Below are 60,948 nucleotides of genomic sequence, written 5' to 3'. Positions count from 1 at the left end.
TATTTATCATGGAGCACAATCAAGACATTAAAGAAATAAATTATTTCTTTGTTCAAACAAACCAGATAGCACTGCCCCCGACAGGATTCATGAAATGTACGTAAGCAGACAAGCTTTTCTTTACTTTAATATATATATATATTTATTTTGGAACGAAGTTACTGTAGATCCAACACAAGTCTATGACTGTTAAAGGTTGTTGGAGCAAACCATGTTTGACTTTTGAATCAACACGTATGTTTCGGGTAAAGCACGTCACTAATGGGTTAATAAATGCACAAGAAGCGATGTTGTCATTCTCTGAGGAATTACAATCTTCAATCTTTGTTAGCGTTGATATCTTCTTAGTTTCCACGCACTGATTTGGAACATTAACAGAACATTCACGTAGACGGAAATGTCCAACATCTATGTCCGAGCCAGTTGATGTTCAGAAAAATAAAATGAAGGGTTGAGGTTGGAAACTGAACATGCGTTTTATGATGCGGTAAGTTTAATGACTTTACAGTTCATTGTGTAAAGATACAGTGGATGATACTGCGACCCCACAGGAGCTGTAGCACTCGTGAGATGGTGTAGAGGAACTTCCAGGAAGGAGGAGTCAGACCAGATGAAAGCTTTGCACAAAACTAACAAACTAAACACTGATTAGTGGGTGTAGTTCAGCATAATCCGGAGCATCTTGGTCGTCTGCCTGACTTCACATCATTCCCGGACTGACAGCCAAAGACCTGGATTTTTTCAGACCCAGGGTTCTGAAATCTGCGTGGCTCAACTATGCAAGTTTCTCCAAGGCCTCTTCAACCTTGTTTCCCAGAGACAGGAGAATCAGAATCAGAATCAGGTTTATTGGCCAAGTCAGGTCAAACAAGACGGGGAATTTGACTCGGTTATTTTCACTCACTGTAACGTAAATAGATAAATGACAGCTCTTAGTAACATATATACAATTTTTTTTTTTAAAGTGAAAGGTGCATCAGTATGAGGTAGACATGGTTATTGAAAGGTGCATTGTTACAGCATATGATTGTGGTTATTATTATTATTGCACAGTGATTGATTACTCTGAGACTCTATGAGTGTTGAGAGTTCATCAGAGAAGGTTCCAGTGTCCATCATGTACCAAAAAACATCTCATCCATCTGCCATCAGTGACGGTAAAGTCTTTTCCCTAAGAGTCCATGTCATTAAAGTTCTAGAGAGACTATCTTTGGCTCCCCTTTGGAAGCAAACAACCATCTCTCAGGACCTATCCAACTTTGCTTACTGTGTGCTAACTGGGGTTAAAGATACCACTATAATGCTTCAGTAGGCCCACTCTCATCTGGATGACAGATAAAGCACTGAAAAATCATGTTCCTTGATTTCTTTACTGCATGTAACACATTCTCACTCGTAGTACGATGTGACAAACTCCAGGAAACACAGGTGGATGCCTCCACGATCACTTAGATTATCATATATCTGATAGACAGACTACTTTTTGTGAGGTTTTAAGCAGCTCGTCATCGTCGCAGGAGGCTATACTTTCAGCATTAATATTCACTCTGTACAAACTTCAAAACTTCCTGCACAACTCAGTCTTGCTGCTATCAGAAAACCTCAGATGACTCTGCTGTGGGGAGATGTGTCAGTGGAGAACAGGAGGCTGAGTGCAAAGGACTGGTGGAATACTTTATAGAATACTATTTCCTTCATGGCAGAAGAGCTGGAGATGGTGGAGGACGACAGAGACCCATGTGCTCACCTGGACAACAGACTGGAGTTACAATGTGATGCTGAGGCTCTTTAGAAAAGGGTATTTTGTAGATTTTACATCTTGAAGACGTTTGTATCCCTCGATATTTACAGCAAGATGTTGCATATATTCTATAGGTCTGTGGTGGAGAGTACAGTTTTACTTGCAGCAGCATCAGAGCCAGTAGGTGACACACAAAGGTCAGGTATGTCTTGGGAACTGCTTTAGAATAACCTTGTGTGACTGGTGTGTTTACTAAACCCTGTAAAATACCAATGTGGATTTTTAGATGCTGTACCTCCTTCCACCAGTAGGGGGCTCTGTTTGACCACCAGTGAGGACAGACGAGCGGTGTTAGGTTTCAGCCTCAGTCAAATAAATGTTCTTAATCATCTCCAGTGACTTATTATTCAACAAACGAAACAATAATGATCATTTTCTCCTCTTAATAATATTATTATTTTTATTTTTAGTAGTAGTATTAGTATTATTGGTAAATGAGTCCAGGAAAATAGGTATATTTGTCTGGAATTAAGTGTTTTTGGTGAATAACAAACATAATTAAAGCTGCAAGCAGCAATGAACGGGCCCTCGCACTCACGGCCACCGCCCCCCATAAGCATATCAGAAATGACACCACCCACGACTTCCTATGTAAAACCATTCAAAAGTTATAGCAGAAAAAAGGGACAACCAATCAGAAGAAGGGGCGGGGCTAATTCAGGCCAATGAAAGTCAAGGACTCCATACAGAATCTGATGACACCACCCACGACTCTCTATGTCAAACCATTCAAAAGTTATAGCAGAAAATCGGGACAACCAATCAGAAGAAGGGGCGGGGCTAATTTTCACCAATTATGGTCAAGGACTCAATACCGAGTCCCATGACACCACCCACCACTCTTTATGTCAAACCTTTCAAAAGTTATGGCAGAGAAAAGTATTCTAGGGGGCGCTGTTGAGCCGTTAGGCCACGCCCATTAATGCAAACTATGAAATATCAAATTTATCGCCAGGCCTGGCTTGCATGCAAAATTTGGTGACTTTTGGAGAACTATCAAATATGGACCAATCAGATGAAGGGGGGCACGCTTTTTGGCGTCTAGCGTCGCCACGGTAACACTTTTGAAAGAGAAAAGTAATGCGCGTAGTCGCAAGATGAAGACGCACATTTTGATGTATAACACTCCTGGGTGCACGTTACGGTTCGGGCCGTATTAATTGCCGAAAGAATGGCATAAATTGCACCAAAATTACACAATTAATTCAAAATGGCCGACTTCCTGTTCGGTTTCGGCCATGGCGCCAAGAGACTTTTCTTTAAGTTGCGACATGATACAGGTGTGTACCGATTTTCGTGTATGTACGTCGAACCGTGTTGTGGGGCTTGAGGCACAAAGTTTTCCGGGGGGCGCTGTTGAGCCATTTTGCCACGCCCATTAATACAAACCATGAAATATCAAATTTATCGCCAGGCCTGCCTTGCATGCCAAATTTGGTGCCTTTTGGGGAACTATCAAATATGGACCAATCAGATGAAGGGGGGGCGCGCTTTTTGGCGTCTAGTGTCGCCACGGTAACACTTTTGAAAGAGAAAAGTAATGCGCGTAGTCGCAGGATAGAGACGCACATTTTGATGTATAACACACCTGGGTGCACGTTACGGTTCGGGCCGTATTAATTCTCGAAGGGAAGGGCATATATTGCTCCAAAATTACGCGATTAATTCAGAATGTTCAAAATGGCCGACTTCCTGTTCGGTTTCGGCCATGGCGCCAAGAGACTTTTCTTTAAGTTGCGACATGATACAAGTCTGTACCGATTTTCGTTCATGTACGTCAAACCGTATTATGGGGCTTGAGGCGCAAAGTTTTTTCTGTCTGAACCAACCAGATGAAGGGTGGACGCGCTTTTTGGCGTCTAGCGTCTCCACGGTAACGCTTTTGAAAGAGAAAAGTAATGCGTGTTGTCGCAGGATGGAGACGCACGTTTTGATGTATAACACACTTGGGGGCACGTTACGGTTCGGGCCGTATTAACTGCCGAAGGAATGGCATAAATTGCGCCAAAGTGACACGATTAATTCAAAATGGCTGACTTCCTGTTCGGTTTCGGCCATGTCGCCAAGAGACTTTTCTTTAAGTTGTGTACTGATACAGGTGTGTAGCGATTTTTGTGCATGTACGTCAAACCGTATTGTGGGGCTTGAGGCATAAAGTTTTCCGGGGGGCGCTGTTGAGCCATTTTGCCACGCCCATTAATGTAAACCATTAAATATCAAATTTTTCGCCAGGCCTGACTTGCATGCAAAATTTGGTGACTTTTTGGGCACGTTTAGGGGGGCAAAAAGGCCCTCCTTTCGTCAGAAGAAAGAAAGAAAGAAAAAAGAAAAATTCCTACAGATACAATAGGGCCTTCGCACTGAAGGTGCTCGGGCCCTAAATACAGTATATTAGGAAAACAGTTTTACATGCAACTTTACTAGTTAATTGCTTATTTGTGAGCACATATAACTAAAGATTATGAAACAACCACAAAACAAAAGGTTTTACTTTTAAGAAAAAATGTTATTTATTCATTATGTAAGGTGTCAATTGTTTACACATTAACGTGCATCATCTTCTTGATAATTCTTGTTCCTTTATTTCGTTTACAACAACAGATCATCTGGGTCGATTATGTGTGTGTGTGTGTGTGTGTGTGTGTGTGTGTGTGTGTGTGTGTGTGTGTGTGTTTTATATCTGTGAAGCACTTTGTGTTACACAAATTGTATGAAAAGATTGAGTTTTAAATGTTAAAGGAGGCTTTAAGGATGCAGTGATGGAGAAACAACATACAAATATACACTACCGTTTAAAAGTTTGGGGTCACCCAAACAATTTTGTGTTTTCCATGAAAAGTCACACTTATAGCCATACGTTGTGAAATGAATGAAAAATAGAGTCAAGACATTGACAAGGTTAGAAATAATGATTTGTATTTGAAATAAGATTTATCTTACATCAAACTTTGCTTTCGTCAATGAATCCTCCATTTGCAGCAATTACAGCATTGCAGACCTTTGGCATTCTAGCTGTCAATTTGTTGAGGTAATCTGGAGAAATTGCACCCCACGCTTCCAGAAGCAGCTCCCACAAGTTGGATTGGTTGGATGGGCACTTCTTGCGTACCATACAGTCAAGCTGCTCCCACAACAGCTCAATGGGGTTCAGATCTGGTGACTGCGCTGGCCACTCCCTTACCGATAGAATACCAGCTTCCTGCTTCCGCTCTAAATAGTTCTTGCACAATTTGGAGGTGTGTTTAGGGTCATTGTCCTGTTGTAGGATGAAATTGGCTCCAATCAAGCGCTGTCCACTGGGTATGGCATGGCGTTGCAAAATCGAGTGATAGCCTTCCTTATTCAGAATCCCTTTAACCCAGTACAAATCTCCCACCTTACCAGCACCAAAGCAACCCCAGACCATCACATTACCTCCACCATGCTTAACAGATGGCGTCAGGCATTCTTCCAGCATCTTTTCATTTGTTCTGCGTCTCACAAACGTTCTTCTTTGTGATCCAAATGTCAAAGGGGTGGTTCTTAAAGGTTTGGTACTACAATAACCCAAGTCCCCAATGAAATACTTTTAAGTTCTTCCAGGGTGAGCAGTACTTAGTAACCCTCAAACACAACAGGGTGTAACAACAAACATTTATTATGCAAAGACTGTTGACATAAAATCAAGGGTGTGGAAAATGTCTCTAAAAATGGGAGAACTGTCTCTTAAAATGGCCAATCCTTAAAAGGTTAAAAAGGTTTTAAAGGTTAAAAATGAACAGTCACGAAGTCAATCTGTTCAGGGGTTCACTATCTTGTTCAAAGACTGTCCTCTAGCGCCCCCTCTGGAATCCTCGGCAGTCAGGCCCACCCCAACAGGGATCCCTCCGTTCCACATCTCCAGTCAACACTCTTTGACCCTGGAGTAAAGAAGAATAGCCAGCAATAGCTTTTAGGCAGAAGTTCCTACTTCTGCCACTAGGGTCCAAAGGCCTCCTATACACTGCTGTCCGGTCCGTCCGGGTCCGCCGGAGGCTCCCCAACAACCTGGGCCCCCGTGGGCCTCTGTCTGTCAGTCCATCCTCCTCAGTCCATTTTTTGTCCATTCTCTGTCCATTCTCTGTCCATTCTCTCCAGCTTGAATGTCTCTCCCTTGAATATCTAGGGGGAAGGGAACCATCCCCTGGTCCACCATTGGTCTAGGGGGGCCAGCCTGCAGTGGTTCATTGGCCTCTGCAGCTGTCAGTCAGGATCCAGTTCCTGCCTCAAAAGTGTTCAGCTGTGTCTAATCAACTCAAAAAAAAGGTAATTGCATGCCAAACTCAAAACACACAAAAAGTTACATTTCAAACAACAGTAACTAAACAAAGCAACAAAAACATGCATGCAAATAAAATGTTACACAAAAATTCCAAAACAATAAAACAATTAAACACAGCCTGACACTCAGCATGACACCCCCCTACAGTTTACCGTTCGCAGTCCCTGCCAACAATCAACGATACCGAGCTGGTGGTAGACCCAAGTTTGCACGGGTTGATCGGCGCGGATGTCTTTGGACTTTCCACCCCATGTCCACCACCAACAGCCTCCTGTGGTCCCTTATCCCAGCAGCTGCAGCCAGCTCTCAGCAGCATCCAGCAACACCACCAGCAGCCTCCAGTGGTCTCTTGCTGCAGCCAGCTTTCAGCAGCATCCAGCAGCCCACCAGCAGCCTCCAGTGGTCTCTTGCTGCAGCCAGCTCTCAGCAGCATCCAGCAGCCCCACCAGCAGCCTCCAGTGGTCTCTTGCTGCAGCCAGTTCTCAGCAGCATCCAGCAGCCCCACCAGCAGCCTCCAGTGGTCTCTTGCTGCAGCCAGCTCTCAGCAGCAGCATCCAGCAGCCCCACCAGCAGCCTCCAGTGGTCTCTTCCTGCAGCCAGATCTCAGCAGCAGCATCCAGCAGCCCCACCAGCAGCCTCCAGTGGTCTCTTGCTGCAGCCAGCTCTCAGCAGCATCCAGCAGCCTCACCAGCAGCCCCCAGTGGTCTCTTGCTGCAGCCAGCTCTCAGCAGCATCCAGCAGCCCCACCAGCAGCCTCCAGTGGTCTCTTGCTGCAGCCAGCTCTCAGCAGCATCCAGCAGCCCCACCAGTAGCCTCCAGTGGTCTCTTGCTGCATTTGGGCAAAGGTTGCATCAGTGTTAAGACGGGCAAACCTCTTCAGGGCTTGGAGCAGAGGGCCTTGGAATTTTGCCACCACAGGGGCACCAGGATAAATTAACATAATCATTCTTAAAAATATGTTGTGGGTACCAAGCACTGCTCATTAACTCGAATCCTGCCAACAACGCCAAATGTCAAAGGGGTGGTTCTTAAAGGTTTGGTACTACAATAACCCAAGTCCCCAATGAAATACTTTTAAGTTCTTCGAGGGTGAGCAGTACTTAGTAACCCACAAATGACAAAAGGGTGTAACAACAAACATTTATTATGCAAAGACTGTTGACATAAAATCAAGGGTGGGGAAAATGTCTCTAAAAATGGGAGAACTGTCTCTTAAAATGGCCAATCCTCCTTAAAAGGTTAAAAGGTTTTAAAGGTTAAAAATGAACAGTCACGAAGTCAATCTGTTCAGGGGTTCACTGTCTTGTTCAAAGACTGTCCTCTAGCGCCCCCTCTGGAATCCTCGGCAGTCAGGCCCACGCCAACAGGGATCCCTCTATTCCACATCTCCAGTCAACACTCTTTGACCCTGGAGTAAAGAAGAATAGCCAGCAATAGCTTTTAGGCAGAAGTTCCTACTTCTGCCACTAGGGTCCAAAGGCCTCCTATACACTGCTGTCCGGTCCGTCCGGGTCCGCCGGAGGCTCCCCAACAACCTGGGCCCCCGTGGGCCTCTGTCTGTCAGTCCATCCTCCTCAGTCCATTTTTTGTCCATTCTCTGTCCATTCTCTGTCCATTCTCTCCAGCTTGAATGTCTCTCCCTTGAATATTTAGGGGGAAGGGAACCATCCCCTGGTCCACCATTGGTCTAGGGGGGCCAGTCTGCAGTGGTTCGTTGGCCTCTGCAGCTGTCAGTCAGGATCCAGTTCCTGCCTCAAAAGTGTTCAGCTGTGTCTAATCAACTCAAAAAAAGGTAATTGCATGCCAAACTCAAAACACATAAAAAGTTACATTTCAAACAACAGTAACTAAACAAAGCAACAAAAACATGCATGCAAATAAAATGTTACACAAAAATTCCAAAACAATAAAACAATTAAACACAGCCTGACACTCAGTATGACACAAACACCTCAAACTTGGATTCATCTGTCCACAATACTTTTTTCCAGTCTTCCTCTGTCCAATGTCTGTGTTCTTTTTATCATCCATGTCGGAGCTAATGACTCCCGTCTTCGCCAGTCGGAAGGGACCAGAATGAATATTGTCTCGGTGTGTAACTACGCCAAAACCATGTCGGACTCCGTAGGTTTCTCTGGCCCCCTCCCCAATCTGACCAGCGATGACATGTTTAGTCGCATGCCCTCGCTCCGTCGCTGGTTGTATCGGTGGTGTTCAGAAAATGACGTGGCCTTTATTGACAATTGGGAAACATCCTGGGGAAAGCCCGGTCTGATTAGAAGAGACGGCATTCATCCCACCCGGGCTGGTGCTGCTCTTGTCTCTAGTAATTTGGCCTGTTTCATTAGACCCTCTCCCTGACATCGCAGGGTCCAGGCCAGGATGCAGAGCTGTAGTTTAACACACTTCTCTGCTGCTTCTCGAGGACCAACGCCTGCCAACAAAACTATAGGATTACATGATGTAACTGGTAAATCTAACCCTAGCAAAATAGAAGTGGTTACAGTTCCCCGCCCTCCACAAGTTCTCCAGGTGCGGCGTTATAGAGGCGTTAACCAAAATAATCTTGTAAAAATTAAAACCAATGCACATTTGGTACCAATAAGAGACCGAAAAATTAGATGCGGACTACTAAATATACGATCGTTAAGCTCCAAGTCTCTGTTAGTAAATGATATAATTACAGAGAGTAGGAGTGATGTTTTCTGCTTAACAGAAACATGGTTACAGGAGGAAGAGTATGTTAGTTTGAATGAATCAACTCCGCGCGGCTACTTTAATCATCACATTCCTAGAAACACGGGCCGAGGCGGAGGAGTCGCAGCAATTTATAACTCCAGTCTCAAAATAAAAATTGAATCTAAGTCCAATTATAATACATTTGAAAGCCTCACGCTTAATCTGAAATTTCCGAACTGGAAATCAGAAAAGCTAGTTGTGTTAGTGGTAGTGTATCGGCCCCCTGCTGGTGCTTATCTAGAGTTTTTGTCTGAATTTTCAGATTTCCTTTCTGGATTATTGATCAGTACAGATAAATTCATCATAGTGGGTGATTTTAATATTCATATGGATGTTGAAAGCGATAATCTTAAATTAGCTTTCAATTCTCTTCTAGAATCAATGGGTATCTCACAAAAAGTGGAGGGGCCGACGCATTGTTTTGATCATACTCTCGATCTCGTTCTCACCTGCGGTGTTGAAGCTGATGATCTGTTGGTGTCACCTGTAAACTCCCTTTTATCCGACCATTGTTTAATAACGTTTGAATTTAATGTTGTTGATGTTGAAGTGCAGGACAGGATGTATTATTTTAGCAGATGTTTGTCTGATGAAGCTATTGCTAAATTCAAGGAGGCCATTGCTCATCTTGCGACAGTGGAAAATAGTGAAGCCTCTACTGAAACAATAGAGGCCAGTGACCTGGGTTCTACCTCTGATGTTGATGTTGATTTTCTTGTTAGTAACACTGCTGATCTGTTGCACTCAGCTTTAGATGAAGTTGCTCCTTTGAAAAGGAGGGTTTCTAGCCACAGGAGCTTAACTCCCTGGTACAATTCAGATATTCGCATGTTGAAACAAAACGTGCGTAAAATGGAAAGGAAGTGGCACCCTTGTAAGTCTGTAGACTTCTATCGTGAATGGAAAGATATTCTAATAGTATATAAAAAAGCCATTCGCAAAGCAAGAACAGCTTATTATTCAACGTTGATAGAGGATAACAAAAGTAACCCACGTTTTCTGTTCAGCACTGTAGCCAGGCTGACAAAGAGTCACAACTCTGTTGAGCCGTGCATTCCTGCAGCTCTCAGTAGTGAAGACTTTATGAGCTTCTTTAACAGTAAAATCACGAGAATTAGAGAAGAAATCAACCAGCCGGTTGTAGGTGTTTCTTCAGCTTTAGCGACTTCCCTAGGCTCTGACTTGACTCTAGACTGTTTTGATCCTATAGACCTCCCTGAGCTGACTTCACTCGTTAATAGAGCTAAGTCTACCACATGTATGTCAGACCCCATCCCGACTCGACTATTCAAAAATGTTTTTTCTCTTATTGGTGCGACAATACTGGACCAAATCAACCTATCCCTAAGCTTAGGATATGTACCACAGGTTTTCAAAGTAGCAGTAATCAAACCTTTACTTAAAAAACCTTCTCTTGACCCAGACACCTTAGCTAATTATAGGCCAATTTCCAACCTTCCATTTGTATCTAAAATTCTGGAAAAGGCAGTTTCAAGCCAGTTATGTGACTATTTGTATAGAAATGATCTGTTTGAAGTCTTTCAGTCAGGGTTCAGAATGCATCATAGCACAGAGACAGCACTGGTTCGAGTTACGAATGACCTCCTTATGGCCTCAGATAAGGGATTAGTATCCATATTGGTTCTACTGGACCTCAGTGCTGCTTTTGACACTATAGATCATGGCATTTTACTGCACAGGTTAGAGCATGTTGTTGGGATTAAAGGGACAGCTTTACGTTGGTTTAAATCATATCTATCTGACAGGTTCCAGTTTGTTCATGTACATGAGGTTTCTTCAGAACAGTCAAGGGTCTGTTATGGTGTTCCGCAGGGTTCAGTGCTAGGGCCAATCTTGTTCAGTTTATACATGCAGCCGTTGGGATGTATAATCCAGAATCACGGCATACACTTTCATTGCTATGCTGATGATACGCAGCTCTATTTGTCTATGAAGCCGGATGAAACAGAACCGTTAGTTAAACTTCAGGCATGTCTTAGGGACATCAAGGACTGGATGTCCAGAAATTTCTTGCTTCTAAATTCAGATAAAACAGAGGTTATCATTCTTGGTCCAGAGCATCTTAGGAAAGGACTAGATGGTGTTGCGATGGCTTCCAGTGCAACTGTGAGAAACCTTGGTGTGGTTTTCGATCAGGATTTGTCGTTTAAACCATATGTTAATCAGGTTTGTAAAATAGCGTTTTTCCATCTCCGTAATATTGCAAAAATTAGGAAAATCCTCTCGTAGAGTGATGCAGAAAAACTAGTTAATGCGTTTGTATCTTCTAGACTGGATTACTGTAATGTGTTATTAGCAGGATGTCCAAGTAGTTTGCTGAATAGGCTCCAGCTGATCCAGAATGCAGCAGCACGAGTGCTGACAGGAATCAGCAGGAGAGACCACGTCTCTCCAGTGTTAGCGTCGCTCCATTGGCTACCTGTAAAATTCAGAACTCAATTTAAAATTTTATTACTTGCATATAAAGCCCAAAACGGCTTAGCTCCGCAGTATTTACAAGATTTGATAGTGCCTTATGTTCCTGGCAGAGCTCTCCGCTCCCAGGGTGCAGGCTTACTCGTAGTTCCCAGAGTATCTAAATGTAGATTTGGAGGGCGGGCTTTCTGCTATCAGGCACCATTACTTTGGAACCAACTTCCAATCTGGGTTAAGGAGGCTGACACCACCTCCACCTTTAAAACTAAACTTAAAACATTTCTGTTTAGTAAAGCCTATAGTTAGTGTTTAGTAAACCTCTAGCTGGTGTTGGTAAATCTCTAGGTAATGTAAACTCTAGTGTGTTAGAGTCAGTAGTCATAGTTGTAGCTATAGAACAAGACTATAATAGTTAGTCTCAAATATAGCTTTGCGGTAGATATGCTGCTATAGGCTTATGCTGCAGGGGGGCACCGACATGATCCGCTGGGCGGTGCCTCTCACCCTTCTTCTCCTCTCCTTTTCCCTGCCTCTCTTCTCCATTACCATTTTTATTTATTATAAATATCTCATAGCTATCATATTTGTCCATCGTTCCTGTAGTTTCTTGTGCCGGCCCCCCTTTTTTTTCTTTCTCTTTTGTGCATGTTTGCAGGCTGGAGCCTCGGGAGCTGCGTTCTGGCCTGTGTTCCCAGCGCCCCCCCCCCATCCCCGGTCATCCCGTTGCTGCTTCCACCTGCCTACGTGGATGTCTGCTGTTGCTGCTTCCGCCTGCCTGCACCCCGCCCCCCCTCTGGTCATCCCGCTGCTGCTTCCACCTGCCTGCTGTGTGCTGCTGACGTCCCTGACTCCCCTAGTCTGGCCTTCGGCAGGAGGGTCCCCCCTTATGAGCCTGGTCCTGCTCAAGGTTTCTTCCCTCCTAAAGGGGAGTTTTTCCTTGCCACTGTTTGGCTAAGGCTTTTCTCCCACTATGGGAGTTTTTACCTGCCATTGTTTATATAATAATTGCTCGGGGGCTTATGTTTATGTTTATGTTCATGTTCTGGATCTCTGGAAAGCGTTTAGAGACAACATCTGTTGTATTAGACGCTATATAAATAAAGTTGAATTGAATTGAATTCTTTTGCCCATCTTAATCTTTTTCTTTTATTGGCCAGTCTCAGATATGGCTTTTTCTTTGCCACTCTGCCCTGAAGCCCAGAATCCCACAGCCGCCTCTTCAGTGTAGATGTTGACACTGGTGTTTTGCGGGTACTATTTAATGAAGATCCCAGTTGAGGACCTGTGAGGCGTCTGTTTCTCAAACTAGAGACTCTAATGTACTTATCTTCTTGCTCAGTTGTGCAACGCGGCCTCCCACTTCTTTTTCTTTTTTTTTAAACATATATTTATTGAATTTTTGTAATATAGTAACATTCAACAACACTTATAACATCAGAAGGCAGTATGTAAAATAAATACATTCGTACAAAATTGTACCAAATATTAATAATCAATTAATTCAGAAGTGGGGAAAAAAAAAAAACAAGAACAAAAACAAAAAAAAACTAAAACAAATATTAAACAGTGTACTGTCTGATGTGGTTGTACCCAGGAGATATTAAAGATACATTTATGTATCTTTAATATAATGTAATGTAAAGTAATGTTCTACATTAATAATAATAAAGAAAGAAAATTAAAAAAAAAACAATAAAAAATAAAAATAATAATAATTAAACAGCAACACCAAAAATGTCAAATGTCTGTAACTTCACGCTTTCCTGAGAACCAATGAGGTGTTATTCCATTGTTCTATTTTTCCACTGTCCCCTCTATGTCACCAACCCTCAAAAGGTCCAAAAACATTTTCCAAATTCCATAAAATTCAGAAGCTTTCTTTCTGATAATATAGGTCAATTTCTCCAGTGCAAGTGCTGAAGTTAAATTGTTTAGCCAGAGAGTAAAAGAGGGGCAACCAACATTCTTCCAGCATAATGCAATACAACGTTTTGCCTGTAATAAACATAGGTCAATCATTTTTCTTTCTTTACAAGACAGACCACAGTTATCAGGATAGATGCCTACAATGCACAGCTTAGGGCATAGAGGTACAGGGGATGCCGTAATTTGAGAGAGATACTTTAAAACAGAGTTCCAGAATTTTTGGATCTCTTGACAATTCCACAAGCAGTGGTATAGAGTACCTTGATGTTTGTTACATTTATAGCATAAATCAGGTATGTAAAAATTTAGGTAATATAGACATCTTTATAATGCTTATCCTTCCTAGGATAGAGAAAGGCAGTGTTGTCCATCTAACAATCTCCTCTGACACCCCTGCTAACAAGGGATCATAGTTGGCTGAGCTAATATTGTTTATTTTTGGGGTTATTTTGATGCCCAAGTATTTAAATCCTTCAGTGGCATTAATAAACGGGTGCACTACAGGGGGGTTCTTCCTCTCCTTAGCATTCAAGAACATGATAGATGATTTTTCTCTGTTCATTTTGAATCCAGAGAAGGTACCAAACTCACCAAGAAGTTCCAATAGACAAGGAATCGATTTTGTAAGATACGATAGAAACACAATAGTATCATCGGCGTACATTGCTGTGTTATGTTCTATGTCTCCAGTCATAATACCACAAATTGAGGGGTGTGATCTAATGGCTATAGCTAATGGTTCCATGGCCATTACAAAAAGAAGAGGTGAAATTGGTGATCCCTGTCTGGTACCGCGAAATAGTTTGAAAGGTTGGGAGATGAGCTTATTAGTTGACACCATCGCAGAAGAATCCACAAATAAGATTTCGATCCATTTACAAAAGCTATTGCCAAATCCAAATCGTTTAAGCACCTCCAGGAGGTAAGGCCATCCGACACGATCGAATGCCTTTTCTGCGTCGATTGAAAGTATAGCCATGTCTGGGGATGCTTCACATTTATGAACTATATTAAGTACTCTCCTTACATTGTGGAACCCCTGTCGATTTTGCACAAATCCATTTTGGTCTATATGAATTATGGCAGGCAAGACTTTTTCTAATCTCAAAGCGAGAGCTTTTGCTATTATTTTCGCATCAGAATTTAATAGAGATATGGGTCTGTAAGATCCCCGTTCAGATGGTGTTTTGTCTGGTTTTAAAATGAGAGTGTTTAGTGCACTTCGTAATGACGTGGGGAGACAACCTGCTTTAAAGGATTCCAAATAAACCTCTAATAGTGGGGCTATCAATTTTGTTTTGAATAGTTTGTACACATCTATAGGAAGTCCATCTGGGCCTGAAACCTTACCTCCCTTCATGTTTGCTATGGCATTGGAGATGTCATTCAAATTAAGTTCCCTGTCTAGTTCAGTTTTTGAATCTTCAGAGATGTGGGGAATATTTAATCCATCTAAGAAACTGTTTTGGTTAACCACATTCGGTGGACTATCTGAGCTGTAGAGGGTTTTATAATATGACACAAATGTGTTATTAATTTCTGTAGGATCTGTTGACAATTCTCCTTTTTCATTCTTAATTGAGTTAATCGCCCTCTCAGATTCAAGCTTTTTTATCTGCCAAGCCAGTAATTTACCGGGTTTCTCGCCCTGGTCATAAAAAGTTTGTTTCGGTCTTATAAGACCCTCCTCAGCTTTAAGCAAAGAAAGCTCCTCATATTTTGCTTTTAGGGTCATCAATTCCTGTCTCTTTTGTGGCGAATCATCTAAGATAACTTCCCCTTCTAATTCTTTAATTTTATCATTTAATTCCAACATTGTCTGCTTGAATTTATTAACTAACTAGAGCCGGTGAAGCTTATCATTTGCCCTCTAATATACACTTTAAATGCGTCCCATTTAATGGCTGCAGTTGTTTGGTCCGTATTTAATGAGAAGTAGAGGTCAATGTGCTCTCCTATAAATTTTAAAAAGTCTGAATCCTGTAACCACTTTGGGTGTAATCGCCAAGTATTCGAATACCTGTTTTTTTGTTCAACTTTGTAACATAATGAAGTTGGAGCATGATCTGACAAAACAATGCTATCGTATACAGTATTAGTTATATTGGGCAGGAGAGATGCAGAGATTAAGAAATAATCTATTCTGGAGTGAGTTTTAAATACTGCAGAGTAGCATGAGAATTCCCTTTTACTGGGGTTTTGCATCCTCCAGGGATCACATAGGTTCAGGTCTTTCATATATTGTTGGATTTCTTTCCTTGTCTGAGAGTGGGAAGTATCCGTCCCAGATGAGCGATCAAGCTTGGGGTCTAAGGTGCAATTTAAGTCACCAGCTAGTATAATTTTACCAGGCAAGCTGGCGAGTAATAAAAATAAATTCTCAAAAAATGATGGATTGTCATCGTTGGGGCCATATATATTAACCAAATTAATATTCTCTCTCAAGAGTGTTCCTTGGACCACCAGGAATCTACCAGCTTTATCGTGAATGGAGTTTACTTGAAAGGGCACTCTATTATGAATTAATACCATCACTCCTCTAGAATGAGAGGGGAAACAGGAAGCCAACACTTTCCCTGGCCATCTCCTTCTTACTTTTATCAAGTCATCAGTTAGTAAATGGGATTCCTGAATAAATACTATTGAAGATTTGAGCTGTTTGATCCTTGTAATTAATTGTTTTAATTTAGTCAATTTTACCATCCCTCTAACGTTCCAAGACGTGAATGTAATATCTTTAATTGCGGTCATCAAGTCCTAATAATAACTAGTTTGTACCCCATATTATCATTCTATAGTAGTAGGTGAACTTTTTCAGTATATGTAGTATCCTAAGTGCACCAGAAAAGAGCAAACTGTGGAAGATACAGAAAAGAAAATGAAAACAGACAAAAAACAAAACAAAATAAAACAAAACAAAACCCATAAAACTCAAAAACTGCCAAAAACAGAACCCCCGAGCTGTCAAGCTGAACAGGGCAACCTTTTGCCCATGCCACCCCTCCCCCTGACCTTCAGGTGCAGTTAAGTGCACATACTGATCCAATGTGAACAAGGGAGCAGCTAGACTAATATAAGCTGTCATTATAACAGATCTAACCAGACTGTTGTGCCTCCTGGCAAAAAAGTGTAAACTACACTAACAGGATCGAGAAAAAAAAAAAGAAAAAAAAATGTACACCCTTGACACTTTGTATCTTGGCTCTCTTTTAGGAAAACTAACAGTATGAGAACAGACCTTCTAACGGGCACATTAAAGTCCACTTAAAGAAGATGGCGTGGTGGATTCTATACAGAGTAAATAAATAAATGTAGGAGCCACCAGACTAGGAAGAGTGAAGCAATTACACAATTAAAATAAAACAGAAACCCTCCGCCTGATAAAAGATGAGGAGGAAAAAAGAGAAAAAAAAAATGCTTTACATGCCATTTGCTGGCCAAAAAGGCCTGATTTATCAATCTGTTACAGGCGGGTAAATTATACAGCAGATTATTTTTAGATCATTTTAGTTATTATCCGAGTCTTTTGCGCATTGTAACTCCTGGATGAATTTTTCAGCCTCAGCTGGGGTTTCAAACTCACGTGATTGTCCATCAGACGTCACTCGTAGTTTAGCTGGGTAGATTATTCCATATCAAATGTTCATTGACATCAGCTGTTGTTTCACCCGGTCGAACCCTCTCCTCCGCCGGTGGAGCTCCGCGGAGAGGTCCGGGAAGAACATGATTTCATGGCCGCTGCAGAACACCTTGCCCTTGGACCTGGCTGCTCGAATCACTCGGACTTTATCCTGGAAGTTTAAAAACATTGCGATGAGGACTCTCGATCTCGTTGATCGGTTAGGTTGCGTGCGGCCGGGCAATCTGTGAGCTCTTTCAATGAGCGGAGGTCTCGGGAATGTCGCCGGCCCCAGCGCTTCGGGGAGCCATTTCTCCAGGAAAGCCGCGGCGTCGTTTCCCTCCATCTTCTCTGGTAGGTTCACTATCCGAAGATTAGATCGACGTGAGTGGTTCTCGAGCTTGTCAAGTTTATTTGTGAGGAATGTCACCTGTTTACCGAGCGTATCAGTCTTGGTTTTCTCTGAGTTAACTGTGTCCTCCACGTTACTTCCACGCACTTCTGCTTCATCCATGCGTGTCGAAAAGTCCCGCAGTTCTTTTTTCACGTCATGAATTGCTACCAGGACCTCGTTGGTCTTTGCGGCAAAATCATTTCTTATAATGTTGAGCACCTGCTTGAGGTCCATGTCTCGGGCCGTAGTAGCATCAGCACCATCCTCCTCCTCCTGGAGCACGCTGCCAGCATCCCCTGGTGTATTAGCTTGGTGGTTAGCATCTGGGACGTCGTCTTCCTCACAGGAAAAAGTTCTATTTTTAGCTTTCTTCTGTGGCATAATGTTGCGGGTATACCAGGAGTCGGCGCAGATATTAGTTATCCTTCGTTGTGTAGTTTAAGGAGAATTTGCAGGATTTTTACAGAAATATCGCCAGGAGCTCACCAAAAGACGTGTGCTTAGTTCAGCACCATAACCACGCCCCTCCCACTTCTTTTTCTACTCTGGTTAGAGCTTGTTTGTGCTGTCCTCTGAAGGGAGTAGTACACACTGTTGTAGGAAATCTTCAATTTCTTAGCAATTTCTCGCATGGAATAGCCTTCATTTCTAAGAACAAGAATAGACTGTCGAGTTTCAGATGAAAGTTTTCTTTTTCTGGCCATTTTGAGCGTTTAATTGACCCCACAAATGTGATGCTCCAGAAACTCAATCTGCTCAAAGGAAGGTCAGTTTTGTTGCTTCTGTAACGAGCTAAACTGTTTTCAGAACATGATTGCACAAAGGTTTTCTAATCATCAATCAGCCTTCTGAGCCAATGAGCAAACACATTGTACCATTAGAACACTGGAGTGATAGTTGCTGGAAATGGGCCTCTATACACCTATGTAGATATTGCACCAAAAACCAGACATTTGCAACTAGAATAGTCATTTACCACATTAGCAATGTGGTAAATGACTATGACTAAAGAGTGTATTTCTTTAAAGTTAAGACTAGTTTAAAGTTATCTTCATTGAAAAGTACAGTGCTTTTCCTTCAAAAACAAGTACATTTCAATGTGACCCCAAACTTTTGAATGGTAGTGTATTTAGAAACATTCAAAAGTCTTATGTAGCAGAGAGAAATTTAAAGAGAGTCTAACGAGAGCCAATAAAGAGCTTAATTTAAGTTAGGAACTCAAACCAACAGATTAAAAATGAATGAACAAACGGCATTGATCTCTCAATCATTGTTGACTTGATGCATCAGTCTGAGAGGAGTAAAGACGCAACAAACAATGAACTCAGCAAGAGATTGGACACTTATGTGGGTTTATAAAACCTTGCAGTGTCTCCATAGTCAAACCAGAGACGTATCCCAACATGAAGTGGTTTTGTGAAAGTGGTCTGGACTCTGTGGAGAAGCGTCATGGTCTCAGAGACGCTGTAGAATGACAGAATACCTGCTCTGTGATCCAGGTAGACTCCCACTCTGGAGGACTGAGAATCAGAGACGCGGGTTTTGAGTTTGTTATGCCAAAATTTGTTACTTTTATTTTTACAAACTAAGGCCCAAGATGTGTTATTATGTCCAAATTTATTGTCTGGTGTGTTGACATCCTTGTATGTGACTGCTACAGAACCTTCTGGTCCTCCCCACTCCACTTCCCAGTAACAACGTCCAGTCAGACTCTCCTCACTCAGGATCTGACACCCTACAGAAGATCTCTCCGGGTGACTAGGATAACCCTGTAAAACCATTGTTAATGTTGCTTTCCTGTTTCCCTCAGATAACGCCAGGTTGTTCTGTGCTGTGTTTCTATCCAGCGTGATTTCACGTGAATATCTTAAGAAGTCAGCTCTGGTTCTTGGCTCTGGTGGCTGTGACAGTAAAACATCTGCCTCAGTCACTCTCAGTGAGATGTCAGTCCATTTCTTTCCCAGAATGTCCTGTAGTTCCTCTCTGGTCTCTGACACAGCAGCTTGTACATCCTCAAAGTACTTCCGAGGGCGTCTATCGATGCCGGATGAGTGTGTGGACTCACTGAGTGGCAGCAGTGAAGTGTAGCCGTGTAGAAACTGGTTATGATCTTCTGTGCGTGAAAGCTGCTCCATGTCGGTGTCTTTCTTCTTCAGGTCAGTGATCTCCTGCTGCAGCTTCTCTTGAAGTTCTTTTACCCGACTCACTTCAGTTTCCTGTTGGGATCTGACCTTCTGCTTCACATCAGAGCTTCTCTTCTGGATGAGAAGCACCAGCTCCCTGAAGATCTTCTCACTGTCCTCCACTGTTTTATCAGCAGAACGATTGATGTTCCCCACCTCTCGCTGCAGCAGCTTCACCTCCTCCTCCAGGTCCTGTACCTTCGTCTGGATCTTTTGTCGAGTCATCCCCATCTCCCTCTGTTTCTCTGCCCTTTCTGTTTTAGCTGAGACTACGTCATGGCCTTTATGCTCATCCACGGTGCAGACGTAACAGACGCTCTGCTGATCGGTGCGGCAGAACATCTTCATCACCTCGTCGTGGAGAGAGCACAAGTTCTCCTGTAAAGTCTTGGCGGGCTCCACAAGCTGGTGTTTCTTTAACTGTGCCACACTGTAATGGCTTTGCAGGTGTTTCTCACAGTAAGAGACCAGACACACCAAACAGGACTTTATGGATTTCAGTTTCCTTCCAGTGCAAACATCACAGGCAACATCTTCAGGTCCTGCATAGGAGCAGTCAGCAGGAGCCGCTTGGAGTCCTGTCGTCCTCAGCTGCTCCACCAAAACTGCTAACATGACATTTTTCACCAGGAGAGGCTTCGGTGTGAAGGTCTGCCTACAGTCAGGGCAGCTGTGGGTCTTCTTGTGCTCCTTTTCATCCCAGAAGTTTCCAATACACTTCATGCAGTAACTGTGTCCACAGGGAATAGTCACCGGATCCTTCAGTAGATCCAGACAGATTGAACAAGTCAAAGTTTCTTGGTCCGGCTGAGCTCCTTTCTGCGCCATTTCACCTGTCAGAGGCAGAGAGTGAGTGTGTGAATTTAAGTTTCTTTTTCCTGGAGGTAGAACCATGTGACCGTGCAGTGAGTGGAGCCAATCAGCTCTCAGTCTCCACCCACAGACTGCAGCTCTGAGAGGGATGGAACGAGGAAGTCTGCGGAGAGGACGGAGCTACGTCTGAGCTCAGGAAGAAGTGGGGGGTCATTGCAACAACAAAGCTCATCTACCATTTCACCACTCCCATAAATCATATCTGGTAATGTAAAAGTAGTCTGTTGCTTTACTTGGCACGTAGCTGCAAACTTTCATGCAAGTGTTTCACATTTTTCACACTTGAGGCTGTTTTGGGTCAAATTTGAAGCTTTTCTATTTAAATGGATTTTAGATCCATGCACTAAAAAGGAATAAAGTATTTTTGAAACATTATGGATTTTTATTTTCAAGTGTTTTTAAAAGCAGGACATGAAACTGTGGGATAATAGATGTTAGAAGTTATGTAGAACCTGAAAAACAACATACTTCCAACTGTCTAAAACCTTTATTTAGGATTAATCATTAACTATTATTGTGAGATAAGCTATTTATGGATATATCTAAAGTTCAACATTTTGTCTAAACTGTCCCTCCTGAGAGATTTTTGGTCTGGATCAAAATTGAGCCTTTTCCATTTAAATCCTAACAGGACGACAGAGACCCATGTGCTCACCTGGACAACAGACTGGAGTTACAATGTGATGCTGAGGCTCTTTAGAAAAGGGTATTTTGTAGATTTCACATCTTGAAGACGTTTGTATCCCTCGATATTTACAGCAAGATGTTGCATATATTCTATAGGTCTGTGGTGGAGGAGAGTACAGTTTTGCTTGCAGCAATATACTTTCCAACTGTCAAAAACCTTTATTTAGGATTAATCATACACTATTATTATGAGTTAAGCTACTTATGTATATATCTAAAGTTCAAAATTGTGTCTAAACTGTCCCTCCTGAGAGATGTTTGATCTGGGTCAAAATTGAGCCATTTCCATTTAAATTCTAACAAGAGTTGAAGAGAATCAGATGTTCACGTGTCTAAATATAGCAAAGTCAACCAACAACATACTTTATTTTCTTTTTACAAAAAATTGTACAATTTTATGACCAAGATAGAAATAAAAGTATCTTCAGTTGGATCATATTGATTCATTTTTTATCAGTAATGTAGACTGTGAAAACCATGGACAGAATTGTCTCCTTAAGAGAAAAGTGTCATGCTGGCTCCTCCCACACCTCCACGGTCAGCATGGCCAGCCCTCTGATCACCGTCCTGACACTACAACTCCCAGCATGCCTCAGTTCCCCTCATGGACTGCACCTTTGCCCTCATCACCTTCATCCGTTCCCCCTTGTGTCGTTCCTGCTGCACAAACCCAGCTCATGCTGGAGTCCTGGTTGCTCCAACTTCCTGTGAGTTTCATCTACACCTGTGTCTCTGCGTCTCACCGCACAGTGTCATTGTTATTAAACCGTACTTTAGTCACGTCTGCACTTGTGTCCACCTGCTGCTTGGAAACCTGACAAAAACAACATTTTCATCACTAATATCAGAGAAAAAAATACTGTTTTTATTTGACACACTCAGGCATTGACAGAAGGAAAATGCAGGCACATTATGGATATTTATCATGGAGCACAATCAAGGCATTGAATGAATGAATGAATGAATGAATGAATGAATGAATGAATGAATGAATGAATGAATGAATGAATGAATGTATGTATGTATGTATGTATGAATGAATGAATGAATGAATGAATGAATGAATGAATGAATGAATGAATAAATGAATGAATGAATGAATGAATGAATGAAAGCTTTATTCCGAACATGGGTAAACATAAAATAACACACAAGTCAAAATAGTCAAAACAACAAAAAAATAAATATAGATAAATAAACAAAACAATGTTACCATGTCCGAAAAGGAGTAGAAAGAAGCATATGCTTATTTAATCCTACCCCTTCTCCCTTCTCAGAAATTACTATCCTCAGTTGATTTCAGTATCATATTACATATTACATTACATATGTACACATTTACAACCAGAAAATAAATAATGTGAGTAAACAAGTGACTAAATGATCTGTGCAACACCTGGTGATCGTCAAAGCCCTTCATCCTCCCTGTATCCTGTGAAAACCATATTTTTGTACCGCTGTTTAAACCGGCTCATGCTTGGACATTGCTTGAGCTCCGCACCCAAACTGTTCCACAACTTCACTCCACATAACGAAATAGTAAATGTTTTGAGTGTTGTGCGGACACAAAGATGTTTTAAATTGTTTCCCCCCCTCAAATTGTAATCCCCATCTCTGTTAAAAAACAATTTTTGGATATTTCCAGGAAGCATGTTGTTTTTAGCTTTGTACATAGTTTGTGCTGTTTGAAAGTGAACCAGATCAGTAAATTTTAATGTTTTGGATTTTAAGAAGAGTGAATTTGTGTGATCCTTGTAACCGGCATTATGAATGATCCTTATGGCTCGTTTTTGCAGCATTCACAATGATTGTAGTGTACATTTATAAGTATTGCCCCAAACCTCCACACAGTAATTTAAATATGGTAAAACCAGTGAACAATAGAGAATGTGAAGTGATTTGTGGTCCAGAATATGTTTTGCCTTATTGATTACTGAGATGCTTCTTGATAGTTTGTTTTGTACATGTTTTGAGTGAGATTTCCAGTTTATTTTATTATCTATTATTACACCAAGAAACTTATTTTCATGAACTCTTTCAATATCCACACCTTCAATTTTCACCTGCACTTGAGTATCCCTTTTACAATTCCCAAATAACATGATTTTAGTTTTACTTAAGTTTAATGATAATTTGTTTCTGTCAAACCACCTCTTTAATTTGCACATTTCTGCCATGATCATATCCAGTAGCCCCTTTAAATCCCCCCCAGAACAAAAAATATTTGTGTCATCGGCAAACAATACTAATTTTAATATTTTTGATACCTTGCAAATATCGTTGATGTAAAGGATGAACAGTTTTGGACCCAGTACTGACCCCTGGGGGACACCACAAGCAATGTCCAAGCATGACGATGTAAACTCTCCCAACTTCACAAATTGTTTCCTGTCTCGTAAATAACTTCTCACCCAGTGCAATACTACGCCCCTGATCCCATACCGTTCCAGTTTATTGATTACAGTTTTTTCTGAATCCTTAAGTACATTTTTTGCAACATTGGCTATTTTTGCTAAACTCTACACACAAATGAGAAAACCTTTCACCAAATTATCAAAACTTTATAGTTCTCTTGCAAAATCAAACACAGCTTGATTTACTCTACACACCTTAGTAAAAATGGTGTTTTCATATCAGACAGTAAACACATGCCATCATTTACTAAGCACATAATGTGCCAACTACACACTGATGGTATGAATACAAAACACATCTGGCTTTTTTTCTTTTTCTGTGCACAAGGTAGGCTAGGTCAGTTTGAGGTCATACTTTTGTCATAGTTCTGTAAACACACAGGGATCCAAACTTCAAGTATTGGTGTTTATTCACACTCGTCAAAACAAAGACACAGCACAGAACACAAAATAATACATTCACAAAAAAAAGACAATCAGCCTACATCATGCTGTCTCTCTGGGTCCGGCTACAAAATCTCATCCACATGGCATGCGATGTCCTCCAGCCCAAGGCACCGGAGAAAATACCTCCTTGCATGCCGTATCCAGGCCTGACATGATGCCTGCTCAATATCTCCACATGCCTCCTCCATTGCTTGTAAAAGGGCTGCGTGTTGATGGGGAATGCGGTCGTGGACTTTCCAGCGCCAGGCAGAAAAGAACTCTTCAATTGGATTTACAGTAAGAATGGAGAGTATGGGGGGAGGTTCAGTGCCATGAAGAGTGGGTGATCAGTAAACCAGTTGCGGACCAAAGCAGCCCTATGGAAACTAACAATGTCCCATATGATGACATATCGGGTCTGCTCTGGCCCTTCCTCTTCCCCCTCCTCGTCCTCCTCTTGCTGCTCCTTGTCCTCTTCCTCTAACTTCCTCTAAACCTCTCGCTTCTTCACCTCCACGTCCTCTTCCTCGGCCTCCTCTGATTCTTACTCTTCTTGCTGCTTCCATTGTACTCCACACAGGCAGCTTACCTGTGGCTTATTCATAGTGCTTAGGCTGATTGCAAAGTGAACTAATTCTCTAAAATTGTTTTCACATGTGAAAGTGTGCCAGGCAGTTGGCAAAATAGTGTAAATAATAGCCAAACATGTGTATAATTTTGCTAGGAGTGTTTTGGAAATTTGGCAATTGAGTGTAAGCAGTGAATTGTGCCTACAGTTTTGAAAAGTGTGTGTTACAAAATTACAAACTGAGTGCAAAGCAGTATTTGTGCTTTTAGTTTGGCTAACTCAGTGAGTGGTTTTGCTATGTGTGTTAATAGTTTTAGAAATTGTGCTACAAGAACAAAATTAGCGCCTAAGCTTTCAGAAAAAACTGTAATATGTTATGATTGATTGTGTCAAAAGCTTTTTTAAGGTCTATGAATACTCCAACTGCATACTGTTTGTGGTCTATTGCGTTTGTAATTTCCTCTATTGATTCAATTATTGCCAGTGATGTTGAGCTGTTTGATCTGAATCCGTACTGACTGTCAGAAAGTAATTTATGTTTATCTATGAATTTGTCTAGTCTGTTATTGAATAGTTTTTCTAAAATTTTTGAGAATTGTGGAAGTAAAGAAACAGGCCTGTAATTTGTGTAGTGGTGTCTATCCCCAGTTTTATACAGCGGTACAACTTTAGCTATTTTCATTTTGTTTGGAAATTTACCGGTTTGGAATGACAAGTTACAGATGTATGTTAGTGGTTCTGAAATCCCATCAATGACCTTTTTTACAGTTTTCATATCAATTTCATTACAATCGGTGGATGTTTTATATTTACATTTATTTACAATATCTATTATTTCTTTTTCTTCCACTGCTGTAAGGAACATTGAGCTGGGATTCCTATCTATAAGATTGTCATTCCAATCATCAGATGACAATGGATCAGGGATTTTTTCTTTAAATTTACATTAAAGAAAGAAATTATTTCTTTGTTCAAATAAACCAGATAGCACTGCCCCCGACATGATTCATGAAATGTACGTAAGCAGACAAGCTTTTCTTTACATTAATATATATATATATTTATTTTGGAACAAAGTTACTGTAGATCCAATACAAGTCTCTGACTGTTAAAGGTTGTTGGAGCAAACCATGTTTGACTTTTGAATCAACACGTATGTTTCTGGTTAAGCACGTCACTAATGGGTTAATAAATGCACAAGAAGCGATGTTGTCATTCTCTGAGGAATTACAATCTTCAATCTTTGTTAGCGTTGATATCTTCTTAGTTTCCACACACTGATTTGGAACATTAACAGAACATTCACGTAGACGGAAATGTCCAACATCTATGTCCGAGCCAGTCGATGTTCAGAAAAATAAAATGAAGGGTTGAGGTTGGAAACTGAACATGCGTTTTATGATGCGGTAAGTTTAATGACTTTACAGTTCATTGTGTAAAGATACAGTGGATGATACTGCGACCCCACAGGAGCTGTAGCACTCGTGAGATGGTGTAGAGGAACTTCCAGGAAGGAGGAGTCAGACCAGATGAAAGCTTTGCACAAAACTAACAAACTAAACACTGATTAGTGGGTGTAGTTCAGCATAATCCGGAGCATCTTGGTCGTCTGTCTGACTTCACATCATTCCCGGACTGACAGCCAAACACCTGGATTTTTTCAGACCCAGGGTTCTGAAATCTGTGTGGCTCAACTATGCAAGTTTCTCCAAGGCCTCTTCAACCTTGTTTCCCAGAGACAGGAGAATCAGAATCAGAATCAGGTTTATTGACCAAGTTAGATCAAACAAGACGGGGAATTTGACTCGGTTATTTTCACTCACTGTACAGTAAATAGATAAATGACAGCTCTTAATAACATATATACAATTTCTTTTAAAAAGTGAAAGGTTCAGCAGTATGAGGTAGACATGGTTATTGAAAGGTGCATTGTTACAGCACATGATTGTGGTTATTATTATTATTGCACAGTGATTGATTACTCTGAGACTCTATGAGTGTTGAGAGTTCATCAGAGAAGGTTCCAGTGTCCATCATGTACCAAAAAACATCTCATCCATCTGCCATCAGTGACGGTAAAGTCTTTTCCCTAAGAGTCCATATCATTAAAGTTCTAGAGAGACTATCTTTGTCTCCCCTTTGGAAGCAAACAACCATCTCTCAGGACCTATCCAACTTTGCTTACTGTGTGCTAACTGGGGTTAAAGATACCACTATAATGCTTCAGTAGGCCCACTCTCATCTGGATGACAGATAAAGCACTGAAAAATCATGTTCCTTGATTTCTTTACTGCATGTAACACATTCTCACTCGTAGTACTATGTGACAAACTCCAGGAAACACAGGTGGATGCCTCCACGATCACCTACATTATCATATAGGGCTGGGCGATATATCGAGATTTTAATATATATCGATATATTTTCAAACGCGATATGGTACGAGACAATATCGTTTATATAGATTTACATTTTTTTTTTTTTTTTATGATTTTGATTTTGATTAATTTGTGACAAATTGACTTGAAGTTGTTATTTGCACAACTGTCAACCTCAGTGGAAAAGTCTGCCTGTTACCGTCTACATTGTATTAATTACACAGTGTATTTTAATTTAATTGTTATGCAGGAAAGGGATATTTGTTTTATTTTATTCAAGAAGCATTTTTATTCTATATATATGCAGGCAGTTTATTTTTATTTCATTTGTTTTATACATTTTGATATTGTGCAGACCTCTGTTAATAAAGGAACCTGTGTGACATTTGGCACGAGGCTTTGTATTAAAACTGACTGTTTTTTTAAGGGTTTGCCTCAGAAAAAAAATGAAGCTAACAGAGATGCTAACAGAGATGCTAAAAGAGATGCTATGCTATAATGCTTTGGGGGAAACCCCAATTATGGCACAGAAAAAATATCGATATATATCGAGTATCGCCATTCAGCTAGAAAATATCGAGATATGACTTTTGGTCCATATCGCCCAGCCCTATTATCATATATCTGATAAAGAGACTACTTTTTGTGAGGTTTTAAGCAGCTCGTCATCGTCGCAGGAGGCTATACTTTCAGCATCAATATTCACTCTGTACAAACATCAAAACTTCCTGCACAACTCAGACTTGCCGCTATCAGAAAACCTCAGATGACTCTGCTGTGGGGAGATGTGTCAGTGGAGAACAGGAGGCTGAGTGCAAAGGACTGGTGGAATACTTTATAGAATACTATTTCCTTCATGGCAGAAGAGCTGGAGATGGTGGAGGACGACAGAGACCCATGTGCTCACCTGGACAACAGACTGGAGTTACAATGTGATGCTGAGGCTCTTTAGAAAAGGGTATTTTGTAGATTTTACATCTTGAAGACGTTTGTATCCCTCGATATTTACAGCAAGATGTTGCATATATTCTATAGGTCTGTGGTGGAGAGTACAGTTTTACTTGCAGCAGCATCAGAGCCAGTAGGTGACACACAAAGGTCAGGTATGTCTTGGGAACTGCTTTAGAATAACCTTGTGTGACTGGTGTGTTTACTAAACCCTGTAAAATACCAATGTGGATTTTTAGATGCTGTACCTCCTTCCACCAGTAGGGGGCTCTGTTTGACCACCAGTGAGGACAGACGAGCGGTGTCAGGTTTCAGCCTCAGTGAAATAAATGTTATTAATCATCTCCAGTGACTTATTATTGAAATAACAAAACAATAATGATAATTTTCTCCTCTTCATAATATTATTATTTTTATTATTAGTAGTAGTATTAGTATTATTGGTAAATGAGTCCAGAAAAATTGGTATATTTGTCTGCAATTAAGTGTTTTTAGTGAATAACAAACATAAATACAGTATATTAAGAAAACAGTTTTACATGCAAACTTTACTAATTAATTGCATATTTGTGAGCACATATGACAACAAATCATGAAACAACCACAAAACCAAATGTTTTATTTTGAGAAAAAACCTTTATTCATTACATAAGGTGTCAATTTGTTTACACATTATTGTGCATCATCTTCTTGATAATTCTTGTTCCTTTATTTCATTTACATCTGATCTCAATCATCAGCAGCGTAAAATAAACTAATATATCACCATGATGATTTCAGTGTAACACAGTACTCTAGACTTCCACATCCATCCAGGTTTGAACAACAGCACAACAGATCATCTGTGTCGAGTGTGTGTGTGTGTGTGTGTTTACATTTATATCTGTGAAGCACTTTGTGTTACACAAATTGTATGTAAAGATTTAGTTTTAAATGTTAAAGGAGGCTTTAAAAATGCAGTGATGGAGAAACAACACAAATATATGTTGAAATATTCAAAAGTCTTATGTAGCAGAGAGAAATTTAAAGAAAGTCTGACGGGAGCCAATGAAGAGCTGAATTTAAGTTAGGAACTCAAACCAGCAGATTAAAAATGTATGAACAAACGGCATTGATCTCTCCATCATTGTTGACTTGATGCATCAGTCTGAGAGGAGGAAAGACGCAACACAACGATGAACTCAGAAAGAGATTGGACATTTATGTGGGTTTATAAAACCTTGCAGTGTCTCCATAGTCAAAGTAGAGACGTATCCCAACATGAAGTGGTTTTGTGAAAGTGGTCTGGACTCTGTGGAGAAGCGTCATGGTCTCAGAGACGCTGTAGAACGACAGAATACCTGCTCTGTGATCCAGGTAGACTCCCACTCTGGAGGACTGAGAATCAGAGACGGGGGTGTTGAGTTTGTTATGCAGAAATTCGTTACTTTGATTGTCACAAAATAAAGCCCAAGATGTGTTGTTATGTCCAAATTTAGTGTCTGGTGTGTTGACATCCTTGTATGTGACTGATACAGAACATCCTTCTCCTCCCCACTCCACTTCCCAGTAACAACGTCCAGTCAGACTCTCCTCACTCAGGATCTGATACATTACAGAAGATCTCTCCGGGTGACTAGGATAACCCTGTAAAACCATTGTTAATGTTGCTTTCCTGTTTCCCTCAGATAACGCCAGCTGGTTGTGTGCTGTGTTTCTATCCAGCGTGATTTCACGTGAATATCTTAAGAAGTCAGCTCTGGTTCTTGGCTCTGGTGGCTGTGACAGTAAAACATCTGCCTCAGTCACTCTCAGTGAGATGTCAGTCCATTTCTTTCCCAGAATGTCCTGTAGTTCCTCTCTGGTCTCTGACACAGCAGCTTGTACATCCTCAAAGTACTTCAGAGGGCGTCTATTGATGCCGGATGAGTGTGTGGACTCACTGAGTGGCAGCAGTGAAGTGTAGCCGTGTAGAAACTGGTTATGATCTCGTGTGCGTGAAAGCTGCTCCATGTCGGTGTCTTTCTTCTTCAGGTCAGTGATCTCCTGCTGCAGCTTCTCTTGAACTTCTTTCACCCGACTCACTTCAATTTCCTGTTGGGATCTGACCTTCTGCTTCACATCAGAGCTTCTCTTCTGGATGAGAAGCACCAGCTCCCTGAAGATCTTCTCACTGTCCTCCACTGTTTTATCAGCAGAACGATTGATGTTCCCCACCTCTCGCTGCAGCAGCTTCACCTCCTCCTCCAGGTCCTGTACCTTCGTCTGGATCTTTTGTCGAGTCATCCCCATCTCCCTCTGTTTCTCTGCCCTTTCTGTTTTAGCTGAGACTACGTCATGGCCTTTATGCTCATCCACGGTGCAGACATAACAGATGCTCTGCTGATCGGTGCGGCAGAACATCTTCATCACCTCGTCGTGGAGAGAGCACAAGTTCTCCTGTAAAGTCTTGGCGGGCTCCACAAGCTGGTGTTTCTTGAACTGTGCCACACTGTAATGGCGTTGCAGGTGTTCCTCACAGTAAGAGACCAGACACACCAAACAGGACTTTATGGCTTTCAGTTTCCTCCCAGTGCAAACATCACAGGCAACATCTTCAGGTCCTGCATAGGAGCAGTCAGCAGGAGCCGCTTGGAGTCCTGTCGTCCTCAGCTGCTCCACCAAAACTGCTAACATGACACTTTTCACCAGGAGAGGCTTCGGTGTGAAGGTCTGCCTACAGTCAGGGCAGCTGTGGGTCTTCTTGTGCTCCTTTTCATCCCAGAAGTTTCCAATACACTTCATGCAGTAACTGTGTCCACAGGGAATAGTCACCGGATCCTTCAGTAGATCCAGACAGATTGAACAAGTCAAAGTTTCTTGGTCCGGCTGAGCTCCTTTCTGCGCCATTTCACCTGTCAGAGGCAGAGAGTGAGTGTGTGAATTTAAGTTTCTTTTTCCTGGAGGTAGAACCATGTGACCGTGCAGTGAGTGGAGCCAATCAGCTCTCAGTCTCCACCCACAGACTGCAGCTCTGAGAGGGATGGAACGAGGAAGTCTGCGGAGAGGACGGAGATACGTCTGAGCTCAGGAAGAAGTGGGGGGTTATTGCAACAACAAAGCTCATCTACCATTTCACCACTCCCATAAATCATATCTGGTAATGTAAAAGTAGTCTGTTGCTTTACTTGGCACGTAGCTGCAAACTTTCATGCAAGTGTTTCAGATTTTTCACACTGAGGCTGTTTTGGGTCAAATTTGAGAGATTTTTATTTAAATGGATTTTAGATCCATGTACTAAAAAGGAATAAAGTCTTTTTAAAGCATTATGGATTTTTATTTCCAAGTGTTTTTAAAAGCAGGACATGAAATTGTGAAATAATAGACGTTAGAAATTACGTAGAACCTGAAAAACAACATACTTCCAACTGTCTAAAACATTTATTTAGGATTAACCATTAACTATTATTGTGAGATAAGCTTCTTATGTATGTGTCTAAAGTTCAACATTTTGTCTAAATTGTCCCTCCTGAGAGATTTTTGGTCTGGGTCAAAATTGAGCCATTTCCATTTAAATTCTAACAAGAGTTGAAGAGAATCAGATGTTCACGTGTCTAAATATAGCAAAGTCAACCAACAACATACTGTATTTTCTTTTTACAAAAAAGTGTACAATTTTATGACCAAGTGAGAAATAAAAGTATCTTCAATTGGATCATTGTGATTTATTTTTTATCAGTAATGTAGACTGTGAAAACCATGGACAGAATTGTCTCCCTAAGAGAAAAGTGTCATGCTGGCTCCTCCCACACCTCCACGGTCAGCATGGCCAGCCCTCTGATCACCGTCCTGACACTACAACTCCCAGCATGCCTCACTTCCCCTCATGGACTGCACCATTGCCCTCATCACCTTCATCCGTTCCCCCTTGTGTCGTTCCTGCTGCACAAACCCAGCTCATGCTGGAGTCCTGGTTGCTCCAACTTCCTGTGAGTTTCATCTACACCTGTGTCTCTGCGTCTCACCGCACAGTGTCATTGTTATTAAACCGTACTTTAGTCACGTCTGCACTTGTGTCCACCTGCTGCTTGGAAACCTGACAAAAACAACATTTTCATCACTAATATCAGATAAAAAAAATACTGTTTTTATTTGACACACTCAGGCATTGACAGAAGGAAAATGCAGGCACATTATGGATATTTATTATGGAGCACAATTTTATTTATTTATTTATTTATTATTTATTGGATCCCCATTAGTCCGCATAAATATGAAGACTATTATTCCTGGGGTCCACATTAAATCATACAATTAATCAACAATACAGCATTTGTACAAAGAATAACATAGATCAATTAACCTGAACATATTAACATAAATTTCTCAGTGCATATGAACAAATACTAATAATAATAATATGAACATTGAAAAATGAACATGAATGGATTCCTTTAACGTAGTTTTCTAATAGACTATTGTAACAGAATATTATGTCGAAACACAGCTTCTCTCAGTTTACTTTTGAAACTAGCCATTCCTGTGGTTGAAATCAAGTGTGGGGGAGACTGTTCCAGTGAGCTACAGCCCTATACATAACAGACCTATTGAGTGCGTTAGTTCTCAGTAAAGGCAAGGTGAAGTTGTTTGCTGAGGCCTGTCTAGTTCTGTAATTATGTTTCTCGTTTGTCGGATGAAGTTGTAAATAAAAAAGAACAGGTCTCTGTAAGGTGTAAGTCTTTTTCAAAAACATTATGAGACTATAAGCCAGTCTTTCTTCCACCTGCATCCATGTGAGTCTCCTGTGCATACTCCTGACACTTTCTCTAATAGAGCACCGCAGAGCTAGGCGTGCTGCCCTGTTTTGAGTTAGCTGCAATTTGGAAATATCTTTCTTCGAGGCACTGGACCAAACTGTTGGGCAGTAGTTCAGATGGGACAGAACTAAGGAGTTAAGTAACAATTTGATGGTTGATTCATTCAACAGGTAGGTGATTCTTCTAATATTAGAAATATTGTAACTCATTTTAGACACTATACTATTGATATGATTTGACCAAGACAACACCTCATCCACTATTACTCCCAACAATTTGGCTTTTTTGACCTGTTCTATAGCAATACCATTCATAGAAAGATGCAGTTTAGGTTCAGCCCTCAGTGCATGATTAGATCCAATAACCATACATTTTGTTTTCAATACATTCAGCTTTAGGCTATTCTCCATAATCCACTCTGAGGTTACCATTAATTCCTGTTTAAGTAACTTTTCCACGGATGTAATATTTTCTGCAGAGACATGCAATGTCGTGTCATCCGCATAAATTGCTGCTCCTGCATGCTTAAATACATAAGGCATGTCATTCACAAAGATGGAGTATAGTAGCGGCCCAAGGCTGCTCCCCTGAGGAACCCCACTATACAGCGTTGTGATTCCTGAGAGAGTGCCATTAAACATCACACCTTGCTGTCTGTTAGACAAGTAACTTTTTAATAATCTTATAGCTGAATCATTCAAATTGTAAGATGACAGCTTTCTGAGTAACAACTCATGATCTATCATATCAAAAGCTGCACTAAAGTCCAACATCACTACCCCAACAATCAATTTCTCATCGATTCTCTTTAACCACTGATCTGTAAGAGATGTCAAGGCTGAGCAGGTTGAATAGCCAGTTCTATAGGCATGTTGGTGCTCAGAATTAATACTATTCTCTTCAAAACAATCAAGACATGAAAGAAAGAAATGATTTCTTTGTTCAAACAAACCAGATAGAACTGCCCCCGACATGATTCATGAAGTGTACGTAAGCAGACAAGCTTTTCTTGACTTTAATATATATATTTATTTTGGAATGAAGTTGCTGTAGATCAAACACAAGTCTCTGACTGTTCAAGGTTGTTGGAGCAAACCATGTTTGACTTTTGAATCAACACGTATGTTTCGGGTTAAGCACGTCATTAATGGGTTAATAAATGCACAAGAAGCGATGTTGTCATTCTCTGAAGAATTACAATCTTCAATCTTTGTTAGCGTTGATATCTTCTTAGTTTCCACACACTGAATTGGAACATTAACAGAACATTCACGTAGACGGAAATGTCCAACATTTATGTCCGAGCCAGTCGATGTTCAGAAAAATAAAATGAAGGGTTGAGGTTGGAAACTGAACATGCGTTTTATGATGCGGTAAGTTTAATGACTTTACAGTTCATTGTGTAAAGATACAGTGGATGATACTACGACCCCACAGGAGCTGTAGCACTCGTGAGATGGTGTAGAGGAACTTCCAGGAAGGAGGAGTCAGACCAGATGAAAGCTTTGCACAAAACTAACAAACTAAACACTGATTAGTGGGTGTAGTTCAGCATAATCCGGAGCAATTGGTCGTCTGCCTGACTTCACATCATTCCCGGACTGACAGCCAAAGACCTGGATTTTTTCAGACCCAGGGTTCTGAAATCTGCGTGGCTCAACTCTGCAAGTTTCTCCAAGGCCTCTTCAACCTTGTTTCCCAGAGACAGGAGAATCAGAATCAGAATCAGGTTTATTGGCCAAGTCAGATCAAACAAGACGGGGAATTTGACTCGGTTATTTTCACTCACTCAGTAAATAGATAAATGACAGCTCTTAGTAACATATATACAATTTTTTTTTTAAAGTGAAAGGTGCATCAGTATGAGGTAGACATGGTTATTGAAAGGTGCATTGTTACAGCATATGATTGTGGTTATTATTATTATTGCACAGTGATTGATTACTCTGAGACTCTATGAGTGTTGAGAGTTCATCAGAGAAGGTTCCAGTGTCCATCATGTACCAAAAAACATCTCATCCATCTGCCATCAGTGACGGTAAAGTCTTTTCCCTAAGAGTCCATATCATTAAAGTTCTAGAGAGACTATCTTTGGCTCCCCTTTGGAAGCAAACAACCATCTCTCAGGACCTATCCAACTTTGCTTACTGTGTGCTAACTGGGGTTAAAGATATCACTATAATGCTTCAGTAGGCCCACTCTCATCTGGATGACAGATAAAGCACTGAAAAATCATGTTCCTTCATTTCTTTACTGCATGTAACACATTCTCACTGTTACCGGCCTCAGACCTAGGGGTTATCTGAGTCGGCACAAGGTGTTCACAGGGCAGGAAGCACTGTGAAAATACAAGGAACAGCACACTGTTAAACTTTTGCTTGCACGGTCAGCAGCGGTTTATTATTGACTGCTTCAATAATCAAAATACTCATTTATAACATCAGTATCAAAATACTGTTCAACAATAGCTTTCTTTTGAGTTCACAATAACATACAAAATACAAATAAACCAAATAATACCAAAAATTCACAGTATTCTCCTTTAAACAAAAAATAAAGTGCAAAAATAAATAATCTGTAGTCTCATCCCTCACATAGAACTGTAGTAAGAACAATAACCTAACATATACATCAAAAATATATTTCCTAAACCTCATACAGTTTACATTCAGTGGTGTTTATGACTCAACCGTATTGTAAACAAATGAAAAATACGCTTCAAACGTTTTTTCAGGCACACGACGCACGCACGCACGTGCACGCGCACCACGTGTGTTTTCTGTGTGGGAACACAATGGAGAAACTTTCTCTGGCCGCAGCCGTGATGAAACTTCATCAAAACAATAAAACTACCGGTCAAAACTCTCTTCAAATACTCTCAAAACGTTACCAAACATGTCACTGACAGTTCACATAAAGTTTTAACATCCTTCGGAATGTCTAGATCATACTTATTTACCTGTGAAAATACAAGGAACAGCACACTGTTAAACTTTTGCTTGCACGGTCAGCAGCGGTTTATTATTGACTGCGCATGCGTGGGACTGTGACTATCTCGCTGTTTCTCTGTGATTCACAGGAGCGCGTGGGCGCCACCTATAGACTTGGACGTCTAATAGCATGTGATACCACATACATAAGTGCAATTTTGTTACATTAGTTCAAAATAAATCTAAAAAAATGGGGGGTGCATGTTTAATGCTAAACTATAAATAGAGGCTATTTCTGAACCCTCTACACTCTCCCCTGCTTTAAGAGATGTCTCCGGACATCTTAGAACCAAAGAAACAATCAGGTAGTAGTAGTAGTAGTCTGGAGAAAAGTCATCTGTCTAGTCTGTGTAGTGTCTGATGAGTCAGTGGGGTCAGTCAGTGAGTGTCTGTCAAATCCTAAAGCTACTGTCAGTCCTCTGTCCTAATAAGTCCATACCGCTGGGGTAGGGTAGTAACAGGTTTCGGGCAGGACAGGGTAAGGGGTCATGGGGTAAGGCACACATGTGAACATGGCGTTTGCTCCAGGTCTCCAGGGCTGGTATGATGGTTGACCGAAATGTTCATATGTGAATCTTTCTCTGGGTTTTACAGTACGGGTAGATCTCCTCATCGGTTCCTCTCCAACTCGTGGCTCTGCGTCAGGTTCAACCGTTTCTTCTGGAACTACTGGGCCTTTATCACCCTCGTCCTCAGTTATCACTTGTCGTTCCTGGACCTCCTCTGCAGGCAGTGTGTCTGCTGGTGGTGCTTGTGGTCTAACCACAGCTTCCTCTTGCTGATGCACCTCCCCTGGTTCTGTTGTCTGTCTCATAGGTTGGAACTCTGGTGCTATAGCTCTGAGATGACGGTGTGGTTCAGGTTGAGGTGTTTGATGTCTGACTATCCTCCTTGTATACACAGGTAACGGTCGGAGGCTGTAGGAATACCCTTCCTCTTCATCAGAATCATCAGTCTCCTGCTCTGCTGCTTCTCTGTTGTTAGTCTGTCTGTTTCTCTGTTTTGTCTGTTTCTTTTGTGTCTGACAGGGCTGGTCATCTTGTTCAAATGGCAAGTCATTTACAGGTAGAAGGAGGTTACGGTGCAGTACACGGATATTTCTGTCTCCCTTTTCTGCCTGTACTTTGTACACGGGTCCGTCTCCCACTCTTTCAATGACTCTGTGAACTTTCTCCTCCCAGTAAGCACGGAGTTTGCCAGGTCCACCTCTCTCGGACAGGTTCCTGACAAGCACTCGATCTCCTGGCTGAAGAGCCATCCCTTTAACACCACGGTCGTAGTATTTTTTTCCTTTTGCTGAGGACTTTTGGCTATTCTCTGAGGCGATTCTGTATGCGTCTTGCATCCGAGAAGCCCATTTCTGTGCGAATTCCTGTCGACTGGACACGTCTCCCTCAGGTCTAAGATCGAATACTAAGTCAATAGGCAAACGTGGGGCTCTTCCATAGAGGAGAAAGAATGGCGAATAGCCCGTTGCTTCATGTCTCGTACAGTTGTACGCGTGGACTATGTGAGGCAAATGGTCTTTCCACTCAGCTTTTCTTTCCTCTTGGAGAGTGCGGAGCATCTGTAACAGTGTTCTATTTAGGCGTTCCACCGGGTTTCCCTGCGGGTGGTATGGGGTGGTTCGAGAATGGGAAATGCCTGACAACTGCTGGAGTCGCTGGAATAGATGGTTCTCGAACTCCCGACCCTGATCATGGTGTAGCTTTTCCGGATACGAGAAACGTGGAATAAAATCATTGAAGATTTTCTCAGCTGCGGTTTTGCCTGACTTGTTTTTAGTCGGGTAGGCTTGTGCGAAGCGCGTGAAGTGATCTACCAGAACTAAAATATACTCAAAACCTCCTTTACTTGGCTCTAAGTGAAGGTAATCAATAGAAATAAGCTCAAATGGGGCACTGGTTGTTATTGAACCCATGGGTGCTTTTTCTGGAATGGTGGGTCGTTTCTGCTTAATACAGGAACACTGGCGGATGACATAGTCGTCTATTTCACGCTGCATGAATGGCCAATAGAACCTTTGTCTTGCCAGATGGATCACTTTGGCAGCCCCGACATGACCCATGTCGTCATGCAGGTGTTTGAGCACGGTCGACTTCAGCTTACTGGGGAGAACGAGCTGTTTCCATTTTCCTGCTTGCCTGTATAGAATTCCTTTGTCGAGTTTGAGTCTATTCCATTCATGTACGAGTCTCCTTGTCTCTCGTGTCATTTGTCTTTTGTCGTTATCGTTAGGATTCCATCCTCTCCTCTTCAATGTCATCACCTCATTGATTGACGCATCCTCCTTTTGAGCAGCTTTGATGTCATCTGGGGTGATGGTTGGAATTGTCGCAGGGGGATCTTCGTCACCACCAGAGGAGAGTTGCAGTGCTGCCATCCATGGCACATCATTCTCGGCCACTGCTTTGTTCCCCTGCCATATGGTAGAAACAACATCTGGGGGTAGAGTTTCAGTGTACTCCCCTGTGTGACCCTGAAGCTTAACGGGATACCTTGAGAGCGTGTCAGCGTCAGCATTTGCCTTGCCTGGCCTGTACTTTATGGTGAAATAGAAGTCTGCCAACTCACCCACCCAGCGATGTCCAACAGCGTTGAGTTTGGCTGTGCTTAACACATAAGTCAGGGGGTTATTGTCTGTATACACGGTGAAGGTGGGTGCATAGTAGAGATAATCCCTGAATTTATCGCAAATGGCCCACTTCAGTGCCAGAAACTCGAGCTTACCAGAATGGAGATGGTAATTCTTTTCTGCGGGCGTGAGTGTTCTGGATCCATAAGCGATGACACGGAGCTTTCCTCCCTGCTGTTGATAGAGCACAGCCCCCAGACCTTCATTGGATGCGTCAGTATTTAATACAAAAGGCAAATTAAAATCTGGGTAGGCTAAAATGGGTGGATTGGTCAACATGTCTACCAGGCGAGAAACCACAGCACTGTGTTCGGGGGTCCACTGGACGGGTGTATGAGAGGGGAGCTGGCCAGACTTTGTGACTTTTCTTTTGGGTGCAGCGTTGTTACCTTTAGTGGGCCTCTGGTTGGGCTCACTGGGACCCTCTGCAAGCTTGAACAGCGGCCGTGCAATTCTGGAGAAGTCCTGTATGAAGGATCTGTAATAGCCTAAGAAGCCTAATAGACCTCTGACTTCTCCGACATTCTTTGGCTCTCTCTCTTTCAGCTGCAACACTGCTTCCAGGTCTTTAGGGTCTATTTGGACACCTTCACTTGTCACTAGGCGCCCAATGTACCTCACTTGTCGTCTGAACAGCTCACATTTCTTTGGACGTAACTTGATACCATGCTCCCGCAGGCGGCGGAGCACACGCCTCAGGTCCTCTACGTGGTCATGGAATGATTTTGAAAAGCACAAGACGTCGTCCAAGTATGGAGTGCAGTACTCGTCTCTCATGCCATCAAAGACGCCCTCCATACATCTTTGAAAGGCCGCTGGGGCGTTGGTAAGGCCAAAGGGGAGTCGAAGCCACTCATATAATCCCCAAGGGGTATTAAAAGCGGTCAGGTACCTGGAACTCTCGTCGACAAAGCCCTGGTGGTATGCGCTGCCTTGGTCGAGTATTGAGAACCAGGAGTAGCCCCCCAGGTTATCCAGCAGGTCTTGAATGCGTGGGAGCGGATGACGGTCTGGGACAGTTTTGCGGTTTAACTCCCTGAAATCAACGCATAGACGTAAACTCTTATCTTTTTTTCTGACACAGACCACGGGGGATGAGTACGGTGACGTGGACTTCCTTATCCAGCCATGGTCAAGCAGGTTCTGCACATAGTCTTTTACTTCCCTGTACAGGGGTTTTGGAATGGCATTGTAGCGTTTTTGGACTGGGGTTTCATCATTTAGCTGAATTTTGAGTTGCAGGCTTGGGATGCAACCTATGTCAGCATCATCCTTGGCAAAGACATCTGACTCGTCGTATAACATGTCTCTGGCTATTGCTTGTTCCTCCTCTTCGAGGTGTGACAATTCAATAGGTGGGTGCCATTTATCTTGAGTCAGAGCGGAGCAGGTTTGAACTGTGGGACGGATTTGGGGTTTCGGGTTGCTGGGGGAATGGTTAAGGGGTTTGGCCTCAATAATTTCCTCCAATGTGCCCAAAATGGTTCTCTGTGACAGATAGATGTCGTGTTTAGTGAAATTCTGGATAGGGATTTTGGTGATTTTTGATGAGCCATTGGGGACATCAATTAAAGTGGGAAAGGGGTCTAAACCCTCGGGGCAGTTGTTTCCTTGACTGGGCTCAAATAGCATCGTTCCACCCCGGGGCCACGCTCTGACTCTGCACTTCACCTCACCGATCTGACCAGCAGGAACAGTTAGTCCTTTCTTTCCAACTCGCACAGTGTACTGGGAAGGTGTTTCGTCAGGGGTCAGTACCTGGAGAACAGAAATCAGGGTTTCCACTGTGCTTTCACTGACACTCATGGCTTCTTTCAGTATGGCTGTAATATCCACCTGTTCTTTGTTCTCTTTGATCAGCTCTGCAATGACATTACTACCTAAAAGGGGACAGTTAATACAGTTCTGGCTGATTAAGATGGGCACTTGTATGTCAGCATGTCCATGACTCTCACTGCGTATCTGTAAGTCAACATTAGCCCATCCATCAAAGGGGACAGCCGTGCCATTTGCTGCAGATATTTGGAGTGGTTGATCTGTGAATAGGGATGAGAGTGGCTGTATTTTCACACTGGGCAACACTTCTTCTACCCACGCCCTCCCCACCATGGTCACCTGGGCCCCTGAGTCAAGCAGCATTTGGAGGGGGACCCCATTGATTGCACATGAGACCATACATCGCTTGCCAATGAGTTGTGCTACACGTTTTCTGGGTGTTGGCTGGACCTGTGTAGTTGGTTTGACTGGGTGTATAGTTTCGACTGAGTTCACCTGTACTGGAGGCTTGTTACGGGCGACGATCACTGGCAGCCTCACTCCAGTGACCTCCTCCCGTTTCCCGATGCCTTCCTTTGTAGACAGCCAACTTTTCGATGTCCTTCCTGACCACAGGCGAAGCAGTGAGGGCAGCTCTTTATGTTCTTCTGCACACAGTCTTGACATCTGCCCCTGGTCTCAGACGATGTCTGGGGTCGCGTTGAGGGTCGAGTCGGGGTTGGACAGTGGCTAATGGGAGTCACAGTCTCTGCGGGTTTGACAACCTGGGCAAAGTGTTTGGTCAGTGAGGTCACTTGTGCGGTCAGCTCTAGAATAGCAGCACGGTTAGCCTGTAATTCAGAGTCAACGTTGGTCTGTTTGGCCTGGTCAGTCTTTTTAGTCTGGTCAGTCTCGTCAGTCTGAGCTGTACTTACAGTCACTGGTCGGTGTTTAGTCACAGTACCAAGGCGTTTTAACCGATCTGCCTCCTCACTTGTGGACTTAGTGATCTGTTCGAGGAGAAGGTCGTCACTAACCTGTAAGTCGGCGAGGAAAGGTTTGAGATCACACCGGACATGGTTATTTTTTTCATTTAACCCTTGGTAGAGTGTGTGAAGGAATGTACCCTGAACAAGCTTTCTGTCATAACAAAAATCTGCACCTGGCTGTTGTGACTCAAAAACAACTCTCTGTTTTAGACCCATAATTCTGTACAAAAATTGCTGTGGGCCCTCTTTGTCTTGCTGTCTAGCAGTACTAAGCTCCTGAAAAAGCTCAGTGCTGTTTTTGTCTCTGATATGAGAACGGAGAAAGCGTTTTAACTCACTCATGGTAAGGTCTTCTTTGTTAGTTAGCATATCCCTGAATGTACCAGGCTTAGTTATCTTTAGCACAGTGCGGATAACCTCTGACTCACTAAACCCTTCTCGTAACCCTTCATCCATCTGTTTACAAAGGCTACTGTATGACATGTCAGACCCTGTGTCAGAAATCTGACCACCATAAAGTTTAAATTCTCTACGTGGAAACAGAGCGGCTACATCGGTAATTCTCACCACCTGCTCACCAATACTGGAGGACGTACTGGCACGGCCAGGAGGGACACCACCTGCACTGTTGGTGACGGATCGGGCTGGCGATGTGGTGACGAGGTTCCTGGTTGGTGCGTTGTTGCCTCTGTCCATGGTCGGTTGAGGTGTGTGAGGGTCTCTCTCTCTGGATGGGGACAGCAGGTTACTGTCCATGGTTGCTGTAGAGGGGCTGGTCTGTTGATGAGTCGCTGTGTCATCCATCTGGAGAGATGCAGCTGCGGCTTCTTCTCCCACGTCAGCGTCTCCACGGTCAGCTCCTCCCACAACGTCTCCTCCATCCGGGGCACGTAGCATGTCATCGATCATGTCGTTGAGGGGAAGGATTTGAGACATTCCTTCGTCCTCCATTCCTTTCAACTTTTCACTTCTCAGGTAGTCTACAATCAAATCAAACAGTTCTGGTTCACTGAGTGCCGCCAGGTCCTCCACATCTCTGTCGTCATCAACTGCACTGGCGACAGTCTGTAGTTGACTAGAACTCAAAGCTAGGAGTCTCTTCTGTATGGTGAATATCAGCAGCCGTCGTGGGGTTGGGGTGGGAGCCATCTTCAGCACCCGTGGCCTCTACTCTCTGGATGACGCACAGCAATGCAGCCTTCCCTGAAGCTTTAGACACAGGTTCTCGCCGTGGCAGTTCACTCTTTCCCTCCTAGGTGGCGCTGTTATCCTGGACGAGCCCCCAATTGTTACCGGCCTCAGACCTAGGGGTTATCTGAGTCGGCACAAGGTGTTCACAGGGCAGGAAGCACTGTGAAAATACAAGGAACAGCACACTGTTAAACTTTTGCTTGCACGGTCAGCAGCGGTTTATTATTGACTGCTTCAATAATCAAAATACTCATTTATAACATCAGTATCAAAATACTGTTCAACAATAGCTTTCTTTTGAGTTCACAATAACATACAAAATACAAATAAACCAAATAATACCAAAAATTCACAGTATTCTCCTTTAAACAAAAAATAAAGTGCAAAAATAAATAATCTGTAGTCTCATCCCTCACATAGAACTGTAGTAAGAACAATAACCTAACATATACATCAAAAATATATTTCCTAAACCTCATACAGTTTACATTCAGTGGTGTTTATGACTCAACCGTATTGTAAACAAATGAAAAATACGCTTCAAACGTTTTTTCAGGCACACGACGCACGCACGCACGTGCACGCGCACCACGTGTGTTTTCTGTGTGGGAACACAATGGAGAAACTTTCTCTGGCCGCAGCCGTGATGAAACTTCATCAAAACAATAAAACTACCGGTCAAAACTCTCTTCAAATACTCTCAAAACGTTACCAAACATGTCACTGACAGTTCACATAAAGTTTTAACATCCTTCGGAATGTCTAGATCATACTTATTTACCTGTGAAAATACAAGGAACAGCACACTGTTAAACTTTTGCTTGCACGGTCAGCAGCGGTTTATTATTGACTGCGCATGCGTGGGACTGTGACTATCTCGCTGTTTCTCTGTGATTCACAGGAGCGCGTGGGCGCCACCTATAGACTTGGACGTCTAATAGCATGTGATACCACATACATAAGTGCAATTTTGTTACATTAGTTCAAAATAAATCTAAAAAAATGGGGGGTGCATGTTTAATGCTAAACTATAAATAGAGGCTATTTCTGAACCCTCTACATCACTCGTAGTACTATGTGACAAACTCCAGGAAACACAGGTGGATGCCTCCACGATCACCTACATTATCATATAGGGCTGGGCGATATATCGAGATTTTAATATATATCGATATATTTTCAAACGCGATATGGTACGAGACAATATCGTTTATATAGATTTAAAATTTTTTTTTTTAATGATTTTGATATAGCTTAATTTGTGACAAATTGACTTGAAGTTGGTATTTGCACAACTGTCAACCTCAGTGGAAAAGTCTGCCTGTTACTGTCTACATTGTATTAATTACACAGTGTATTTTAATTTAATTGTTATGCAGGAAAGGGATATTTGTTTTATTTTATTCAAGAAGCATTTTTATTCTATATGCAGGCAGTTTATTTTTATTTCATTTGTTTTATACATTTTGATATTGTGCAGACCTCTGTTAATAAAGGAACCTGTGTGACATTTGGCACGAGGCTTTGTATTAAAACTGACTGTTTTTTTAAGGGTTTGCCTCAGAAAAAAATGAAGCTAACAGAGATGCTATGCTATAATGCTTTGGGGGAAACCCCAATTATGGCACAGAAAAAATATCGATATATATCGAGTATCGCCATTCAGCTAGAAAATATCGAGATATGACTTTTTGTGCGGTTTTAAGCAGCTCGTCATCGTCGCAGGAGGCTATACTTTCAGCATCAATATTCACTCTGTACAAACATCAAAACTTCCTGCACGACTCAGTCTTGCCGCTATCAGAAACCCTCAGATGACTCTGCTGTGGGGAGATGTGTCAGTGGAGAACAGGAGGCTGAGTGCAAAGGACTGGTGGAATACTTTATAGAATACTATTTCCTTCATGGCAGAAGAGCTGGAGATGGTGGAGGACGACAGAGACCCATGTGCTCACCTGGACAACAGACTGGAGTTACAATGTGATGCTGAGGCTCTTTAGAAAAGGGTATTTTGTAGATTTGACATCTTGAAGACGTTTGTATCCCTCGATATTTACAGCAAGATGTTGCATATATTCTATAGGTCTGTGGTGGAGAGTACAGTTTTACTTGCAGCAGCATCAGAGCCAGTAGGTGACACACAAAGGTCAGGTATGTCTTGGGAACTGCTTTAGAATAACCTTGTGTGACTGGTGTGTTTACTAAACCCTGTAAAATACCAATGTGGATTTTTAGATGCTGTACCTCCTTCCACCAGTAGGGGGCTCTGTTTGACCACCAGTGAGGACAGACGAGCGGTGTCAGGTTTCAGCCTCAGTGAAATAAATGTTATTAATCATCTCCAGTGAATTATTATTCAACGAACCAAACAATAATGATTATTTTCTCCCCTTAATAATATTATTACTATTATTATTATTATTATTATTATTATTTTTTTTTTTTTTTTTTTTTTTTTTTTTTTTTTTTTTTTTTTTTTTTTTTTTTTTTTTTTTTTTTTTTTTACCTTGTCTGCACACATATTATTGAATTATACCATGACGGTAGAAACCAAAAGTGTATATATGTGCATTATTACTATATGTAATATATACATATATATACGCACACATATGCGTACACATACATAAATATACACATACAAACCCAGTGTTTTTTTTTTTTTTTTTTTTTTTTTTGGGGGGGGAGGGGGTGGGGGGGGGGGGTGACGACATCCGCTGCCAATCCAGGAAGCAGGAACACACGGAGACACACGTCAAGCGCTGGAAATCTGCAACAAAAAAAAAACCACAAACAAAGCACGAAACCGGCACGGAGCCAACCAAAACACGAACAGCAATCGACCTAAATCTTGAGATCTGATCGCAGTCTGAGCTAAGCTATCGCTACCGCTACCTAAACCCAAAAACTAGAGAGCCAGCATGCAGGTGAACAAGCCAGTGTGTATGTCTATGTGTGTGTGTGTGTATGTATATGATCATGCGTGTGTGTGTGTGTGTGTGTGTGTGTGTGTGTGTGTGTGTGCATGTGACTAAATGACTATATGTGTGTATGTGTGTGTGTGTGTGTGTGTGTGTGTGAAATAAACCAAACAAAGCTCCACCTGAAGTGTATCTATAGTGGGGGAGGGGGGGGAGCGACCCCGCCACCCGCGAGACCAGAGGCCGACAAGGAAGAGCCCGGAACCCAGGCCACCGGCAAACCCCACAGAGGGGAGAAGTAGGAGGGAGGCAACCCACCGCCTGCGAGGCCCCCCCCCCGCCCGGCGGCGGCCGAGGGGGCCCGCGGGCGGGGCCCCCACGGCGCGGAAAGAAGCAGCCAGGGACCCCGCGGCGGCGGACCGCGACCCAGGCAATCCCCGGCCACCCGGTCCGGGCCGGACACGCGGCCAGGAGGCCCTCACCCTTCAGGCCAACGACCCCCACCCGGCAGGGGGCCAGCCTGCCCGGAGAGACAGAGCCGCCCCGGCCGCCGACGCGGGCAGGCGCACCCGTCCCCCACGAAAGTGGCCCTCCAAGACCAGAGGGGCGCCCCGCCGTAGAGGCAGCGGGGGGGACCGGAGACGGGCCCGGAGAGAGGGAACCCCCCAACAAGGCGACACCCGTGCAGGCCCGGCAACGGAGGGCCCCAGACCCAGGCATCCCATTCATTCATCCATTCACCTATCCGATACCTATACTAATAATAATATAATATACTATACATAATAATAATAATAATAATACTAATAATAATAATAATAATAATAATAACCATCTTTGTATAATATAATATTGATAAATTATTAAGTTTTTGATGTCCTGCCAATGGAGGCTCAAATCCTCCATGGCAGGACCCTTCCATACCGCATTCTCACCGACACAGACATACAATCACGCACCGTTTCCCCCTCCCCGGGGGGGTCCAGCACCGCCAGAAGGCACCCCAGGCTGCACGGCGGGCCCCGCCAGGCCCGGGTAACCCGACCCACCCGTCCGAGGCCCAGGCCGGTGAGGGAACGCGGGTGATGTGGGACCCCCTCCCGCCCCTTGTGTTGAGTGCATGTGATTAATGCCATAAAAACAGGGAGGAGGGAGGGCCAAGTATCGATTGACACCGACCCCCCCCCCCTCCCGAACTACGTGTCCTTGTCAAGTGTATTTATAAAGTGTTGAATGTGCAGTGTCTAATTTGCTGTTAAAACCGTGAGGCGGGGAGTGCCGGGCCATGCGGGACAGTGCCCCCCACGACCCGGACCCCCCGCCTTTTGCCTATGTGCGTATGAATCGTGTAGGGGGGGCAAGAGGGGGAGCGGAGGCCGAAGCCAGGAGGCAGGACCAGCAAAGCTGGCCCTGATAAGACACCCGCGTCCCCCCACCGGCCATCCAGTAGACGGGGGCCGGCCCCCCGAGCCGGGCCAGGGCCCCGCCGTACCTCCCCGGGCGCCCCCGGAGCCGCCGGAGCCCCCAGACGGAGGGGGAAACGGTCCAACATCCTCCCATTCATACTGACAACATAAGACATAGATACCTGGGAATGGCGCCACCCCGCCGCCGCGCCCGCCCGTGCACCCCCCGGTCAGGGGAGGCCCGATCTCCGGACCCGGCCCCACCCCCCCCCCCGAGGCCACCCCGGCGGACACCCCAAGGGTCACGGAGTCCCCACATCCGCAGGGGCACTTGGCCCCCGCCCAGCGACGGAGGACCAAGGCAGCAATGCCCCCCCAGCGCAGACAGCCACCCCCCACCCAGGCAGGACCGGGCCCTCCGGGTGGGACCCCCACGTCCACGGCCCAGCCCCCCCCAGGAGGCCCGGAGACGCCCAAGCCACCGCCCCCCGCCCGAGCCCTCCCCAGCCACCCCCCCCACCGCCATGAGGTACCCCCCCCCACAGGCCCCCAAGGCCCCCACCGGCCAGGGACAGGACCCCGCGGCCCCACCCACCGCCCCCCAGGGGCCACCAGAGGCCCGCACCCCAGACCCCCCAAGCCGACCCCCAACCCCAAGGGCTACGAGATCACCCCCCCCCCGCCCCCACTAGGGGGCGGGGGGGGGGTTATTATTATTATTATTATTATTATTATTATTATTATTAGTAGTAGTAGTAGTAGTAGTAGTAGTAGTAGTAGTATTATTGGTAAATGAGTCCAGGAAAATAGGTATATTTGTCTGCAATTAAGTGTTTTTAGTGAATAACAAACATAAATACAGTATATTAAGAAAAGTTTTACATGCATACTTTACTAATTAATTGCATATTTGTGAACACATATGACTAAAAATTATGGAACAACCACAAAACAAAGGGCTTTACTTTTGAGAAAAAAAACTTTATTCATTACGTAAGGTGTCAATTTGTTTACACATTAATTTGCATCATCTTCTTGATAATTCTTGTTACTTTATTTCATTTACATCTGATCTCAATCATCAGCAGCGTAAAATAAACTAATATATCACCATGATGATTTCAGTGTAACACAGTACTCTAGACTTCCACATCCATCCAGGTTTGAACAACAGCACAACAGATCATCTGTGTCCAGTATGTGTGTGTTTACATTTATATCTGTGAAGCACTTTGTGTTACACAAATTGTATGAAAAGATTGAGTTTTAAATGTTAAATGAGGCTTTAAAGATGCAGTGATGGAGAAACAACATACAAATATATTTAGAAATATTCAGAAGTCTTATGTAGCAGAGAGAAATTTAAAGAGAGTCTAACAGGAGCCAATGAAGAGCTGAATTTAAGTTAGAATTCAAACCAGCAGATCAAAAATGTATGAACAAACTGCATTGATCTCTCAGTCATTGTTGACTTGATGCATCAGTCTGAGAGGAGTAAAGACGCAACACAACGATGAACTCAGCAAGAGATTGGACACTTATGTGGGTTTATAAAACCTTGCAGTGTCTCCAAATGAGTAGAGGTCTAGCCCAACATGAAGTTGTTTTGTGAAAGTGGTCTGGACTCTGTGGAGAAGCGTCATGGTCTCAGAGACGCTGTAGAACGACAGAATACCTGCTCTGTGATCCAGGTAGACTCCCACTCTGGAGGACTGAGAACCAGAGACAGGGGTTTTGAGTTTGTTATGCCAAAATTCGTTACTTTGATTTTTACAAAATAAAGCCCAAGATTTGTTATTATGTCCAAATATAGTGTCTGGTGTGTTGACATCCTTGTATGTGACTGCTACATAACCTCCTCGTCCTCCCCACTCCACTTCCCAGTAACAACGTCCAGTCAGACTCTCCTCACTCAGGATCTGAAACATTACAGAAGATCTCTCCGGGTGACTAGGATAACCCTGTAAACCCATCGTTAATGTTGCTTTCCTGTTTCCCTCTGATAACGCCAGCTGGTTGTGTGCTGTGTTTCTATCCAGCGTGATTTCACGTGAGTATCTTAAGAAGTCAGCTCTGGTTCTTGGCTCTGGTGGCTGTGACAGTAAAACATCTGCCTCAGTCACTCTCAGTGAGATGTCAGTCCATTTCTTTCCCAGAATGTCCTGTAGTTCCTCTCTGGTCTCTGACACAGCAGCTTGTACATCCTCAAAGTACTTCAGAGGGCGTCTATCGATGCCGGATGAGTGTGTGGACTCACTGAGTGGCAGCAGTGAAGTGTAGCCGTGTAGAAACTGGTTATGATCTTGTGTGCGTGAAAGCTGCTCCATGTCGGTGTCTTTCTTCTTCAGGTCAGTGATCTCCTGCTGCAGCTTCTCTTGAACTTCTTTCACCCGACTCACTTCAGTTTCCTGTTGGGATCTGACCTTCTGCTTCACATCAGAGCTTCTCTTCTGGATGAGAAGCACCAGCTCCCTGAAGATCTTCTCACTGTCCTCCACTGTTTTATCAGCAGAACGATTGATGTTCCCCACCTCTCGCTGCAGCAGCTTCACCTCCTCCTCCAGGTCCTGTACCTTCGTCTGGATCTTTTGTCGAGTCATCCCCATCTCCCTCTGTTTCTCTGCCCTTTCTGTTTTAGCTGAGACTACGTCATGGCCTTTATGCTCATCCACGGTGCAGACGTAACAGACGCTCTGCTGATCGGTGCGGCAGAACATCTTCATCACCTCGTCGTGGAGAGAGCACAAGTTCTCCTGTAAAGTCTTGGCGGGCTCCACAAGCTGGTGTTTCTTTAACTGTGCCACACTGTAATGTTGTTGGAGGTGTTTCTCACAGTAAGAGACCAGACACACCAAACAGGACTTTATGGCTTTCAGTTTCCTTCCAGTGCAAACATCACAGGCAACATCTTCAGGTCCTGCATAGGAGCAGTCAGCAGGAGCCGCTTGGAGTCCTGTCGTCCTCAGCTGCTCCACCAAAACTGCTAACATGACATTTTTCACCAGGAGAGGCTTCGGTGTGAAGGTCTGCCTACAGTCAGGGCAGCTGTGGGTCTTCTTGTGCTCCTTTTCATCCCAGAAGTTTCCAATACACTTCATGCAGTAACTGTGTCCACAGGGAATAGTCACCGGATCCTTCAGTAGATCCAGACAGATTGAACAAGTCAAAGTTTCTTGGTCCGGCTGAGCTCCTTTCTGCGCCATTTCCCCAGTCAGTGTCAGAGAGTGAGTGTGTGAATTTAAGTTTCTTTTTCCTGGAGGTAGAACCATGTGACCGTGCAGTGAGTGGAGCCAATCAGCTCTCAGTCTCCACCCACAGACTGCAGCTCTGAGAGGGATGGAACGAGGAAGTCTGCGGAGAGGACGGAGATACGTCTGAGCTCAGGAAGAAGTGGGGGGTTATTGCAACAACAAAGCTCATCTACCATTTCACCACTCTCATAAATCATGTCTGGTAATGTAAAAGTAGTCTGTTGCTTTACTTGGCACGTAGCTGCAAACTTTCATGCAAGTGTTTCAGATTTTTCACACTGAGGCTGTTTTGGGTCAAATTTGAAGCTTTTCTATTTAAATGGATTTTAGCTCCATGCACTAAAAAGGAATAAAGTATTTTTGAAGCATTATGGATTTTTATTTCCAAGTGTTTTTAAAAAGCAGGACATGAAACTGTGGGATAATAGATGTTTTTCTTCAATAACAAGTGACGTAGAACCTGTATTTGTATTTATTTATTTAGCACAATTTAAAAAATAGTGCAAGGAGGGAACGAAGCCCAGAGGGCTTGTACAGAGTTCCACTCCTGTCATCTACTGTAAACAGAAAATTAAATGTACAAACATAGGAAAACTCTAATTATAAACATGAAAAGAAAACAAAGATACATAATAGAGAATACATTGAAAAATTAGGACATGAGATGTTTTTTCAGCAATTTTTTGACGGATATAAATGACAATGTGGACCTCAGAGACATATCTAAATTGTTCCAGAGTTTAGGACATCTAAATGAAATATTAAACTGATGAGAAGATGTTCGACAGAAGGGTAAATGTAGATTGACACTGTGTCTAATTGAGTATGAATGCAAGTCAGATGAAAAACTAAAGAAATTATGAAAGGTGTCTGGAAGATCTTGCTTATTGTTGATATACTTGTGCACAAATAAACATGAGTGAAAAACATTGGAGTTTATGAACCTGAAAAGCAACATACTTTCCAACTGTCTAAAACCTTTATTTAAGATTAATCATTAACTATTATTGTGGGATAAGCTACTTATGTATGTGTCTAAAGTTCAACATTTTGTCTAAACTGTCCCTCCTGGGAGATTTTCTATCTGGATCAAAATTGAGCCATTTCCATTTAAATTTTAACAGTATGTAAGAGTTGAAGAGAATCAGATGTTCACGTGTCTAAATATAGCAAAGTCAACCAACAACATACTTTTTTTTCTTTTTACAACAAAGTGTACAATTTTATGACCATGATAGAAATAAAAGTATCTTCAATTGGATCATATTGATTTATTTTTTATCAGTAATGTAGACTGTGAAAACCATGGACAGAATTGTCTCCTTAAGAGAAAAGTGTCATGCTGGCTCCTCCCACACCTCCACGGTCAGCATGGCCAGCCCTCTGATCACCGTCCTGACACTACAACTCCCAGCATGCCTCACTTCCCCTCATGGACTGCACCTTTGCCCTCATCACCTTCATCCGTTCCCCCTTGTGTCGTTCCTGCTGCACAAACCCAGCTCATGCTGGAGTCCTGGTTGCTCCAACTTCCTGTGAGTTTCATCTACACCTGCAGGGGTGGACTGGCCATCGGGCATACCGGGCATTTGCCCGGTGGGCCGATGGTGATTTTGGGCCGGGCCGGGCCAAAAAAAAAAAAAAAAAATTTTTTTTTTTTTTTTTTTTTTGAAATTTTTTTTTTTTTTTTTTTTTTTTTGGCCCGGGCCGGCCCGGCCCATTTGATTTTGTTTTTTACCTGACAACAACTGGTACCAGACTGGTACCACTAGATTGGTTATGGGCTGGAGTCAGGGCCGCTGCAAGGGGTGTGCAAGGGGTGTGCGAACCGTGCCCCCGCACGGGGCCTCGCGCCCCAAGGGGGCCTCGCGCCCCAAGGGGGCCTCGCGCTCCAAGGGGGCCTCGCGCCCCAAGGGGGCCTCGCGCCCCAAGGGGCCTCGCGCTATGGGCCGTTTTTTTTTTTTTTTTTTTTTCTTTTCAAATTTTTTTCGTTTTTTCCCTTATAAATATCAACAGTCACGTTCCATTACAGACCTAAATGTGTACTAGTCTGTGCATATCAATAAATATATGTGCAATGATGCGCATGTCTGTTGTTCAACACAACTGATCAGACCAAGCGCAGACACAAGCTGCTCTGATCCAGACGGGTGGAGTTGGAACAAACTGTCACACAATGTCGAGAGAATGAGACAGAATTAGGAAATTTCCATCAGGGGATGAAAAAAGAAAAAAACTAAAGAAAATGGAAGAGTTTAATGCCTCTCTGAAAGGCTCGTTTGATAAATTGGTTACAAAAATCACCGATCCGACCGGGTCTCAAGGAGCCGTGGGGCCCCGCGTCGAGGCCAAATGATGATGAGGCAGGGGAAGGTATCCAGTATTTTGCTAATTGGAGAGTTAAAATTGTGCATATAGACACCCGATCCGACCCGAAAAACCCAAAAAATTTCGTGCGCCCCCCCAGCCATTCCGCACAGGGCCTCGCAAGTCTCCCAGGCAGCTCTGGCTGGAGTAGTCACAACATTAGAGCGCGTGGCTTATTATTGATATTATTATTTATACTATTTGAAGAATGATGAGTTCATATTCAATATCTTATATATTCTATAAAACTAAATTACCATCTCCAAATTTAAGTTGCTTTTTTGACAGGGACAGTGGTGTTTGGATTCCTGATTGTCACTAAATTTTAATAATGCTGTGATTAATAGTGGGTGGGTGAAATAATACATCAATCTTTTTGGAGAAATGTTTACCTACAGTGATGCCATCGCAGCAAAGACTTTGTGTATATATACATATATTGGAAGAACCCACTGTTTAGGCAATTCATGGTCATTAGTTAGTAAAAACAGAGGCAGCGCTGCATTCCCCCTGTTTAAAATGGTCAAATATGATGATATCAGCCTGAAAATCACAGGACTTATCTGTGGCAGTGAAAGAAGTCAGCAGTATGAATTTGAAAGATGTGTGAGCATCCCTTCATGATAAACAGAGGGGGAACGCATTCTGACAGCAGTATTTCAGGCTGTCAGAATGCGTTCCCCCTGTTTAAAATGGGTTAATATATCATTGTAGATATCTGAAATGTTCTTTTTGACTAGGAACAATTGAATTACAGATATCTGCAACACATATCCAGTCTAGCTATTAAATGTTAAAACGGCTTGCCATACAAGTTTGCTGGTCTACTCAGAAACAGTACTAAGTACATCTATAACGGGACTGGGGGGGATGGTGTAGGTTTAGGTTTATTAGACAAGAACATACACACCAACAAGACAGTGTACAAGCGGTGTCACAAGAACGTTTGTTTTCATTCATAGGCTTCATTTTCTTTCCATCAATACCTGGTGGGCCGGTCTAGGCTCAAAATGCCCGGGCCGATTTTTTGTCCCAGTCCAGCCCTGTACACCTGTGTCTCTGCGTCTCACCGCACAGTGTCATTGTTATTAAACCGTACTTTAGTCACGTCTGCACTTGTGTCCACCTGCTGCTTGGAAACCTGACAAAAACAACATTTTCATCACTAATATCAGAGAGAAAAATACTGTTTTTATTTGACACACTCAGGCATTGACAGAAGGAAAATGCAGGGACATTATGGATATTTATCATGGAGCACAATCAAGATATTAAAGAAAGAAATGATTTCTTTGTTCAAACAAACCAGATAGCACTGCCCCCGACAGGATTCATGAAATGTACGTAAGCAGACACGCTTTTCTTTACTTTAATATATATATAGGTTGTTGTAGAACAAACACAAGTCTCTGACTGTTAAAGGTTTTTGGAGCAAACCATGTTTGACTTTTGAATCAACATGTATGTTTCGGGTTAAGCACGTCATTAATGGGTTAATAAATGCACAAGAAGCGATGTTGTCATTCTCTGAGGAATTACAATCTTCAATCTTTGTTAGCGTTGATATCTTCTTAGTTTCCACACACTGATTTGGAACATTAACAGAACATTCACGTAGACGGATATGTCCAACATCTATGTCCGAGCCAGTCGATGTTCAGAAAAATAAAATTCATGGAGTCACACATTTTACTGAGAGGACGGAGCTACGTCTGAGCTCAGGAAGAAGTGGGGGGTTATTGCAACAACAAAGCTCATCTACCATTTCACCACTCCCATAAATCATGTCTGGTCATGTAAAAGTAGTCTGTTGCTTTACTTGGCACGTAGCTGCAAACTTTCATGCAAGTGTTTCAGATTTTTCACACTGAAGCTGTTTTGGGTCAAATTTGAAGCTTTTCTATTTAAATGGGTTTTAGATCCATGCACTAAAAAGGAATAAAATCTTTTTGAAGCATTATGGGTTTTTATTTTCGAGTCTTTTCAAGAACAGGAAATGAAACTGTGGGATAATTGATGTTTTTCTTCAATAACAAGTGACGTAGAACCTGAAAAACAACATACTTCCAACTGTCTAAAACCTTTATTTAGGATTAATCATACGATATTATTGTGAGATAAGCTACTTATGTATGTATCTAAAGTTCAACATTTTGTCTAAACTGTCCCTACTGGGAGATTTTTGATCTGGGTCAAAATTGAGCCATTTCCATTTAAATTCTAACAAGAGTTGAAGAGAATCAGATGTTCACGTGTCTAAATATAGCAAAGTCAACCAACAACATACTTTATTTTCTTTTTACATAAAAGTGTACAATTTTCTGACCAAGATAGAAATAAAAGAATCTTCAATTGGATCATATTGATTTATTTTGTATCAGTAATGTAGACCGTGAAAACCATGGACAGAATTGTCTCCTTAAGAGAAAAGTGTCATGCTGGCTCCTCCCACACCTCCACGGTCAGCATGGCCAGCCCTCTGATCACCGTCCTGACACTACAACTCCCAGCATGCCTCAGTTCCCCTCATGGACTGCACCTTTGCCCTCATCACCTTCATCCGTTCCCCCTTGTGTCGTTCCTGCTGCACAAACCCAGCTCATGCTGGAGTCCTGGTTGCTCCAACTTCCTGTGAGTTTCATCTACACCTGTGTCTCTGCGTCTCACCGCACAGTGTCATTGTTATTAAACCGTACTTTAGTCACGTCTGCACTTGTGTCCACCTGCTGCTTGGAAACCTGACAAAAACAACATTTTCATCACTAATATCAGAGAGAAAAATACTGTTTTTATTTGACACACTCAGGCATTGACAGAAGGAAAATGCAGAAACATTATGGATATTTATCATGGAGCACAATCAAGACATTGAATGAATGAATGAATTAATTAATGAATGAATTAATGAATTAATGAATGAAAGAAAGCAAGCTTTATTCCGAACATGGGAAAACATAAAATAACACACAAGTCAAAATAGTCAAAACAACAACAAAAAAAATATAGATAAATAAACAAAACAATGTTACCATGTCCGAAAAGGAGTAGAAAGAAGCAAATGCTTATTTAATCCTACCCCTTCTCCCTTCTCAGAAATTACTATCCTCAGTTGATTTCAGTATCATATTACATATTTACATTACATATGTACACATTTACAACCAGAAAATAAATAATGTGAGTAAACAAGTGACTAAATGATGTGTGCAACACCAGGTGATCGTCAAAGCCCTTCATCCTCCCTGTACCCTGTGAAAACCATATTTTTGTACCGCTGTTTAAACTGGCTCATGCTTGGACATTGCTTGAGCTCCGCACCCAAACTGTTCCACAACTTCACTCCACATAACGAAATGGTACATTTTTTGAGTGTTGTGCGGACCCAAAGATGTTTTAAATTGTTTCCCCCCCTCAAATTGTAATCACCATCTCTGTTAAAAAACAATTTTTGGATATTTCCAGGAAGCATGTTGTTTTTAGCTTTGTACATAGTTTGTGCTGTTTGAAAGTGAACCAGATCAGTAAATTTTAATGTTTTGGATTTTAAGAAGAGTGAATTTGTGTGATCCTTGTAACCGGCATTATGAATGATCCTTATGGCTCGTTTTTGCAGCATTGATAGTGATTGTAGTGTACATTTATAAGTATTGCCCCAAACCTCCGCGCAGTAATTTAAATATGGTAAAACCAGTGAACAATAGAGAATGTGGAGTGATTTGTGGTCCAGAATATGTTTTGCCTTATTGATTACTGAGATGCTTCTTGATAGTTGGTTTTGTACATGTTTTGAGTGAGATTTCCAGTTTATTTTATCATCTATTATTACACCAAGAAACTTATTTTCATGAACTCTTTCAATATCCACACCTTCAATGTGCACCTGCACTTGAGTATCCCTTTTAAAATTCCCAAATAACATGATTTTAGTTTTACTTAAGTTTAATGATAATTTGTTTCTGTCAAACCACCTCTTTAATTTGCACATTTCTGCAGTGATCATATCCAGTAGCCCCTTTAAATCCCCCCCAGAACAAAACATATTTTTGTCATTGGCAAACAATACTAATTTTAATATTTTTGATACCTTGCAAATATCGTTGATGTAAAGGATGAACAGTTTGGGACCCAGTACTGACCCCTGGGGGACACCACAAGCAATGTCCAAGCATGACGATGTAAACTCTCCCAACTTCACAAATTGTTTCCTGTCTCGTAAATAACTTCTCACCCAGTGCAATACTACGCCCCTGATCCCATACCGTTCCAGTTTATCTATTAATATGTTATGATTGATTGTGTCAAAAGCTTTTTTAAGGTCTATGAATACTCCAACTGCATACTGTTTGTGGTCTATTGCGTTTGTAATTTCCTCTATTGATTCAATTATTGCCAGTGATGTTGAGCTGTTTGATCTGAATCCGTACTGACTGTCAGAAAGTAATTTATGTTTATCTATGAATTTGTCTAGTCTGTTATTGAATAGTTTTTTTTTTTAATTTTTGAGGATTGTGGAAGTAAAGAAACAGGCCTGTAATTTGTGTAGTGGTGTCCATCCCCAGTTTTATACAGCGGTACAACTTTAGCTATTTTCATTTTGTTTGGAAATTTACCGGTTTGGAATGACAAGTTACAGATGTATGTTAGTGGTTCTGAAATCCCATCAATGACCTTTTTTACAGTTTTCATATCCATTTCATTACAATCGGTGGATGTTTTATATTTACATTTATTTACAATATCTATTATTTCTTTTTCTTCCACTGCTGTAAGGAACATTGAGCTGGGATTCCTATCTATAAGATTGTCATTCCAATCATCAGATGACAATGGATCAGGGATTTTTTCTTTAAATTTACATTAAAGAAAGAAATTATTTCTTTGTTCAAATAAACCAGATAGCACTGCCCCCGACATGATTCATGAAATGTACGTAAGCAGACAAGCTTTTCTTTACATTAATATATATATATATTTATTTTGGAACAAAGTTACTGTAGATCCAACACAAGTCTCTGTGACTGTTAAAGGTTATTGGAGAAACCATGTTTGACTTTTGAATCAACACGTATGTTTCGGGTTAAGCACGTCATTAATGGGTTAATAAATGCACAAGAAGCGATGTTGTCATTCTGTGAGGAATTACAATCTTCAATCTTTGCTAGCGTTGATATCTTCTTAGTTTCCACACACTGATTTGGAACATTAACAGAACATTCACGTAGACGGAAATGTCCAACATCTATGTCCGAGCCAGTCCATGTTCAGAAAAATAAAATGAAGGGTTGAGGTTGGAAACTGAACATGCGTTTTATGATGCGGTAAGTTTAATGACTTTACAGTTCATTGTGTAAAGATACAGTGGATGATACTGCGACCCCACAGGAGCTGTAGCACTCGTGAGATGGTGTAGAGGAACTTCCAGGAAGGAGGAGTCAGACCAGATGAAAGCTTTGCACAAAACTAACAAACTAAACACTGATTAGTGGGTGTAGTTCAGCATAATCCGGAGCATCTTGGTCGTCTGCCTGACTTCACATCATTCCCGGACTGACGGCCAAAGACCTGGATTTTTTCAGACCCAGGGTTCTGAAATCTGCGTGGCTCAACTATGCAAGTTTCTCCAAGGTCTCTTCAACCTTGTTTCCCAGAGACAGGAGAATCAGAATCAGAATCAGGTTTATTGGCCAAGTCAGGTCAAACAAGACGGGGAATTTGACTCGGTTATTTTCACTCACTGTACAGTAAATAGATAAATGACAGCTCTTAGTAACATATATACAATTTTTTTTTAAAAGTGAAAGGTGCAGCAGTATGAGGTAGACATGGTTATTGAAAGGTGCATTGTTACAGCATATGATTGTGGTTATTATTATTATTGCACAGTGATTGATTACTCTGAGACTCTATGAGTGTTGAGAGTTCATCAGAGAAGGTTCCAGTGTCCATCATGTACCAAAAAACATCTCATCCATCTGCCATCAGTGACGGTAAAGTCTTTTCCCTAAGAGTCCATATCATTAAAGTTCTAGAGAGACTATCTTTGGCTCCCCTTTGGAAGCAAACAACCATCTCTCAGGACCTATCCAACTTTGCTTACTGTGTGCTAACTGGGGTTAAAGATACCACTATAATGCTTCAGTGGGCCCACTCTCATCTGGATGACAGATAAAGCACTGAAAAATCATGTTCCTTGATTTCTTTACTGCATGTAACACATTCTCACTCGTAGTACTATGTGACAAACTCCAGGAAACACAGGTGGATGCCTCCACGATCACCTACATTATCATATAGGGCTGGGCGATATATCGAGATTTTAATATATATCGATATATTTTTTTTTTTTTTTTTTTTTTACCTTGTCTGCACACATATTATTGATTGATACCATGACGGTAGAAACCAAAAGTGTATATATGTGCATTATTACTATATGTAATATATACATATATATATACGCACACATATGCGTACACATACATAAATATACACATACAAACCCAGTGTTTTTTTTTTTTTTTTTTTGGGGGGGGTGGGGGGGGGGGTGACGACATCCACTGCCAATCCAGGAAGCAGGAACACACGGAGACACACGTCAAGCACTGGAAATCTGCAACAAAAAAACCACAAACAAAGCACGAAACCGGCACGGAGCCATCCAAAACACGAACAGCAATCGACCTAAATCTTGAGATCTGATCGCAGTCTGAGCTAAGCTATCGCTACCGCTACCTAAACCCAAAAACTAGAGAGCCAGCATGCAGGTGAACAAGCCAGTGTGTATGTCTATGTGTGTGTGTGTGTATGTATATGATCATGCATGTGTGTGTGTGTGTGTGTGTGTGTGTGTGTGTGTGTGTGTGTGTGTGTGTGTGTGTGTGTGTGTGTGTGTGTGTATGCATGTGACTAAATGACTATATGTGTGTGTGTATGTGTGTGTGTGTGTGTGTGTGTGTGTGTGTGTGTGTGTGTGTGTGTGTGTGTGTGTGTAATAAACCAAACAAAGCTCCACCTGAAGTGTATCTATAGTGGGGGAGGGGGGGGAGCGACCCCGCCACCCGCGAGACCAGAGGCCGACAAGGAAGAGCCCGGAACCTAGGCCACCGGCAACCCCACAGAGGGGAGAAGTAGGAGGGAGGCAACCCACCGCCTGCGAGGCCCCCCCCCCCCACCCGGCGGCGGCCGAGGGGGCCCGCGGGCGGGGCCCCCACGGCGCGGAAAGAAGCAGCCAGGGATCCCGCGGCGGCGGACCGCGACCCAGGCAATCCCCGGCCACCCGGTCCGGGCCGGACACGCGGCCAGGAGGCCCTCACCCTTCAGGCCAACGACCCCCACCCGGCAGGGGGCCAGCCTGCCCGGAGAGACAGAGCCGCCCCGGCCGCCGATGCGGGCAGGCGCACCCGTCCCCCACGAAAGTGGCCGACGCGGGCAGGCGCACCCGTCCCCCACGAAAGTGGCCCTCCAAGACCAGAGGGGCGCCCCGCCGTAGAGGCAGCGGGGGGGACCGGAGACGGGCCCGGAGAGAGGGAACCCCCCAACAAGGCGACACCCGCGCAGGCCCGACAACGGAGGGCCCCAGACCCAGGCATCCCATTCATTCATCCATTCACCTATTCGATACCTATACTAATAATAATATAATATACTATACATAATAATAATAATAATACTAATAATAATACTAATAATAATAATAATAATAACCATCTTTGTATAAAATAATATTGATAAATTATTAAGTTTTTGATGTCCTGCCAATGGAGGCTCAAATCCTCCATGGCAGGACCCTTCCATACCGCATTCCCACCGACACAGACATACAATCACGCACCGTTTCCCCCTCCCCGGGGGGATCCAGCACCGCCAGAAGGCACCCCAGGCTGCACGGCGGGCCCCGCCAGGCCCGGGTAACCCGACCCACCCGTCCCAGGCCCAGGCCGGTGAGGGAACGCGGGTGATGTGGGACCCCCTCCCGCCCCTTGTGTTGAGTGCATGTGATTAATGCCATAAAAACAGGGAGGAGGGAGGGCCAAGTATCGATTGACACAGACCCCCCCCCCTCCCGAACTACGTGTCCTTGTCAAATGTATTTATTAAGTGTTGAATGTGCAGTGTCTATTTTGCTGTTAAAACCGTGAGGCGGGGAGTGCCAGGCCCCGCGGGACAGTGCCCCCCACGACCCGGACCCCCCGCCTTTCGCCTATGTGTGTATGAATCGTGTAGGGGGGGCAAGAGGGGGAGCGGAGGCCGAAGCCAGGAAGCAGGACCAGCAAAGCCGGCCCTGATAAGACACCCGCGTCCCCCCACCGGCCGTCCAGTAGACGGGGGCCGGCCCCCCGAGCCAGGCAAGGGCCCCACCGTACCTCCAAGGGCGCCCCCGGCGCCGCCGGAGCCCCCAGACGGAGGGGGAAACGGTCCAACATCCTCCCATTCATACTGACAACATAAGACATAGATACCTGGGAATGGTGCCACCCCGCCGTCGCGCCCGCCCGTGCACCCCCCGGTCAGGGGAGGCCCGCTCCCCGGACCCGGCCCCACCCCCCCCCCCGAGGCCACCCCGGCGGACACCCCAAGGGTCCCGGAGTCCCCACATCCGCAGGGGCACTTGGCCCCCGCCCAGCGACGGAGGACCAAGGCAGCAATGCCCCCCCAGCGCAGACAGCCACCCCCCACCCAGGCAGGGCCGGGCCCTCCGGGTGGGACCCCCACGCCCACGGCCCCGCCCCCCCCGGGAGGCCCGGAGACGCCCCAGCCACAGCCCCCCGCCCGAGCCCTCCCCAGCCACCCCCCCCCCACCGCCATGAGGTAACCCCCCCCACAGGCCCCCAAGGCCCCCACCGGCCAGGGACAGGGCCCCGCGGCCCCCCCCACCGCCCCCCAGGGGCCACCCGAGGCCCGCGCCCCAGACCCCCCAAGCCGACCCCCAACCCCAAGGGCTACGAGATCACCACCCCCCCCGCCCCCACTAGGTAA

General features: G+C 43.1%; 3 protein-coding genes across 3 annotated transcripts; all 3 read right to left on the bottom strand.

Moving 5' to 3' along the window:
• Nucleotides 1–18,558: 18,558 nt before the first annotated feature.
• On the bottom strand, nt 18,559–20,233 carry LOC133451295 (tripartite motif-containing protein 16-like). Its single transcript, XM_061730264.1, has one exon. It carries the CDS (start codon nt 20,224–20,226, stop codon nt 18,559–18,561), a length of 1,668 nt encoding a protein of 555 aa, XP_061586248.1. The 5' UTR covers nt 20,227–20,233.
• Nucleotides 20,234–28,729: 8,496 nt separating this feature from the next.
• LOC133451159 (tripartite motif-containing protein 16-like) lies at nt 28,730–30,567 on the bottom strand. Its single transcript, XM_061730116.1, has 2 exons — nt 30,451–30,567; nt 28,730–30,402 (listed from the first exon to the last, which is right to left on the bottom strand). The coding sequence occupies exons 1-2, from the start codon at nt 30,558–30,560 to the stop codon at nt 28,893–28,895; spliced, it is 1,620 nt and encodes a 539-aa protein (XP_061586100.1). The 5' UTR covers nt 30,561–30,567; the 3' UTR covers nt 28,730–28,892.
• Nucleotides 30,568–47,892: 17,325 nt separating this feature from the next.
• On the bottom strand, nt 47,893–49,558 carry LOC133451294 (tripartite motif-containing protein 16-like). The gene has a single exon (XM_061730263.1). The coding sequence runs from the start codon at nt 49,555–49,557 to the stop codon at nt 47,893–47,895; it is 1,665 nt and encodes a 554-aa protein (XP_061586247.1). The 5' UTR covers nt 49,558.
• Between the last annotated feature and the right edge of the window lie 11,390 nt (nt 49,559–60,948).

The sequence above is a fragment of the Cololabis saira genome, chromosome 9, assembly GCF_033807715.1.
Source record: "Cololabis saira isolate AMF1-May2022 chromosome 9, fColSai1.1, whole genome shotgun sequence".
Lineage (NCBI taxonomy): Eukaryota > Metazoa > Chordata > Actinopteri > Beloniformes > Belonidae > Cololabis > Cololabis saira.
Note: the sequence above shows the minus strand (reverse complement) of the source record. Positions and strands in the feature narration are given on the sequence as shown.

Coding starts and splice junctions, on each gene's coding strand:
- LOC133451159 (XM_061730116.1), bottom strand. CDS start 30,560: ATGGCGCAGAAAGGAGCTCAGCCGGACCAAGAAACTTTGACTTGTTCA. Junction 30,403..30,450: donor GGACACAGTTACTGCATGAA/GTGTATTGGAAA, acceptor GAAGACCCACAG/CTGCCCTGACTGTAGGCAGA.
- LOC133451294 (XM_061730263.1), bottom strand. CDS start 49,557: ATGGCGCAGAAAGGAGCTCAGCCGGACCAAGAAACTTTGACTTGTTCA.
- LOC133451295 (XM_061730264.1), bottom strand. CDS start 20,226: ATGGCGCAGAAAGGAGCTCAGCCGGACCAAGAAACTTTGACTTGTTCA.